The following is a 72,089-nucleotide window of genomic DNA, read 5'->3' as shown; positions in this document are numbered from 1 at the left end:
TTTCCATACAGAAATAGAGGTTTTGTTCAAAACGATCTCGGACGTTTTGAAGTATTTCAGGTGTAATCTTCCGACATTCATCAATAATTCGGTAACGTAAACAATTTAAAAACTCTGGCTGAGTTTTATAAATCTTACTCTTTAAGTCACGTCATAGAAAAAATCTAACGGACTTAAATCTGGTAATCTTGCGGGCCATCCCACTAGTCCCCTTCGGCCAATCCATCTACCAGGAAAAGCTTCATTTAAGTACGAACATTCATTAAGACGAACAACAAAAGAATAGTGAGGAGGTGCTCCATCTTGTTAAAGTGTCAACTCATTCTCATTGTAACGGTCATTATGTTCAATAATTTGTGTCAATGTGAGTTCGATAGTATCTTCTAACAATTGCAAGTACATCTCTCCTGTTAGATTTCCTGATAGAAAAAAAGGGCCAACGACACAATCGCCATAAATTCCAGCCCAGACGTTTATTTTCTGCAGATGTTAAGTGTGAATTTCACGAAATAAATGTGGGTTTTCATCAGATCAATACCGAGAGTTATGACGATTAACAGTACCGTTCAAAAAAAATGAACACTCATCTGAGAAGTAAATGTTGAATAAGAAATTCGGGTTATTTATTATCAATTCACTAATTATTTGGCAAAATTCTAAATGCCTATCAGAGTCATCTTCACTTAATTCTTGAGCAAGATGAATTTTATACAGGTGAAATTTATAGGCTTTCAAAATTCTTCGAATGCTCGTATGGGAGATGCCAGAAACTGCTTGTAATTGGCTGGTATTTAACGTAGGGTCAATATTAACTTGGCCCAAAACAGCAACTTCCATTGCTTCGTTTCCCACTATTTTATTTGCAGCGACTCATTTCTGATTTGTTACCGATCCTGTTTCCTTAAATTTGGCTACTAGTTCAATCACGAACTTCCGGTTAACATGCTCACCTCAATGTAGGTCATTAAATAACTGCATCGTAATATTAGTGCACCTACCGTTTTCATAATAAAGTTCAATTGTCGATACTCGTTCTCCAGTTGAATAAATCATTTTGAACAAAAAAAAAATTACTTTTAAGTCGAAATAGTCAAAGACATAATTGTATGAAGTACTAAATGCAAATAAATTGAAGATAAATAATTCATTATATCCACTTTCAAAGGGAGGTAAAACATCATTTCGTTTATTTTTGTTAGAATTATGGAATTCCATAGCAGAAATAACTACTAAAATTTCACTGATAAAATTGTAAACAATGCACTTATAAATGATAATGATTTTAAGACTTTAACTTGTAAAATTAATCTTTCTTTAAAATATATCAAAGTAGATTGTAGATGCATTTTATTAAGTAATAAAAATTAAACATTAAATGTTTCTTTGCATCAAGTTGGTTCAAGAGTGATTTGAAAAAACACATAAAACTCTTTTTACATAAAATTCGTACCAGCTATAAAAATGACAGAAGCGTTACATTTGTTTATTGATCCATTTCTTATTAACGTGATTTCTCGAAAACTACTGCATCAAATTCAAAAAACTTCATAGGTTTGAAAAGAGAATTCCATGATCTTTAAAATGAGGCATCACTTGACCCCTAAGATTTAAGATTTAAGGGTTGTACCTTCCCCCGCCAAGGGGTTGAAAGTGGCAAGGTTGCCAATGGGCGCAAAAGATTTCTTCCTCGAAATGAAAATCGACGGGTCTCAGCGATATTTTTTTTTGAGTGGTAAATATGAGAAATTGGCCTTGTTTTGTTTTCGTTGGCCCATCCTGTATACATAGAACATGACAAATGAACACACCCGTCGGGCGAAAGGGAATCCGGTTCCTATTCCGGAACCTGGCAGCGGAACCGTCAAAAAGTAGGGCCCTCACAAGAGAGTTCATCGAGATAACCCAAAAGAACCCGGAGACGCTGCCAGGAGATCCGGGAAGAGTTTTCTTTTCTGCATGAGCGTTCGGGTTCCATAGAATCCTGTAGCAGGGAGATATAGTTTGCAACGCGAAGAGCGCCGCAGTTGCTGCGGTGTCCGCATCTCCCCCTCGGACTTTGAAAATCCGGGAGAGGGCCACGTGGAGGCGTCGCGCCAGTTCGTACCCATATTCACAGTAGGTCTCCAAGGTGAAGAGGTTCTAGTCGATAAAATAATGTAGGAAGGGAAGTCGGCAAATTGGATCTGTAACTTTGGGATAAGGATTGGCTCTGAGGATTGGAGCGTATCGGGCTTGAGGAGAAAGCGGGTCCTGATTGACGAGCTGGGCCTGGGCGAGGTGAAAGCTCTCGGGCCGAATCCGAGCTCCGTCCCGTGCCTTGGCCTTCCTCGCAACCGCCTTGCTGCAAGTCCCGCGTGGGGTTTCACGGCCCTACCGGTGTCCTTTTTGGCCGCTATTTAACGGTCAGCTCAAAACTGGCACGGATCGGGGGAATCCGACTGCCTAATTAAAACAAAGCATTGCGATGGTCTTAACGTGATATTGACGTAATGTGATTTCTGCCCAGTAAACTGAATGTGAAAGTGAAGAAATTCAGTCAAGCGCGGGTAAACGGCGGGAGTAACTATGACTCTTAACTCTCTCGCAGATGCGCGCAATGGCTAATAGCACTGATAAACCAAAGGATAGCAACGAATTGACTGAGGCCTCAGCAGTTCATGAAACAGCGCACTCAGGTCAAAGAGGTGGCTACAAACCATGCGGAGGATGTGGTCGTGGATGCAGTCGTAATGATGAGGATAGAGGACGTGGAACTAACCCGCCGCGCGTAACAACAGCCCGGAGCAACGATCCTATGTATCATGACGTAGATCTTAAAGGGTTTTACTCCATGCGGCGAGACCATGTGGATAAGGTTTTTGCCCCATCGTTTAAAGGATTCATCCCTCCATGTAAAGACGTTTTTAATCAGCTTAGCGCAGCCAATAAAATGGTTTCCAAGTAAATGACGGAATCAATGTTTATATGGTATTTTTGTTAGCCCTTGTATGTAAGACTGATGAGCATTCGAGCCTATACAAACGATTCAAACATGAACGAACGTGACATGATCGACATATTTAAATCACAGAGCAATGAGTAGTCAGTACCTGCACCGATTGATAGTTATTTAAGAAGTGTAGGTGATTTTAGAGATGGATCCAACGCTCTTTATCACGTAAAGTTTCCGATATGGCCGAATCACGAAGGCCATTTTTATCAGATTTCAGCTGAGAACCATTTTAGATATGAGACGTTTGCAGCACCAAGAATAGTGTTGAGACGCGTGATTGGGGATTATCTCTACACGCTTAACCCCGGACGTGACAGGATCTGGTGACTACTAGGTTTAACGCCAGTTGAAGAAGACGCAGGACATCCAACAGCAAATTTATTTGGTTGGTACCTCTCACAAGCGATAAACAGCGAGCAACGCAGTCTCATTGAGCAAGCAGGACTGCTGGGAGAATACTGGAGGATACTGGTTAGAAGCTGGAGGTACTGTTTCTGCAAGAGTTTGATGAATAAGATATCATCAATAGTTCGGGAATCAACCATAAGTATGAAGATGGGTGCGGAGTTACATGATTCGAGAAAGGGATCATTAGGCCAATAGATTTTCCAGGCCCGAGACACACTCAAGAACGAGTAATTTTCATGTTTAGCTTATTATGTAGCCGGTGTCTCATTCAACTCCGGAACGTTCGCAATAGACGGACGTATTGACCGTATGTTTATGGGGCAGGAGTAACTATGATTCTCTTAAAAGGGAGTCATGGACATGCCTAGTGCTTTACTACCAAATGGTTCCCGCTGGTAACGTGCTAATCACTCAGCACAGCTAATTTTGCACAGGCTTCCACGCCTCTGGTGTTGCCACCCCCTTCAATCTATTGAGTTGGCCCAACCTCAAAAAGATTGCCTCGGATGAAACCAGGGGGGTTCACTGGCTTCTTCTACCCAACTCCAAACCTCTGCTGCACCCAATCCCGACCCGCAGCTTTCCTTTAGGTGCCGATTTTGCGGGAGGACCTTCTCGTCGAACATCGGGCTGGGAGTTCACACTAGAGCTGTCCACCCTAACGAGGACGATGCCACTCGTGTGCGAGAGGATATTCGGGGGAGATGGACGAGTGAAGAGTCTAGATTACTTACTCGCAAGGAGGCCCAAATTACCATCGAGGGTCCTCCTCGCTTCATGAACATGGAGCTGATCAACTACTTCCTGGGGAGATCCACAGATGCCATCAAAGGACAAAGTCGGCGGCCCGAACATAAGTTTTTTTTTTGAAAAAGCTATTAGGTTTTCGACCCCTCTTGTAAGGAACTTTTTTGTTCAAAATGATGTTCTTAATCACTGGTTAAATTTACGAAAGTTATTTCACTAATACCAGGTATATCAAAATAAACATGAAAATAATATAATTGAATACAGGGACAGACAAAATCGAATCAAAGGAAAATCCGAATCGATATTCTATTATAATAAATTTATGGGTGAAGTTGATCATCAAGATCAACTCGCAGCGTATTATTCATGCGAAGGGAAAACACTCGGATGGTACCGTGGGTATTAAAATTTTTTTTATCAAGAAGGCCATGGAATTATTTGACAGCGAATCCATGTGTCTTCGATACGTCCTGCGTAATCTCGAACATATGTGACCCAACCTAACCTCATTTAAAACCACTCTGTTTACTTCTATTATTAGTTGATTTTTATTAAAAATAGTCTTCTCTAAGACTTCACGGACTTGTGGATTGGTTAGTTAAAGTTTTCTGAGTGCAAGAAATGCTGTTTACACTCGAACAAATAGCCTTTATGGTTGAGTCTTATTTTCGGAACGGCGTGTTCATAAACAAAGAATGGATCTACAAAATTTAACCTTGTCTCCAAGAGTTTCGTAAAAAATGTCCCCAGATTGCAGCTGGAATTGGAATTTTGTAGCAAATTGTGAAATTGGCAGTGTTCAAAGAAAATCAGGAAGTGGTGGACCAATTAAATGAACCCCAGAATTTGTTGAAAATGTGAGGCAAATAGTGGTTGACAATCCCAGCACATATTTAAGAAGATTTTCTGAACAATTAGATGTATCGCAGAGCACTTGTCGTTTAATTGTTAAAAAAAAATCTGGGATTGTATCTATACAAGGTGAAAGTGTTTCAGGAACTGCAGCCCCCAGATTATGAAAATAAATTGAGATATTGTAATTGGTTTAACCCTAGAACGACAACGTACGTAAAATTTACCTGTGATATTATATACAACCATGATTATTTCGTTAATGTTTATATTTACGATCCAGGTTCCCGGCAGTGCTATCTTCACTCCTTTAGTGTTTAGGGAGTTCTTAAAAAAAGTGCGCATAAATCAATGTTAGTCTATGGTAGCAGCAAATTTAAAGGTCTACACGTATATTTTACGTATAGTTGGTATTAATGTTAAAGTGTGTACGTAGTTTTTACATATATACACTATGTAAGATCTGCTAGTTAGATCGTTTCTACTCTCTTGTGCGTAGTGTAAATAAGAGATATGTCAATGTTAATTGTAAGTTAAAAACGATGGTACGAAGAAAGGCTAGACCCGTATGATATGCCCATGGGTACTGCAATCTGGTAAGCGGTATTTCTGGTAACCGTTGAATTTTCGCGGGCTTTAGGTTTAGATAAGAGTGGTGTTGAGTTAGCAAAAAATCTAGCTGCTCTCTTTCGGGACTAAGAAAAATATTTATGCAAATGTACCGGTGCCGAAAAAGAGCAAGCAGATACGCTTTGATGTAACGACGCCAATTACCGTCTAATCAGGGTACGATACTGCGGGGATTCCCCGGCCCGAATTAGTATTTAAGACCTCTCGAAGTCAGAAAATTTCTCTTTACTTTCCTGGTTCACCCTGCCTGTATTAAAACTCAGATAGTAATATCGTGAGTGTCTTTTCTTTTGATCAACCCAAAAAACCATAGATGAACAGAAAAAAACTCTTCATAACATTGGCGGCCATAGAAATAGCACACTTCAAAAATTTATTTATTTCTATCAAACTGTAAACAAACTCTTGGAATAAAGGTTTACCGAAAATGTACCAGTCAACAACAATAAAAAATACATCGCCAAAAAATAGGTATTATTGTTTATTGACTTCTTAAACCTACTTTACCATTTGACCGAAGAGCACATAAATAGCACACGATATACATTTATTGTTTAAACTTATTTTTTTGGCGTTCATTTATTTTCTCAGATAGGAAATTAATTAGTAAGTAGCTCTATTTGCTATTTAAAGCATTTAAATTGATTGTTTTTAAGTGGGTAGAAAAAAGCACTGCAGTGCCGAGAAGCGTGCATTAATAATTGAATTGAAAAATTATGGAAAGAGCATAACTGAAATTAGTAAAAGTTTAAAGTGTTCAAGGAAGCTCATCTACAATGCGATAAAACTACATATGCAGACAGGCAGTACATCAAATAAAATTAGAGCAGCCCGAAAGGGAAAAACTACTGAGAAGATGAATAAAATTATCCAACGTTTAAGCAAGCTTAATCCTTTTTGGAGCGCGAAACAAATTAGGTAGGAAATTGTAAGAAATTACGATATAAATGTGTCAATAAGAACCATAAGACGCCGATTAAATGAAGCGAACCTTCGGGGATGTATTGCCAGAAAAAAACCGCTTGTATCTAAACGAAATCTTAAAAAGCGACTACTTTTCGCTAAAGAACATATAGCAAAAAGTCTAAATTTTTGGAAAAACGTGTTGTGGAGTGACGAATCTAAGTTTAACCGATTCGGAAGTGATTGTAAATCTTACGTTCGTCGTCCTCCAAATACTATGATAGTTTTCATCCTCAATACACAGTCAAAATTGTAAAGCACGGAGGGGGTTCAATCATGATTTGGGGTGCAATGTCCTGGCGAGGAGTGGGTCCTATTTACAGGATATAAGGTAATATGGACTAATTTGTATATAGGAACATACTTGGAAATGTAATGGAACCTTATGCGGATGAGTTTCTACCGGTTTCATACAGATTTATGCATGACAACGACCCAAAACACACTTCACGGCTTGTGAAATCGTGGTTCCAGGAACATGCAGTGGATGTTTTGGATTGGCCACCTCAAAGCCCGGACTTGAACCCCATTGAGAACTTATGGAAACATATAAAAACAGATCTCAAGGGGAAAAATCCATCTAATCTTAATGAATTGTGGGAAAACATCCGAAATTCCTGGTACGCTATTCCGAATAACATTTGCCAAAAATTAGTGGAATCTGTACCATCTAGACTTAAAGCTGTCATTCAAAATAAGGGGTTTCCTACGAAATATTAGTTTTTAAAGTTAATTTTTAGTTTTTTTTTCACAATTTTTCAAAGTGTGCTATTTAAATGCCTCTAAATGTTAGAAAAGATTTTGTTTTTCCTAATTTTTATTCATTTTTTCTGAATTTTTTTTTCTTTTATAACTTCTGTATCTTTCATAGAAATATAAGCCATATTGCATTTTATTTTATTTATTTGCCATTAACTTATTTTAAGTTTTCTATGAAGTGTGCTATTTCTATGACCGCCACTGTATGTAATTGGCAAAAAGTGAGTAATTTTTTTAGATTTGTCTTTATTGTTTTATCTACATGTACTGTATTTTCAGTATAAAATGAGTAGAAAAAACGATATGAGCTCAAAGAGACAACTGAGTGATACGGAGTTAGAAGATATTATTGCAGCGGGCGATTTTAGTGGCATAAGCGACATAGATGACAATGATCCAAAAGAAACAGATGCTGGTTATGATAGCAACGATAGTATTGTCGATAAAAATTATCACTCAGACCAAATTGATGAGGAAATATACAGGGTGTCCGGCAAGTCGATACAATAATTTTAGGAGGTGATAGATTACGTGATTCTGAATCGATTTAACCAAACATACCTATATACCAAGTGTTACAGTTTTCCTGATAATTCAGTTTTTAATATGTTTTAATTTAACCGTGCTCTTTCACAATTGTTGGAGGGTAGAAGAACACCAAGCCTTTTAAACACAAAAATGCACTAAACATTTTTATTGCCTATAGATGATTGTTTAAAATATTTAAAGGGTAAAATCTAAAATGGCTTTGTTACCTACTTAGAACTACATAAACATGATCTTCCGAGCTTGTAATAAAGCGAAGAGTCAAATTCAAACATGGATTTAATTTAAACGCTTAAGTGTAGGTTTATTCAAATTTCTTAAAAACTTCCTTAGGCAATAGTCTTTCAGTCATGCTGAAAAGATTCTTAAGAAACATTTTAAAAATTAGAGAAATTAACTTTTTATGTACCCGAGCAGCGCATTCACCAAAACGTTATCTACTAAAAATGATATTAAAAATGAAGATATTTGCTAAAAACGCAAATCTTTAGAAAATACATGACTTATTAAAATACCAGAGGATTCAAAAACTAAATATTTATTTTAATTATTTTAAAAACTAATTTAAAACTACAATGTAAAAAAAAAATAATTATGAGTATCAACTTTACAATTATGAACTTAATAAGAAAGCTGATCATAAAGAATAGTATAATTAATTATCTTTCGTTTTCAAAATGTGACCCTCTATTTCTTATACACTTGCGTGCTCGTGTTCGCATTTGAGTTGTAGTATTCAGGTAAAACAATTGTTTTTAGTTGCCATTGTCACTACAAGTGTAGATCAACTGTCAAACCTCATCTTAATCTTAGCCAGAGTACTGTTATTAGATGTTTATTTAAAACCTTTAAGAATGTCATCATTTTCAAATGCGGAATATGCTGATATTCTATTTATGTATGGAAGAGCTGATGGAAATGCTGCCGCTGCTAGAAGGTTCTACCAAGAGAGATTTCCTGAAAGATGGCTTCCTAACATTCGAGTTTTTATCAACACATATCGTCGAATAAGTGAATATGGGAGTGTCAATCGTCAGGAACCCGGGGCGCGAGATGAACACCACAGGCATCTCCCTGAAATTGACGAACAGATATTGGATGTATTGGCAGAGGATCCTACACTTAGTATAAGGCAATTAGCCCGTCAGTTTAATCTATCTAAATCGAAAGTTTGGTCAGTATTAAAAAGTGAAAATAAATATCCATATCATTACATACCCGTACAAGGTTCTAAACCTTCCTCTAAGGAAGGTGATCCTGTGTGACGAATGAACTTTTGTCAATTTATCCTAAATGCTGACATTGAAGAAAGACATTTTTTGAAAAGCATCTTATGGACAGATGAGTCTAAATTTTCCCGCGAAGGCATAACCAATTTCCATAACCTCCATTATTGGAGTAACATTGGAGAAAATCCTCATTTAAAAAAAGAGACAAGCTTTCAAAGAAAATTTAGCGTCAATGTTTGGGCAGCTGTTATAAGTAGCATTTTAATTGGACCGTATTACTTACCAGATAATTTAAACGGAGATAATTATCTGCATTTCCTACGGAGAACTCTTCCCAACGTTTTAGACGAGATTCTGTTAAACGTTAGAAATAATATTGTTTTCCAAAATGATGGCTGCCCAGCACATTATCGAGTTGCTGTAAGGGAATTTCTAAATGAGGAATTTCCCAACCGTTGGATTGGAAGGAATGGACCTGCGAGGTCCCCCGACTTGACACCGCTTGACTTTCACGTATGGGGACGAGCAAAAGAATTGGTCTATGCGGTACCAATTTTTACTCGGGAACAATTAGTGGAAAGAATCGACGCAGCATTTATACAAATGAAGCAAAATATTTCATTACGAGTTACTACAACTCAAATGCGAACACGAGCACGCAAGTGTATAAGAAATAGAGGGTCACATTTTGAAAACGAAAGATAATTAATTATACTATTCTCTATGATCAGCTTTCTTATTAAGTTCATAATTGTAAAGTTGATACTCATAATTATTTCTTTTTTACATTGTAGTTTTAAATTAGTTTTTAAAATAATTAAAATAAATATTTAGTTTTTGAATCCTCTGGTATTTTAATAAGTCATGTATTTTCTAAAGATTTGCGTTTTTAGCAAATATCTTCATTTTTAATATCATTTTTAGTAGATAACGTTTTGGTGAATGCGCTGCTCGGGTACATAAAAAGTTAATTTCCCTCATTTTTAAAATGTTTCTTAAGAATCTTTTCAGCATGACTGAAAGACAATTGCCTAAGGAAGTTTTTAAGAAATTTGAATAAACCTACACCTAAGCGTTTAAATTAAATCCATGTTTGAATTTGACTCTTCGCTTTATTACAAGCTCAGAAGATCATGTTTATGTAGTTCTAAGTAGGTAACAAAGCCATTTTAGATTTTACCCTTTAAATAATTTAAACAATTATCAATAGGCAATAAAAAAGTTTAGTACATTTTTGTGATTAAAAGGCTTGGTGTTCTTCTACCCTCCAACAATTGTGAAAGAGCACGGTTAAATTAAAAAATATTATAAACTGAATTATCAGGAAAACTGTAACACTTGGTATATAGGTATGTTTGGTTAAATCGATTCAGAATCACGTAATCTATCACCCCCTAAAATTATTGTATCGACTTGCCGGACACCCTGTATAATGAGCAGCTAGGAAATATGTGGAACATGCAAAAAAGGAAATAAAACATTTCTTCCAAAGAAATCACTTGCAAGAAAGTAAAAATATCTAAAGACGCAAACCCATCTACATCACAAGTAGTTTACTCAGGGGACATAGGAAAGATACATTCAAATGAGAAGTCCCATCAAGAACATCTTGATAAATTTTTGTTTGGTAAAGATAGTTATATATGGTTTACTAATTCGCCCATACCCGAAAGGGGCAAAACACTAGCAAGGAATGTAATTTATATTAGACTAGGTCCAGTTGGCTCAGTCAAGAACTGTTCTGAACCACTAGATACATTCTCTTTATTACTTGACGATGACGTTCTGGCTGAGATACTAATTCATACAAATGAGAAAATATTCGTCTTGCAAAAAAATATAAAACACAAAATGCTTCTTCTGCAACTTCAATGTGCGAACTGAAGGCTTTACTTGGACTTTTAATTCTATCTGCCTCCTTAAAGGACAATCATCTGTCAGTTGAACTTTTATCCAATGTACTCAGGATCCAAATATCGTGATACTATGAGCAAAACAAGGTTTCCCTTTTTACTAAATGCTCTAAGATTTTATGATAAATCGACAAGAACAGAAAAGAGAGAAGAATCCAGGTTTGCACCTATATCAGGTATATGGGATAAGTTCATAAAAAATTGCTCAGCCAAATATAAACCGAGTGCATATTTGTGTATTGATGAGCAGCTGGTTGGTTTTCGTGGGCGATATCCATTCAGAATATACATGCCCAGTAAGCCGAATAAATACGGCATAAAAATAGTCATGCTCTGTGATGTTGCAACTAAATATGTTTTGAATGCGTGCCCATACCTTGGAAAGTCTACTAACACCAATGGAGCTCCTTTGGCTAATTATTTTGTGGAGTTGCTAACTAAATCTGTGTGGGAAACTAATCGCAACATCACGATGGACAATTGGTTCACTAACATTCCTATGACTAATAGATTGCTTGAAGCGCCTTTCAAATTGACAGTCGTTGGGACGCTCAAAAAAAAAACCTCAATATAATATATTCCATTCCAAATATAATATTCAAATACCTTCAAAATTACTCGATATAAAATCTAGGCCGTGTGGAACATCAATGGCTGTTTTCACTGAAAATTCAACCCTGGTCTCCTACAAACCGAAAGAAAATAAAAACGTCTTACTGCTATCCTCTATGCATACTTCAAATGCTCTAAATCCCGAAACATCCAAACCAGAAATAATACATGTCTACAATTCATCAAAGGGAACAGTTGATAGTTTTGATTAGATGGCTCAGAATATGTGTTGCAACAGGAAGAACAGACATTGGCCTCTTTGCTTCTTTTACAATATACTGAATATTGCTGTGATCAATTACTACGTTATCTACAATCACAACTTGGAATCTGTTGGATAAAAACCAGAATCGAGATTCAAATACATGCCGAAACATCAAGAGCAATTAACACGGCCTTGGCAGGAAAGCCGGTGCACTATTCCTACCTTGCCAAGAAAATTAAAAGAATCTATTTCAAGTGTAATGGTTGTAAATTTTTCGAGACCTACCAAGACAGAACAAAAGGGGAAACGTTCATATTGCAGCATCTGTCCATCAAGTAAAAAATGAATGACGACAACGTATTGTCGAGTATGTCCACGACCACTTTGCGGAGAACACCAGATAAAAATATGCTTTAAATGCATCGAATCTGTCAAAAAGTACTATATGATATTCTTGTTTTATGCAGTTTTATGCTGCAATATTTCACTTTTTATACCTTTTTGATCATTTTTTTATACAATTAACATGCATAAATAATTTTTTTTTGGTAAAGGTTTTCTAGTTTTATTAGTAACTACTTATTTATTTCATAAAATAAAACACCTAAGTCACTCGTTCCTTCTTAAACGTAAAAGTTATGGTTGGCTTTAATGTAATATTTTGGAACGTTGGCAATCTAGGGTTAATCAAGCAATGCACGACGACCTTCTAGATTTAATAGTGTTTACTGATGAGACAAGCTTTCATTTGTCAGGTTATGTGAATTCACAAAATTTGAGAATGTGGAGTGCAGAAAATCCCCATGTATTTACAGAAAGACCATTACATCTCCAAAAAATTGAAATACGGGGTGCTATCTCACGAAAACGATTAATAGGACCTATTTTTTTCGATGACACCATCACAGCTGACCGATATCAGAATATTTTGAGGGAATTCATTAAACGACTTAACTTTGACGAACTGCGGTACGAATACTTTCAACAGGAGGGAGTAACAGCTCATACAGCTAGGACAACTTTCAATTATTTTAGGGAATACTACGATGATAGAGTAATAAGTTCACAGACGGACTGCATCTGTCCACCACAATTTCCGGATTTAATCGCACTTCACTATTTCTTGTTCCCGATATTAAAAAATACGATTTTTAAAAGTCCAATACGCACAATTCAGCACCTTATGAACAGAATTCGACAAGTATGTGGAAGTGTTTCTTCACAGACTCTCATTAAAGTATTTGATAAAATGAAGCATAGAGTTAATTTTTGTTTGGAAAATAATAGACAATATTTTGAGCATTTGTTGTAAATCGTGTAATTAAATAAATATAAATTTTGTGTTTTATTATTATACAGGGTAGTCCACTTTTTTGTAGCAGGACTCTAACAATCAATAGAAAAACTTATTTTAAGAAGAAAATTTCATATTAACATAGACCCATAAACGCTTCGTTTTGAAGATACTGAACGTTGAAAACTTAAAAAAAAAATTAAATTATTCTTTATAATACTCCAATCTTTGGAGATATTTAAACCAAATTTGGTGTACAGCATCACATTGTATGCTGCCATATTCTGTAATAATATCACAGTCCATGAGAAACCAGTGCCGGAGTTGTGGGGTTTAACTACCATAAAATTCAATAAATTACTAATACGCTCCTGCATAAATCCAATTTCAATTTTCTTCCTAAATTAGTAATTCATTCTCTACAAAAAATGTCAAGAAACATTTTTTCGTACCCGGCTCAGTTGTGTAACAAATTTGTATTTTTTCTTAAATAGAACATAATTTTAATTAAAGACATTGCTCAAATAATGGGTTGTAATTTTTTTTGGAAAAATTCAAGTTTTTCATTCAAATAAATTAGCTAGGCTGCGGGAATGTGGAAGCCAAGTGACAGGCCATCTTCATCCAATCTATCTGGAAAATTATGGTCTAACCAATTCTTTACATTTCTATGAAACTGAATAAGATGTAATAAATAAGTAAGGTGCCATGGAAAATAAAAAATCAACTTGGCAGCTATCATAATTTACACGAAGTGGTTCAGTGGTGCACAATTTTCTTTAATTAAAAGTAAAATAATGCCTTTTCAATTTTCAAATCAGGAACAAGTCGATATCCATTTCTGCTATGGAGTTACAAATGGGAACTACGCGGAAGCAGCAAAGGAGTACAAAAGAAGATTTCCTCACAGGCGCCATCCGCATCCCTCAGTGTTTGTAAACATTCACCGACAATTTACAGCTCACGGATTGAAAATTAAACACGACAAACGACAAAAGAGAAATAATATCCCGCAAGAAAGTAGCGACAACGAGATTATTCGTGAATTTGATAGAGATCCAAGAACAAGTAGCCGAAAAGTATTCGTCTCCTTTGGTGTTGCTAGATCTAGAATTCTTAGGGTTTTGAAAAAGAATCACAGGCGTGCTTACCACTTGCAGGTATACGTGAAGGAGATGAAGAACAAAGGTTAGTTTTTTACCGACGGGTTCTTAACTCCATTGAACAGAATGGGAATTTGTTAAATAAAATATTGTGGACTGACGAATCGTGCTTTACTTGTCGATGTGTCGTAAATGTTCATAATCAGCATGTGTGGGCATATGAAAACCCACATGCAGTTCGACCAAGAAATTTTCAGGTAGAATTTAGTGTAAATGTCTGAGTTGGAGTTTACGCCAATCAAGTGTTTGGCCCATATTTCCTGCCACAACGCGTAAATGGGGAAAATTTTTTGTAGTTCTTAAATGCAGAAATGCATAATATGTTGGAGAAAGTTCCGCTGAATTTGAGATTAATGGGTTAGTTCCAACTTGATGGTAGCCCAGCTCATTTTCATAGAAATGTAAGGAATTGGTTGGATCATAACTTTCGAGGAAGATGGATTGGACGAAATGGACCTGTCACTTGGCCTCCACTTTCCCCAACCTAACCCCGTTGGACTTTTTTGTTTGGGGATTTTTAAAAGAAAAAGTGTATGCAACTCCTGTAGAAACAAGAGAAGAACTTATTGACCGCATTAGAAATGCGTGTATTGAATTGGGAAGCCATAATTTAATTAGTGTTCTCCGATCCATTAGACGTCGGTGTGAATTATGTGTGCAACAAAATGGTTCATATTTTGAACATCTACTTAAAATTAAGTGAATTAATTAACCGATTATTTAAGCAATGTCTTTAATTAAAATTGTGTTCTATTTAATAAAAAATACAAATTTATTATGCAACTGAGCCAGATACGAAAAAATGTCAAGAGACATTTTTTGTAGAGAATGAATTACTCATTTAAGAAAAGAATTGAAATTTGATTTTAGACAGGAGTGTATTAGTAATTTATTGAATTTTTAGGTAGTAAAACCCCACAACTCCGGCACTGGTTGCTCGTAGGCCGTGTTATCATTACAGAATATGGCAGTATACAATATGATGCTGTACAGGGTGATCCAAACTTGGCGCCCTGGACCTATTATAGTAAAACGGAAGCCGAAATCAAAAATCTAAATAAGGATTCTTAAATAAGATCCCTTAAGGTTTATTTTTAGTTGAAAACTAGATTTTTCCAAATGTGGGAAAATGGCGTCTGTGACGTCATCAGCAATTTTTTTTCAGAAACATACTTTTTTCTATATCAAGAGACTTTATATTATTCTAAACAATTTTTGTAGGAACAATTTTTTTGTACCACTTTCTGTTTCAATTCTACAGTGTACCATTTTATAGTTAATTTGTGAGTAAATACAATATATAATATTTTGGTTAATTTAAAAAATTACAGTTTAATCAAAGTAGGTAAATATTAAATTTATCATATAATTTCATTTTAAGTTATTATAAATAAAAGGAAATAGCTAGTAAAATTTCTATTTTAACTGTGATACTTTTTAAGAAGGAACTTAAACAAGACTAACATTAAACAACACATAACAAACACTTTTTATTAAAAGTTCTCTATAATCCCCCCTCCAACTTCTAAGCATTTGTCTAAATTTTTCCTGACCTTCTTCCCTGTGGTTTCTCTCAACATTTCCCTGGATATCTCTCCACATGTTACTGTAATTTTCACTTTTAAATGATTGATATTTCTAGAGGGAGTTTGGTAGACTTTACTTTTTAGTGTTCTCCAAAGGAAAAAATCTAGGGAGGTTAGGTCTGGGGATTTAGAAGGCCATTGTATTGGCCTATTAATTCTTATCCATTTCTCTTCAAACGTGTTATATAAATATTTTTGAACATGCCTTGCCTTGTGCCGGGGAGCCCCTTCATGCTGAAACTAAATATTTCCACGAAGTTGTAGTGAAATATTTTCGACAAGAAGAGGCAACTCTTCTTGTAGAAATTGCAAGTAGGTATCACCATTAATCCATCTTGTCCCAAGCATCGAAAAATTTTAAAAACGAATTTTTTGTTTGTATATATTTATTTTGTTACATTTAAGAATACATTTCATTTGTCAAAAAAACTGAAAAAAAATTATATACAAAAAAAAAATACTGGTGCGTAAATGAACCATTGGGAATATATATGAAATACTGTTTTGGGACACATAAGGATACTACTAATAATTTTAAAGAAAATTTATCCCATAATGTTTCAATCTTACATAAAATAACTAAAATAGAATTATTTTGTACAAAATTTATGTACATAAAACTTTATTTCATATAATTGTAGCATAATATTTCATGGTGCATTAACGCACTACTGGTAACAGACGGTTTCATTTTTGATGATACTGTGCAAAGCATGAAGTATGTAAATGTACATTACACTTATTACAAATATAAATTGTGTGACTATGGCAAATTCTAAATCTCCTTCGTACTTTATTAGTATGGAGAATTATGAAATGACCTTTATTATCGTAACGCAGTTCGTTTATGGGAAGAGCAAGATTTTATTGAATTATTGTTTTATCTGTTTTTAAAAGTCGCAGTGCCACATAAGATTTAAAATCTAACTGAGAAATTTTTCTTTCAGTCACAACATTATAAAGTTTCCATGAGTTGACGACTAAACTATCCAATGTGTTACAAAATAAAGGCCACCATCATTTTTTCCCAAACACTTGGCATCTATAATTAGCAATTCCGTTGTCATGTAAATCTACCCCACCCATATATTTATTGTATTGGGCAATTACATAAGGTTGGGGTATATACAGGGTGGCCCATTGAAAACGAAACAGACGCATTTGCGGGTACTTAGAAATGTATATTTGAAAAATGCTCGGACACGTAAACTTTATATTCGAGGGGGACACATTATAAACGTATACTCGCTCCTTTCACTTCAACACCCTAGCCGGGGTGAGTTAAACCCTTAAAATCTTAAATGGAAAGTATGGTCGAGTAGCACCTTGTTTGAAAGGTCTTTCGATTCTCGTTATAATGATACCCAAATTAACTAACTTTTATTCAGTAGTTTTCGAGAAATTTGGAAAAATGTGATTAAATTGCCAACAAGTGGAATGCTCTGTTAAAATCGTAAATTAGGAAAATAATCAGTAGTGACTATTAATTGTAAACTGACCAGATTAAGTTTAGTTGTACTATTTCACCAATTGTTATTGCTTTCGAATAATAAAAAAAAATCTACTACATCTTATCAGGTAGGTAGAGGAGGCAGAGAAAGTAGAAAAAGGCGAATGGAATTTAAACTTTGAATACATTAAAAAAAAAGAGAGATAAAATATCACCGCAGCTATTGCAGTGAAGTATTCAAATGTTAGATACCGAATAAACTTCAGCATCGAGTTTAAGTGAATTAAATTTGAAAATAGGAAAAATTTTACAATGGTATATTCTGTAGAGGAAAGAGTGGAAATAATTTCTCTTTATTTCTATAGAAACTTTTGATTCAGATTCATATGCTGAAATATAGGATCCGCGGTCTTTTTTACCAAATCATTTAGAATTCTTAATTGGACACTTATTTGTTTTATTTTCTCGGATAGTACCGGTAGCGAAATAACCATTATTTTTTAAATGTACTAGGAGTTTGAATGATGAAAAAAATTATCAAAAAATATTTGGTGATTCACTGGCTTATCTACAACAGAAAGTAAACTCATGACAACATCACCGCCAAGTCCATGACTAGAATGAGTTTGATTTTGAGCACCATTATATGGAAGTGAATAAAATAGGTACCCATCAGATGAACAAAGTCACCAAAGTTTGAATCCAAAACGAACTGGCTTACCTTTTATAAACATTTTACAGGTATGACGTCCAAAGTAAGGTACCATTTGTTCATCTATGGATAAGTTATGTGAAAATATTCCAAACTGTATATTTTTTTAGTTTATTGCATTAAAAAAGGGTCTAACTTTGGCAAATTTATCATTTTTATCCAACAGATTATTGTTCGATAAATGCAAGTTCTGCTTTATGAATTGAAATCTATTGCGGCTTATACATTTTTTTATAAGATTTATTCCTTTGTTTTCATCAGTAAACCAATAATGTTGAATATGTGGTAATGAATGATAACCAGAAAAAGCAAAATTCCTATAAAATTTAAAAATTCGTTTTTTGATAATAAGAATTCATGGCGGTTGTTGTCTTGAGCATATTTTACTGAAAAATTTAAAACCAAGTCAATCACTTCGTCATCAAAAAACATAAAAAATATTTCAAGGGGAGTTTTCCCCGAGAGCCTATTTTTTAGTTTCTCGCGTGATTAAAATTCATCGGATATAGGTGCGTGAGTATATTCAATCTGACCTTTCTTCCATTTGACTGTAGAAGCAAGCCTTTCATTTGCCGAAAGCAAACGTCTCCTTTTGGCCTCCAAAGTTTCATCATCTGATGAATCCCATTGAGCTTCATTGATCAACAAAATACAGGACTGATTCGTACACGACTGATTTGTATATTCCGGTAGATGCAATTCGAAAGTTCCAACTATATCAGTTGGTTCCTCAAACTCTTGTAGATTACTTTCATCGTTTATATCTTCTTCATCAGTCAAAGTATCCATGTCGGGTGGAAAATAAACAGCGTCAATATGTTCTGGAAATATATCTTTTCTTACTTTTAGCTTAAATTCGCAAAAAACTGAATATTACTATATTGCATCTAATATATACATATAAAAATATGTAAATACAAGTAATACTTACGATTTTCATCGTTATTCTGCAAATCCGTCACGATCTCCTCCAAGGCCGCTTCTAATTCTTTTTGAGTAAAATACTTCGAAAACGACATATAGATTTTTCTGATTGTAATTAAATATCAAATGAACTGTACAAGATGAACGAACTACTGCTTATACGGCGCTGAACCGATACAAAAAAATACTGGATGAACGTATGGTCACTCAACAAAACTACATTGTATAGTTATTGAAATTCTAATAGGCACTTGGGTTATAGAGAGATGTTAGTTTTGTTCGCTTAGAGAGACTCAAAACAACTAATTCCTTTTTTCTTCATCGTGAGATCGTAGCCACAAAAAAGAGTATTGAGTCAATAAAAATCCAAATGATTTTCTCATGAGGAACAGTTTTCAAACCTATAAATTGATTGGAAATTTATACCTATATCATCAGTATCGGTAATTAATTACCTTATTTAGTCTAAGCAATAATTTGGGTAGATTTTGTGAGTAATGACATTATTTAGTCTGAGCAATAAATTGGGCAGATATATGGGTTTATTTATCCTAGAATAGTGTTGGGTATTTTCCCAACACAAGAAACAAATGAATACTAAACAATAAACTAATCGGCGACTATTCACTCTAAATGCACACACTTTTCGAAAATTGCAATAACTTGATTTTATTTCTTAGATAAAACCATTGGTGCGTTTAGGCACCGGTATTATTTACACAAAATAAGTGATAATTTACATGACAATTCAAATGCACTTTTTCTACTATGTAATCTACATATCGTAGACTTATCAAAAATGATGATACTTTGCAAAAATAAATTACCTTACTATATTTGAATCACTTCAACATTTAACACAAAATTATGCAGCGCTTTCCATGACTCTAAGATGTCATATTTTTTTGTTTTAAAACAAAAATCAACAGTATGTACGATACTAAATTCTATAATACTAATAGTAATAAAATTTCTAAATAGATATGAAAAAATATACAGGGTGGGCCACGAGTAACGCCTCGGAATCTCATGACAAAGCCAAGAGATTTTTCAACTGTTTCTTTTTTGAGATGTATACAGACTAACTAGAGCTACATTTTAAAATTATTTTCAAAGTATACAGAGTGTCCCAAACACATGTAATTGATCAAAGTTGCATTTTTTTAAATGGGATCCCCTGTATATTATATAATTTTTGAACTCAACCATTAAAATAAAATTAAGTTGTATTAAGGTTTATGGTATCTAACTCTAGCAGTTTTTGAAATAATTCAGTTTTTGTCAAGATGCAAGATAATTTTCAACACCCAATCTCTCATCCCATATTTAAGTTTTTAAAACAAAATTTTAATAGGAAGCCGTCAAGGGACCAAATTTTATACTGTAAGTTTCAAAAAGTCGGCGAATTGTACAGGGTGTTCTAAAAATAGCGCCAAATTCGTTCAACTTTTAACTGTTAATAACTTCTTTAATTTAAATTGGACACCCGGTATGTTGTGTTACTGTTAGATGCCAAATTTACTTATCTATCGAATATCACTAGGCTCCCTATACCTAGCTCTACTTATTTTCGCAAAAAACATACATTTTTATAAAAATATCTAAATCCCCAATTTTAACATTATGCCACATGAAATTGCCAAGATATTCATGGAAACCAAGTATTTGACATTGACTCCTGTCAGCATTCCTGCCAGTTCTTATCCTGAATTTATTAGCCATGAAGGAATTTAGTTTTTCTGAATTTGCTGATATTCATTTAACTTATGGATTAACAGAAGGGAACGCTGCTTAAGCAGTTCGTCTTTATGCGGAGCGTTTTCCAAATTGAAGACTTCCACATTGGCGAACTGGTAATCTTGTAATAAATATTATTATTCAGTAATTTTTTATGTATTGTTGGCTTAAAATCATTGCAAGCAAAACGTGGTGGAATAGGTCGTCCAATGTCTGTAAGAACTGTTGAAGTTGAAGAGCGTGTTTTGCAGTTAATAGAAGAAGATCAACATAAAAGTGTGCGAAAAGTATCTACGGCGTCCGGCATCACCAAATCGACAGTACACAGGATTTTCCGGAAACAATTGCTTTATCCTTATCACATACAAAAAGTCCACGCCATGTTTGCAGCTGATTATCCACCACGCCTAGAATTTGCAAAATTCTTTTTAGAAAAACAGAAACGTAATCCCAACTTTCTAAGTCGAGTGCTTTTTATAGACGAGGCAGGGTTTACAAGAGACGCAATAATTAATTCTCACAATTTACACATTTAGAGTGATAAAAACCCACATGCAACTGTTCAAACTAAACATCAACAAAAGTTTATTAACAATGTCTGAATGGGTATAATTGGAATTTATTTGATAGGGCCTTACATAATCGACGGCAATTTAAATGAACAGAAATATCTAGATTTTCTACAAGAACAGCTTAACCCATTATTAAAAGAAGTTCCTTTGGATGTTCGAAATAACATGTGGCTCATGCATGACGCTGCACCGCCACATTTTAGTAGAGATGTAAGGAATTATTTTAACAATACGTATCGTGATAAGTGGTTAGGTCAAGGTGTTCCCTGGTCAGTTAGATCGCCCGATTTAACTCCCATAGATTTTTATCTATGGGGCCATCTTAAAGCCTTAGTTTATAATATCCCAGTAAATTCTAAGAAAGAGTTATTAACTAGAATTATAATTTATTCTGAGATCATTAAAAACGATCATGAAATGTTGTTCCGTGTGCAGCAAAGATGTTTGTTCAACTTTATGAAATGCGTTGAATTTGAAGGTGCCCATATTAAGAATAAATAAAAAATAAAGTAAAATAAGTTTATTTATTTTATTGTTTCCGAAACATCCTGTGTGCTATCGATTTGGTGATGATAGTTGTTTTAACAAATTTGGATAATTTGCATACATTATCAGTTTTGAATGCGTTTTTATCGGAAACGGTTGCTTCTAGCAAGATTGATGTAGTATATCTTTTTTAAGCAAAAAAGATGGGAAAAAAGATTTTTCAAGTCAAAATTGACATACACCGTGGCACAAAAAAATTTTGGCGGTTCAAAAATATCCTATTGACCGCTGTTGGCGCCCTCTAAAAGATGCAACTAAGTCGTCTACAAATTTGAATTTCTCATCATAAAAAACACCCAAATATAAAATTTCGTAAAATTAGCTCCAAAAAGTCAAAAGATATTAAAAAAAAATTAAATTTATTTTTTCAAATTTAACACCTTGTAGCTCTGCTATTATTCACTTTTGTACTAAAGTAAGTTTAGTTAAATCGACTTATTTTGACCTCCACTATATGCACTCTCATTTTCGGCACGACCTTCTGGGACACCCTGTATACAGGGTGGTCCATTTTTTCGTAGTAGAACTTTAACAATCAATAGAAAAACTTATTTTACCAAGAAAATTTAATATCAATATAGACCCATAAACACTTCGTTTTAAAGATACTGGGCGTTGAAAATTAAAAAAAAAATAAATTATTTTTTATAATACTCCAAGCTTTGGATATATTTAAATCAAATTTGGAGTACAGTATCACATTGTATGCTGTACAAGCAACCAGTGCCGCAGTTGTGCGGTTTTACTACCATAAAGTTCAATAAATTGTCTTCTGTCTAAAATCAAATTTCAATTTTTTTCCTAAATGAGTAATCTATTTTCTACAAAAAATTTCTCTTGATATTTTTTCGTATCTAGCTTAGTTGCGTAACAAATTTGTATTTTTTATTAAATAGAACATAATTTTAATTAAAAACATTGCTCAAATAACCGGTTAACCCATATGATCCCATTATACTCATTTGAGTACCTTAAATCTGTCAATACGACACATGATGGTTCTGCAGATGTTTGGTCAATTCCCTGTTTGTTTTGATGGAAAACGCGTTCAAGTGGTGATATTTCTAAAGTTGTTACGGCGGTTTGATAATAACTGGAAAATTGTATTTGTAATCATACATATATTGAAAGGTATGTATTTAAACAAATTACGACTAATTATGAATGCTGCTTACATTTATTTAAACGTACGGTTCGCGATAGATTTGCTGTACTCATATAAGTACATTGGGCACTTCTGTAGGTGAAAATATAAAGTGTATTATCTTGTTACAGTTTCTAACAGAGATGGATCCTAACAATATTTTACCGTTTAAAACTGTAAATTCGGACTCTTTTAATGGTAAACGCTATAACAGATGGGAAAATGCTCTTGATTATGTAGCAACTACAAGCCATCAAAACGTAGATATTGTTCTTCTTCCGCCCAATGTTGACACGCAAACTGATGAAGAAGATATTAATGAAGATGTATGTAATTTGGCACATTGTCCAGCTGATATACCTGGAGAAGTTGAAGTACACTGTGACAATCCTAGTGACAGTGATGATGACAATATTCCACTGTCGAAATTTGTGACCAAAGGTAACGAGTGGAATTCAAATCCTCCAAAAAAGAGAAAAACAAATAGTGAGGCTGCACCCGTATGGACTAAAGAAATACAAGATCTACAAATGGAAAAAAGTCACGGATATCTTGAACGTTTACACCACTTGAAAGAATGTTTGCTTGAAGAATCTCCAGTACAGATATTTGAAAGACTTTTTGATACGGAAATTCTTAAACATATAGCAGAACAATCAAAGTTATATGCAACTCAAAAAAATAACCATACATTTTCCATCAGTGAAGATGAATTGAGAATTTTCATTGATATCTTAATATTTAGTGGTTACCATCGACTGCCAAGGGAACGTATGTACTGGAGCTTAGATGAAGATTTATGTATGTCAAGCGTATCTAAGGCCATGTCGAGAAATCGTTATTACAATATAAAAAAATTTATTCATTTTGCAGATAACTTAAATCTGAACAAAAATGATAGAATGTTTAAAATAAGACCCCTGTTGACTATGCTAAACAAAAATTTCCAACAATTCGGCATTTTTCATTCACATCTTTCTATCGATGAAGCAATGGTGAAGTACTTCAGACATCATTCCTCGAAGCAATTTATTAGAGGGAAGCCATTAAGATTTGCCTACAAAGAGTGGATGGTTTGTAGTTCTACAGGATACTGCTACAGTTTTGACGTTTATTGCGGTGCTAAACCTTCCAACACCTCAGGTCAAGTTCAGAATAAAAAGACAGAGCTACTTCTTGGATCTAGAGTTGTGTTACAGCAACTAGAAGCCGTTGAACAGACCACGTAGTGTTTTTTGATCATTATTTTACGAGACACAGCTTATTGAAAATGCTACGAGAAAAATGCTTTAAAGCAACAGGAACTATTAGGGAAAATAGAACAAAGAACTGCTCTTTGCCGTTTAAAAATGCAATGAACAAAAAGGAGTGAGGATATTTTCAGTACGTTTTTGATGAAACCAATAATTTATTGTTCGTCAAATGAAAAGATAACAGTATTGTAACCATGGCAACCAATTACGACGGGATCAAACCATTGTCAAAAGTCAAGCGTTGGTCTGCGGTAAAAAAAGAAAAGATCGATGTATCGCAACCCCAGCTGTTTTCAAAGTATAATGCTTCTATGGGAGGTGTCGATTTATTAGATGAAGCAGTGAATAATTACAGAATCACTATCCAGGTTTAAAAATGGTGGTGGCCTATTTTTACCCATATGGTGAATACAGCACTTGTAAATACATGGAGAATTCATACTTTGAACATAGAAAAAAGAGTTGATCTGTTAGATGTTATTCGGAGCATTGCAAGACACTATCTTAGGTGCAATACTAAATCAACTTATTCAAAAGCAAAACCATCTACGTCTGTTGCCAGAAGTATTAGAGATCATGAAGGTGGTCAATTTCCGGGAAAATTAGAAAAACAATTACACTGTGCTCAATGTCATCTAAGATCTCGGTAGAAATGTATAAAATGTAATGTAACATTATGTATTGAAAAAAATTGTTTTATCCTGTTCCACAGTAGCTAACGTACGTTCACATTCATATTTTGTTCTTTAAAATACCTAAAATGAAGCTCAGTTGTTATTCATAAGCTAGTGAGACGATAATAAATGTTTATTTTTACTTCAAAACAACATTATTTCGATTACCCATTTCAAGTAAGTAGATACTACATACAGATGCGAGCAAAAAAATAGCGTCACTTATTTTTCGTTCATTTGTTTAATAATTAGGAAAAACCCAAGTAAGGTTAGGAAGTTTTGACGTTTGAATTAGCTCCAGGTAGGTTTCTAAGTATATCCATAGAAGTTTTCATCCCTATAAAAGCTATGAGTAATTTATGAATTAAATATTTCGGTTGAACTGTTCTTTTTGCTGTAAAACACTCTTGAAGTTTGTAAAGTGAATTTTGTCGAAATTTTTTTAATTTTCTTCACATTTTTTTGGTAAGTACTCTACTATTCTTTGAACTAATATTCGGTACTTAATAGTGTAATTTTCTTAGTATCTATTACAAAAAATGGGTCGTGGCAAGCATTGTACGCCTTCATAAAGACAGTTAATTCGAAAGTTGAAAAACGAAGGATATTCGTTAAGAGCAATTTCCAAAAATTATTGGATGTTCTTTAAAAATGGTTCAAAATGCAATGAAGGACCTTCCGGAACAAGAAAATAGAGGAAGGCCGAGGAAAACCACCCCAAACGCAGATCGAATCATAATTAGAACATCGAAGCGGAATCCATTTATGAGTGCTCAAGGGATTCTTACAGAAATTAATTTGAATGTGAGCGTGTGGACAGTTCGTAAAAGGTTACGCGAACAAAATTTAGTTGCTAGAAGCCCGCGTCAAGTGCCCTTGTTAAAAAAAAATCATTTAAAAAACAGGATAAAATTTGCTCGAAATCACCTAAAATGGACTGGGAAAGATCAGAAAAAATGGCGCAACATACTGTGGAGCGATGAAAGTAAAATTATGCTTTATTCTTCAGACCATTCTGGACTAGTTAGGAGACCCCCAGGTACTGCCTACGACCTTAAGTACACGAAAAAGACAATTAAGCATGGAGGTGGAAACATTAAGATCTGGGGATGTTTTTCGTGGAATGGTGTTGGCCCCCTTGTGAAAATCGATGGGATTTTAACAAAAGAGTTATATTTGGGAATTATGGTGGACTACATGCTTCCGTAAGCTGAGGACAATATGCCTATTCGATGGGTTTATCAACAAGACAACGACCCTAAGCATACAGCGAAGATTGTCAAAAACTGGGTCACCGAAAGTTCCATCAATGTTATAAGTTGGCCCGCACAATCCCCAAATCTGAATCCAATCGAAAACCTTTGGCAATACCTTAAACAGCAGGTTAAGGCCCGAAAACCGACAAATTTAAAAGATTTTGGGCCATCACTCAAGAAGAATTGTATCGGATTCCTGTAGAGTACTGTCAACGACTGATCGCCTCAATGCCTAATCGTTGTCAAGCAGTTTTAAATGCAAAAGGGCATACAATCAAATATTGAATGTACATTTTTATAAATACATTAAAAAAAGTAGAATTATTTGTTGTAAATTTAATTATTTAAAGTATGAAGTAGAGACCCTTAATTTTCAAATAAAGCAGTTTTTGTGTTTTCTTCTAACTTTCCTTAATATTTTCTTTAATATATGATAGACCGACGTCAAATTACTTGTAGATAGTTCTTAAAAGTGTTCAGAGAACGTGTTGTATTTATAATTTCAATAATCTCAACTGGAAGAAAAATATTCTACTTGAAGCTGCAAGCGCATAGGTGACGCTACTTTTTTGCTCGCATCTGTATATACCCAGTGTACCTATATGAGTACACTTACATATTTTCTTTAACTCTTTAAAAAATATTAAAATATTTTTTTATCTATAAGTACTGAGCATTCTTTGCATTATAAATACTAATTAAATGACAATTACCTAAAAAAAAATGTTGGGCACAAATGGGTTAATTAATTCACTTAATTTAAAGTAGGTGTTCAAAATATTAACCATTTTGTTGCACACATAACTCTCACCGACGTCTAATGGATCGGAGAACACTAATTAAATTATGGCTTCTCAATTAAGTACACGCATTTCTAATGCGGCTAATAAGTTCTTCTCTAGTTTCTACAGGATTTACATACACTTGTTCTTTTAAAAATCCCCAAACAAAAAAGGATAGGTCGAAGAAACGTGGAGGCCAAGCGACAGGCCCCCTTCATCCAATTCATCTTCCCGGAAAGTTATGGTCCAACTAATTCCTTACATTTCTATGAAAATGAGCTGGCCCACCATCAAATTGGAACTAACCCATTAATCTCAAATTCAGCGGAATTTCCTTCAACATATTATATCAAATGTCCGTATCGTACAATTGTACACGACCGACACATAGATGGCCGATGGTAATATTTGATCAACTTTTGAATGCGGCAGGCATAAATTCCTTCATTATAAATGTAACAATAAAAGCAATATTCGACGTCGATTTTTTTTACAAATGCTAGGTCAAGAACTCCTACAAGACCATCTTCAAAGACGAGCACGCATTATGCAACTTCCGCGTGCGGTACGTCTCCGTCTTCATGAAATAACTGGACAAAAAATTGCAAATGAATCAGAACTAGAATCGGGACCATCTCATGGAAGGTGCTATCAATGTGATTCTAAAAAAAGTCGAAAATCCAGATTTATATGTGAAGGATGTAAAAGATTTGTATGTTTAGAACATCTAAAAGGAATGTGTTCAGACTGCATTTCTACTTAAGATGAAACGATTAAATTCAGTTTGTGGTGAACCAAATCTAATTAAGAGTGTGAAAAACAAGTGATTTAGTTTGTTATAAAGAGTTATGTTTAGTTTATTTTTTGGATTTTATAATAAAAAAACTACTTTTTGTTATATTAATAAATAATTTGTTTTGAAAAATAAGTACTTTCATTTTCGCTGTTATACACTCACTTTCACATGAAATGCACCACCCAGTAGTAATAATAATTAAGTCTTGTAATTTTGGCAAAATAATGCTTCATAATAGTATCAAATGATCAGACTTTCAGTAAAAAAGAAAGAATGCTAGTGGTTTTTTTGTCATCGACCTATTAGATTTTTTATTCAATTGTAAATAAATAAAATAATATTTACATCGAAATATCAGTTTATTTTGTTGTTGAACTGTGAACAAGACATCTCAAAATGCCCCCAGTGAGACAGCGTCAAAATTTTTCCCACGTTTCGGATTTTGATAGAGGGCGAATTATCGGCATGAAGGAGGGTGGACTTTCTTTTCGTGAGATTGCCCGAAGAATGAATCGGAACCACACCACGATTGCGAGAATATGGTCTTCGTGGTCTGAAGAAAGAGCTCAGCGACATCGTCCAGCTGAACGTCCTTCCCATAGCAGCAACGCACGTGAAGATCGACTCCTTAGACCGATGGCCATTGGTGATCGATTTCAAACAACAATGTCTGTTGCAGTAGGTTGGATGGGAGGTCTAAATCGTCGGGTGTCGATGGCAACAGTTTACAGAATAATTTCGTCTTTTGGCCTGCATTCATACCGCCCAAATCTACGACTGCCACTAACCGCCCATCACTAAGCTTCAAAATTGGCCTGGTGTCAAGAACGAATTGATTGGAATCATGAGTGGAACAATATCATCTTCAGTGACGAGTCGCGATTTTGTTTATGGATCAATGATGGTCGTAGAAGAGTAAGACGATACCGAGGTGAAAGAAGAAATTTGCAATTTTCTGAAAGGCGCCTCACAGCTTTAACACCTAGTGTATGGTCTGGGGTGCGATATGTGTTGGCCGAAGATCTTCTCTTGTGTTCGTTCCAGGCACCCTAAACGCACGTCGCTACATTGACAATGTTCTGAGGCCAGTATTAGTACCTTTCATGAAAACTTTACCAAATGGCATTTTCCAACAGGATAATGCAAGACCACATAGTGCGAACATTACTCGACGATACCTGGAAGAAGCACAATTGGAAGTACTGCCTTGGCCTGCACGGTCACCGGACCTATCGCCCATCGAACATCTTTGGGATATGATGAGTCGCCGTCTTCGAAATTTACCGAGGCCTCCAAACAATGTGGATGACCTACGACATCATCTTGAGGTAGCATGGAATGAAATACCCCAGGAAGATATTGATCATTTGTTGCAAAGCATACCGCGAAGAGTACGTGCGTGCATTGCCGTACGAGGCGATGTCACTCATTATTAATTTTTTCATTATCAAATGTTGTATCTTTTAACTGAAAGTCTGATCATTTGATACTCTATTATGAAGCATTATTTTGCCAAAATTACAAGACTAAATTATTATTATTATTGGGTGGTGCATTTCATGTGAAAGTGAGTGTAGTTTGAAGTTTAAATTTGTTAAAATATTATATTTTTATTAATAAGCTTGATACACGTAATTTTTACGTAGCGTTACTATTAACTGACAATTAAATGACGATAGTGTTCTAGGATTAAGGATACTTTTGTTTCACCCCAAATAAAAGAAACAAGCTTACATGTGTAAGCAATTTTGGCATCATAAATTGATACTTAACTATTATCATATAGTGATCCTGTCTTTTGCAAAGGCAATGTGTTTAACGTCAAAAACAATATCCTCCTTTGGCTCTTAAATTAAGTTTTTTTAGCCGTCCACTTTTCTTTGTTTCTTCAAGAATTCTTTTCTGCTGATATTTTTTAGTAATGGCCCAAACAGCTTTACATTTCACATTTAAATTTTTTGCAATATCAATTTGCCGCTGACCAATTTTAAACCAATCAATAATTTTTGTTTTCAAGCCAAAAGAAATTTGTTTACCACGCGGCATTATTCCAAATAATTTAAAAATATTTCAAACTATAAATCGAATGCAAAACACATCAATATTTAAACTAAACTGATGCAAAATATTTCTTAGAGGATGTTGTCTATATATTTTTGTCTCAAAAAAATATATATTTTTGTATTTGCCATCTTGCTTATTTTTAATATCAGGTACAAATTTCATATATCTTTCTTCATTGGTATTTACAACTTTTAGAATGTAAATAAATGAATTGATATTTTACTAAAATATTTTAGGCGCAAATATTTGTTTGTCTATATACTTTTGTCCATTACTGTAAATTATAACGATTATAAACGTTATGCTTGTTAAGCATATTTTTCAATATACAGGGTGTTAGTGAAATAACTTTCGTAAATTTAACCAGTGATCAAGAACATCATTTTCAACAAAAAAGTTCCTTACAACAGGGATCGAAAACTTAATAGTTTTTTCAAAAAAAAATGTCAACGTTGGTAACAGAAAAGTTATGATAAGGTTTAAAATTTGAATAAAATGTACTTGTTAAGGACTTTAGGTTATTCATGTTAAGGACTGCAGGTTATTGTTTCTTGGCGTAGTTTGCTTAGTTAATTTGGTTTGTACTTTCATCCCTTAAGTTACGCCCATGGGCATCGATACGTATTTGAAGGATTCCATCTGGGCGCCAGACCATCGTACCCATCAGGCCATATCGAAGGGCTCTTTATGGCTGGGAAATACGCTACTAGTCAAAGGAAGCTTTCTAAATTGGACCTTTGCCGCGATCCGCAATTCGGCGGATCGCAATACTTCAATGAAAGCGACTTGTATAGGTATTTGCCAGATGGCGGCGATTTTATGACCTTAGGGGCGACCATTGCCCGTAAGGGCTTCTGGTGTTAGTGCGCCCCTGGTTGGAGTTCCTCGGGTTTAGTACTTAAGGGATGATCGCAGTAATTTTGCTCTCTTTGACCAGTGCCCGCTCTAGACATGTGATCGTAAACGTAACTCGTAATCTTCCCAACTAAGCAAACTCCCACTTCATACTTAGACCAATACTTTACCATTATTTATATAAGTGAAATTTAATACAGTCCACTTTCGTAAACCAAATTGTTGTTTTCGTGGTTTTCGTTTATCGAAGGAACCTCAACAGTACTTGGCATGTTGGTTGTTTAATATGTAACAAAAAAACTTACAATTATTCAACAATAACATTGCTAAAAGCAATTGAAAACTTAATTAATAACTTAAGCGGTAAAAAAAAACGTAAGCGGCAACGCCGTACTGAACGTGACCGAAGAAGAAAAGTATGTTTTTGTTATGGTTGTTTTTTATGGCCCTTATGAGGGTCGATCACCCCTCATTGCGGATTTGCGGATGAAGTGATAAGGCATTGGAATGCGCAGTAAACACATTGACTTAGTACCTCAATAGTACATGAGTTATGTAACCATCTGCGTTATGGTCATGTATACTTTATCCCATTTTATGTGACATATGATCCTGGGCAAAGACGCTTGGCACCAAAGACGTGTGGAGGTCCATTAAGGACCATCGAAAAGGGACAAGGCAAAAACCACCCTTAATTTTCAAATTACAGTAAACACTCGATACTGTGAACATCGGATAACGTAAACCTCCGGATAACGTGAATCTTCTTTCTATCACATTAACCACCGTATAACGTGAACAAATGATTTCCGTTACCGGGGGAACTATTTCTGGGGATTCCCTGGCAGTCGTGCTCAATACGGGGTTGCCCGACTCCGGGTCGTGCCTGGTATTTCCCCAATTTTACTTTGTTGTTTCATTTTTTGCATTGCAACATTTGCCTGTTGCTTTTGGACGGTTGTCGAAGGGTTTAGTAAATACGTGTTGTTATATGTAATGTCGCTGAAAAAACCAAAGTGTTTAACTCTCCATGAAAAATCTCTTGTAATTCAGGAGCTAAGTAAAGGTGCAAGTGTTTCAAATTTATCCAGAAAATACAATATAGCTAAATCTACGATTTGCAAAATAAAGCAAAGAAAAGAAACTATTTTAAGAGTAATAACAGATACATATGTTGGATCAAGTAAAAGAAAAACATTTAAAGGGTCTGGATTACCACAAATGGAAAAACAGCTATACAAATGGTTTCTAAATCAACGAAATAAAAATTTTGTTGTAAGCGGAGAAATGATAAAGCAAAAAGCCAAATCCATACTTTCTGAAATAAAGGAAACTGATAAGGAATTTACGGCTAGTGAGGGATGGCTACAGAGGTTTAAAAAAAGATTTGGAATTCGGTTTTTAAAAATTTCCGGGGAAAAACTTTCTTCCCAACCGGAACTTATTGACCCTTTCAAAAAGCAGTTAAAAAATAAAATGCAGAAATTTGGAATTACATTAGAACAACTTTATAATGCTGACGAAACGGGCTTATACTGGAAACTTCTACCGGACAAAACATTGAAAGACTAAAAAACAACGAATAACAACAGTTTGCACAAATGCTACTGGAAGACATAAAGTAAAACCATTAGTTATCGGCAAGACTGCCAATTTAAGGTCATTTAAAAACTTTATTTGCCCTCTTGATTATGAACACTCCAAGACAGCGTGGATGACTGCTGTGTGTGGATTTTAAAAAAATGGTTCCATCATTCCTTTGTACCTCAGGTAAATTTTGTTGTGTATTTTTCTTGAAATCGTAGCATAAATTTACGTATTCCTTTACAAGTTACATGTCTTTTGTCAAATAAAGGGCTCCCGATAAAAGCCTTACTTCTGCTAGATAACGCGCCATCTAATTCAAACGAAGAAGAATTAAAGAGCGAAGATGGACACATAGTAACAATGTTTCTTCCACCTAACGTTACGCCGCTTATCCAACCTATGGATCAAAATGTTATCAGGCTTACAAAATTATATTACAGGAATAGCCTTCTTGCCGATGTTATAGCAAGTAATTCAAACATAACTGATACATTGAAAAACTTGACTATTAAGGAAGCTGTTGTCAACTTAACGGCTGCATGGAATCGACTCGATTCGCAAATTATTGCAAAATGTTGGAGAAATATTTTAGAGAACACTGAAATGTCCGAGGATGACGATGATGAATTACCTCTTTCTGTTTTAAAACGTCGATGGGACGATAATAAGGCAGGCTTAATCTCCAAATCCTGTGATCTTCTAAGTACACTAGCACCACAAGTAAGGGATTTATCTTTACAATTTAAATCTGTTATTACATATGTAATTTATGTATATTTGTAGGCCACATTCAAGGAAACTGATATGTTGGAATGGAATGATGCTGACAAAGAATGTGCAAACGACCAAGAAGAATGTGAAGTTCATGTAGTCGAGAATTTTCAAGAAATGTCAAGTAAAGTGTCACTGGACAGCGCTATAACTGCATTAAATACTGCAATCCAGTGGGCAGAATATAGTGGTGTGGACTTCACAGACCTCATAGTTTTAAAAAGACTAAGAGAAACAGCCCTTGTGCAAAAAATTACAAATCCTAAGAAGCAAACTAAAATTTCAGACTTGTTTGTCACCCAATAATCTGTTTTCCACTCTATTTAGATTAACCCCCGATTACATAAATAAATAGCTAACGTGAACGTGCGTTGTTTTATTTTGTTCACGGTATCGAATGTCTACTGTATTGTCATGGATTGTATGTCCTTCCATACTTTTAATATTTTAGTAAAATTTCGGTCTCGCTGAATGCATCTTCTGTCGGTACACGCAACAGATTATCCGCCAAGTTAATTTGGACGAGTTTTAAGTGATTTTATTCCGAGTTATTAACAGTACCTACGTGATAATGTATTGTGTACGAGAGTATCATGACATGCTTTTGATTTATGGAGAGGCGTTACAAAATTCTGAAGAAGCTAGGCGTACATACGGTAATCGTTATCCAGAAAGAAAATTTCTAACTCGACAAACATTTGTGCAAGTTTCCCAAAGACTTCTGGCAGCGTTATTCCTACGTATAAAGGATGAGGTCGACAACCAGAAGTTGGTTCTAAAACCGAAGAACAAATTATAAACTTTGTGGAAGAGGATTCAATAAGGAGTGCCCGGAGTATTGCTCGCTATGTAAGTGTTTCTAATTGGACTGTTCATAGAACGCTAAAGGAGCAATTGCTCTATCCATTCCACGTACAGAGAGTTCAAGGACTTTTACCCACTGATTTTGCATCGAGGTAACAATTTTGTGAATGGTTCATCGAACAAAGAAATCCAAATTTCTTGTCTACCATTTTATCAACGGACGAAGCTTCTTTCACAAGGAATGGAATTTGGAATTTTCTCAATTGTCATAACAGGGCAGATGAAAATCTTCACACCATTTCTCCAAAAAAATTCCAACATGAATTTTCAATAAATTTGTAGGCTGGAATAGTGGGAAATCAGCTTATTTGTTTAACCTTCAAGGTTAAATGGACCTCTCTATTTAGAATTTTTAATAAATGATTTACCAAATTTGTTAGAAAATGTACCTTTTCAATTGCATACCATGATGTGGTATTTGCATGATGGAGCTCCTGCACACACAAACCGTCTAGTTGTGGAACACTTACATAATAAGTTTGGAAACAAATGGATAGGAAGAAATGGCCCTAATCATTGGTCTACCAGATTTCCGGATCTTAATCCTTTAGATTTTTTCTGTTGGGGTTTCTTGAAAAATTTGGTCTACGCCGTTTAAATAAGGGACGAAAATCAGTTACGACAACGTATTTTTGCTGCCACCGATCATATTAGGAATACGTCAGGAATTTTTCATCGCGTACGGGAAAATTGGTTAAACCGCTGTCGTGCATGTATGGACTCAAATGTTGGACATTTCGAACATTTAATGTAGTAAAAACTGTTACATACTAACAACCATGCTAAAACTCCCCTGTCGTAACCTAGCACTCTTCCACAGTGTTCAGGAGTATTCGAGCGCCTTAGTTCTCGACGCCTGGACCTTACATATAAATGCATACGGGTTCGGAAAGCAAATCATTAGAGTATGCAGTAATCATCTAGCCATTACATATACTGTAAATAGTCCTTGTATAATATAATTGTATTTGAGTGGTCTTTATTATTTCGTTATTTCCCACGGACATAACAAAAACAATTATAAATTTGTATTTTGATTGAGATGTTAGTGGTGTAAAATGTGTAACGTAATATATTTTGCCAATTAGAGATGACAATAAAGATTTAAAGATAAGTAACTTTTCAAAATAATAAAATAAGAATCAAATAATTTTTAAATTTCATAAATTTAGTGTATTTTGTTAATTATGTACTGTAAAGCCTACCAGACCCCAAAAAAAACTATGTATATACGAATGTGAAAAGTAACGTTGCATTTTCATATACCTTCCTAAAAATAAAACTTCAACTCTAATAAAAAGGTAAAGAAATAGATTTTCCTACTCAAAAGTGACATACAGCGTGGCACAAAAAGTTGCAGCTGTGTTTAAAGGTGTCCTAATGGTCGCTGGTGGCGCTCTCTAAAAGATACAACCAAACCGTTCATAAATTTGAATTTTTTGTTTTAAAAAACCCCCGGATACAAAATTTCCTAAAATTAGCTTGATGTAATCGAAAGTTATTAAAAAAATGTGATTTATTTTTTCAAATTTAACACCTTATACATTTTTTAGTATAACATAAATGTTTGCAAATTGCATTATTTTTATACCATGCTCTGCGTCCCATTAACAAAGGATCCCCCTGTAGGCTATATAATTATCCAGCAATTGGTTTACCGTAAAATCTGTGCTCAATGAGTACTGCGCAAACTAACAGAGGAACACAAGCGGCGTCGTCTTGAATAATGTCAGCAACGTTACCATGATGAAGGAATGATGTCCTTTTCAATATTGTCACTCTAAACGAAACTTGGGTACATCATTACAACCCCGAAGAAAAGAGGCAAAGTTTGAAATATAGATATTATACCTCGCCAAGAGCCAAAAAATTCAAAACCCAAGCATTGGCGAAAAAACGTTTTATGACGGTGTTTTGAGATGCCAAGCACATTTACGTGACTGAATATCTCAAATATGGGCAAACTGTCAATTCTGAACAACATATTGAAATATTAAGACACGTTAGAAGGTGAGTGTGTTCTGTCCAAAACACCATAATGTCCATAAACCTGCAATATGACAATGCACGACCTCACACATCTCATGCCACTGGGAAGGCTCTTGACAAACTGAAGTATAAGCCTATTCCACATCCACTATATTCTTCGGATTTGGCGCCGTGTGATTTCCACTTCTTTCCCCATCTAAAGAGGTATCTCTAGGGTAACCATTACACCGCCGACAATGAGGTGAAAGAAGTTATGGCCACTTGTTACGCGTTGGGAAAAATGTATAAGTATAAATAGAGATTATATTGAAAGATAAATATTGCATTTTGTAGCTGAAGAATTGTGCTTTTACCAATTTTGTATTTTATTCTAATATTTCGTTTCAATTCCATGCTACACGCCTGTGTGCAAAATTTATCACCCGACTCTAATACTTTCAAAAACCAATTACTGAAGTAAGAATTAAAAATCCGAGTCATTTATCAATACACTTAATGCTCGAAATATGAGTGAAGATCATTTTATTTAGTTTTCTTTAGCTATAGACTTTTCGCTAACTTTAAGTTTAAGATATTTCTTCGTCCACTCCTAATGTCAATTTCCGCAAAGCTACTCAGTTCACCTCGCACTCCATTGACACTTGTAGAATGATACCAACACCAATCTCCGTTCCCTATAACTCATGATTATTTATAATTTTTTAACCTTGGAATCGAGTACATTTGAGTTAGTATGTAGTGGAATAACTAGACATATTCATCATCTTTTCGGCACTTGCTAATTTACATCTCCAGGACTCTTAAAAATAGGATATTAGTCAATAAAACAACCAGCAAATAGTGCTTCTTTATTCGTAATTTATCAATGTAAAACAAGTATATAATTGATTCTATTGAGTATTGCAACTTTCAATCCTGGAGAAATTTATCGTGTCCTCCATATCAACCAATATGTTGGCTAAATACTTTTCATTCGTGAGTGAAAAAATGGCTCATCTCTGTAAACATAAAAGTAACATTAAATCTCGTTTATACTTAAACTGAAATGTTCATAGGAACTCATACTTGTTAAAGTTTCATTACAAAAATAAAGGGACAAACACACATGTGTTTTGTTTTTTGCTTACAACTTTAATTTCACTAAAACTTTTAGCCTATGTTGCAACTTTATAATCTATGTCATAAAACTTTACAATTTATCGGCAAAATTTGCAAGGTGAAGATATTCCTAAAATAAAATATTCTTTTAGTCACAAACTTTTTTGTTATAAGTGCACCTTAACTGATCGTGTCAAAAAGACTTTCTTCAATTTAGAAACTTTCTTGAAACTTAAATATTTTCAATATCGTTCATGTTGTATTTATGGAACTAACATAAAAATCACGACATGTTTATTTAAATTCGCCGCTATTAAAAAAATCTTGCAAGGAAAAATCTAAGAAAATTGAGGTTATGATGTTTACCACAATATGCAGTGACCAATATTAAATTAAATTACATTTGCCAAACATAATAATGAAAAAAGTTCACATAAACATAGATCCACAAACGCTTCGTTTGCGAGACGTAAAGTATGAAACTTAAATTTTTTGTTTTCATATTTCCTTTATAGCATGGCGTTATTTAGCTTAAATTTGAAATATAGCTATATTATTTGGATCTACATCGTTAGATAATGTGTCAACTGATGGCGAGGATCCACTAAGTTATATTTTTTCCAAGAGTCATGCCTTCTCATCCGCCCAAACTTTGTAATGCAGCATCATAGAAACCACACTACTTATATCATAATTTATTATGCAGGGTGATTCATTGGAAACAGATCATGGCGAAATCCGAGATACCAAAATATGACGATTGAACTAAAATACCTTATACCAATATTGCGTGTTTCATAATTACACGGTATTAAAGGTCGAAATTTTATTTTAAAAATCCTTAATAACTTTTTGTGTTTTCATGGTATCAATATCAAAATTGGTACATAGGATGTAACATTTAACTTGAGACATCACAATATCTCGAATAATAAGCTCTCTACGAAAAAATATTTATTATGAAAATTATTCCACGGGGAAAATGTTATGACTTGCGACGTATTATTATAGCATGGATTATAGTTATGTTATTTATTTAAATGTCCAGAGTAAGTTTAAGAAACTTATGTTACGCCCATGGACGACCCCAGCCATTGGGTAATACTGTTGGAATTCCCAGCGCTTAACACCCATCTTCGGCTGAGGGGAGTTAGTTTATGATTGGGATTTCCAGCATTGTTCTTTGTCGGACTTAAATTTCGAATCTAAATTGAAAGTACTGCCAAGCGAATACAATGGCTGGGCTCCAATAAAGCTCAGCGACCATACTCTAAGTGCTATGCTTTAACGCGACAAGGTAGCCTAGAAGCTGCAAATAGGGTCTTATCGGGGGTACGTCTATAGGTGTTACACCTCCATATCACGACTTAAGGAGGGTACGAAACGGACTCGCTCTCTTTTTTCGCAACTTCATCATGGACTCGTGTGCACTAGATTCTTCTCGCTCGTATCACGCTATTCTCAAGTCAACATTTTTTTAAATAACGAATTTCTCTCAAAAACTTAACGAAACCACTTATGCGTACAAGTAGCGTGATACTCATTTGACTTAATATTACGTATTTCTCGATATTGTCTATAGTCTAAGTTGTTAATGTTACCAATAAACCTTTGTTAAGTTAAGAAGGTTTGGTTTCTCTTATTTACGCGAAAAACAGTGTCCCTGAGACTACAATCTCAGGGTGGTCCTTCATAAACTATCAATCCAGTCCACGATTTTCGTAGTTCACGGTTAACTCCGAAAAAAGGTGAAGTCACCCAATCACGTTCACGCGCAAAATATTTGGACCCTACATTTTGGTCCTTCGAGTCGGATTTGACTGAATTGGAAGTGCCTACGAAATATAGTTCATGTGGAACAAGAAAGTGCAGCAGAAGCCAAGAAAAGTAACCGGTGAGTCAGTTTCTTTTATCAAGATTTTCCTCTAGAGTTTACCCAGTCTCGTAATAATCCTGTCTATCATCCGCTACTTTAGAATATCATTTGTAGTATGAGGTTGACGCCATTATTGTCTCGATTTTGTCATATCTAAAGAAGGTGAAATAGGTGAAACTTCAGGTTGATAATGCTGTATAGCATAACTCGTATCTAATTGAATTTCAAATCGATTTATTGATCTAATCCCAGTTATTAATATTAGGTAAAAATGTCTCTCAGAGAAAGAAAAAGAAAAACGTTACAAAATTCCGAAAAAGAGATTCATATAACGGATATTCCCGCTGAAAACTGTGAATTTCGTGAACTCCTGCATAAACGTGAAGTCTTGATAGGAAACTTATCTTATTTTGAACGATATATTCTGGAAAACAAAAATACTAAAGAGGTATTCCAGTTAAAAGTCCGTCTCGAAAGTATGGAGGAAGACTTTAGCCAATTCAGAATGGATCAAGAACGTTTGGAATTTTTAAATGCGAATAAAAAGGAAAATCGGTATAAAGCCCAGTCGGCCTATTATAGTTTGATCGCAGAAGCACAACAATTAATAGACACTATAAAAAAGAATCATGATAGTAAGAATCCTCATCTAGGACAATCAAGACCGTTGAAAAAACTAGGGAAATTACCAGATCTAGGTTTGCCTTCATTCTTTGGTAATTATGAGACGTGGTTCAGCTTCAAAAGTATTTTTGAGTCGTTAGTACATGATAGAACCGATTTAAGCGAGACAGAAAAACTGCTATACTTGAAGTTATGTTGTAAGGGCGATGCATTGAAAGTAATAGACTCGTTTGAAATAACGCCCGGAAATTATACAGTTGCTTTAAATCTATTAAAAAAACGTTATGAGAATAAAAAAGCAGTCGTAAATTATCACGTGAGAAACATTCTGTTTAATTTGCCAAGCGCGATTCAAGACTCAGCGACAAATGTAAGGAAATTTATAAACACGGTTCAACAACATAAAGCTGCGTTGATAAAGCTAAAATTGCCCGTAGATAAGTGGAATGCATTATTTAACCCAATAATCTTAAGCAAGCTGGACGAACGTAATAATCATGATTGGGAGCGGAAACAGTGCCACACTGAGTCACCCACGGTTAATTAATTACTCGATTTTTTAACCGATAAATGCTTCGCATTGGAATCTTCCCGCGGTTTCTCGAGACCTCATCCTCATAGACCCGATAAAGACAGGAACGAGAACAGAGGTCAGGAAAGAGGAAATGGATCGGCTTCGTCTAAGAATTATTCGTATTCTTCAACGCAAAGGGTTGGCAGAAAATGTCATATCTGCAGTGAAAACTATCTTGTTTATCAATGTCCTCGTTTTACTCAACTGTCGGTGTCTGAGAAGTACAACGAAATTCGGAAGCATAAATTGTGTAGCAGTTGTCTACGAGTAGGGCATCTAAATCAGGAGTGCAAGCCAGCGGGTGTAAAAAATGCTCTAAAAAGCACAATACAGCGCTTCATTACGAAAAACGTCAAGTAGGTGAATGCGTTCAAAACTTAAAAACCGACGGCAACAGTGCACCTCCCCTGGCCGTAGACAAACAAAAAATGAATAAGGGGAAGTACTCGGAATCCGAACAATCTACAAGGTTACCAAACAATCAGGGCCAGAATGACGCACGCCGTAAGGTTGATTGCTCATTAACCTTAACATCAGCCAGCCTAGAGAGAGATCAAGTATTGTTGTCAACCGCCAACATCTTAATCGCCGATGAAAAAGGAGAATGGCAGAGGTGCAACGCCTTACTTGATTCGGGAAGTCAATCAAATTTAATGAGCGAAAGGCTTTGTAGAAAGTTAAATTTAAGTTTCAAAAGAATCAATATATCCCTATACGGCATCAGTCAGTTCGTCACGAAAATTAATAGACAAACCCAAGCTAAGATAAATTCTAGATTCAATAGTTTTGAGGCCAATCTGACATTTTTGGTTTTGCCAACGCTTACCGAAAATCTACCCCTATTTAAGTTCTCTAGAGCAGCGCTTAAGATCCCAAGCCAGATCAATTTAGCAGACAAACATTTCAATGAGCCAAAGAACATCAATATTCTGTTAGGGGTAAATATATTTTATGATCTGTTGGGCTAAGGCAAAATAAAATTAGGGGATAAGTTACCAGTGCTTCAGAAACCATCTTTAGGCTGGGTGATATCAGGAAACTTAGCAGGGTTTGGATCGCGGAATCAGAAAACAGTTTGTAACCTATCGATGAACATACAGTAGCGGACAAAAGTGGAGCAACAAACATATTTTTGAAAATGTTCATGGTTTGCTACGACTTATTCATAAATTAGTAATATCAAAATTATGTTAGGATACCTAGAAATAACGCTGCAGAAAATTATAAGTTTATTCCCGAATTCAAGGTATTTAACAACAAAAACGAATAAATGTGGCGGACAAAAGTAAAGCAACAATATATAAAAATTCTTTCTGACGTCTTTTTTTCTCAAACACATTTGAGTTATTGTGTTTAGTATTATTGGTGAAAACTAGCAAATATGCCTCATGGTAAATCTCTCTCAGTACAATTGAAACAATTAATTATTTCGAAGTTTGAATCTAGACTGTCCCAAAGTGATATTGCTAGAGAATTAAATCTTAATCGCTCTATAATCTGTAGAGTATTGCGTGCCTACAAGATTCGCAAAAGTGTAGTGAGTCCTCCAAAAACAGGTCGTCCTCGAAAGACAACAAGAGTTCAAGACAAAAAAATTGTGAACATTTCAAAAGGGGATCCATATAAAACAGCAGTTGATATTGCATAGGAATGTAGTGACTTTGGTGTTTCTGTAAGATTGATTCGAAGACGTTTACAAGAAAAAAGTTTGAATGCCCGCAGACCCGCTAGAAAACCCTTCATTTCTAAGAAGAACAGGATGGCCCGGCTCCATTTTGCAAATGACCATCTTAACTGGAGTTTCGAAAAATGGAAAACTGTGCTATTCTCCGACGAGAGTAAATTTAATTTGTATTCCTCGGATGGAATTCGATATGTCAGGCGTCCTCCAAATGAAAGGTACAAGCCAAAGTACACTAAAGGCACAATTAAATTTGGTGGGGGTAACGTATTAGTGTGGGAATCATTTTCCGGGTTTGGAATGGGACCATTGATAAAAATAGAGGGCATTATGGACCGGTTTAAATATCTGGAGATATTAATGGATCATATGCTTCCGTTTGCAGAGGAAAACTTGTCATTATCATGGATTTTTCAACATGACAATGACCCGAAGCATACTGCGAAAATAATAAAAAAATATTTGGAAGAGCGACGGGTAAATGTAATGCAGTGGCCTGCCCAAAGTCCCGACCTTAATCCAATAGAAAACTTATGGGAGATAGTAGACCGTAAAATAAGGACAGAGAATCCACAAAAATTTAGAAACTCCGCAGAATTATTCACCGCCATTTCAACTGCATGGAATTCCATTTCAGAAGAAACCATAAATAAATTATTAAAGTCTATGAGGAATAGATGCATTGAAGTTATTAAAAACAATGGCAATGCTACTAAGTATTAGTTAAAATTTTCATAATCATTCAAAATTTCATATGTTGCTCTACTTTTGTCCGCCACATTTATTCGTTTTTGTTGTTAAATACCTTGAATTCAGGAATAAACTTATAATTTTCTGCAGCGTTATTTCTAGATATCCTAACATAATTTTGATATTACTAATTTATGAATAAGTCGTAGCAAACCTTGAATATTTTCAAAAATATGTTTGTTGCTCCACTTTTGTCCGCTACTGTATCTAACAAAATGTTAAATGATTCGTTAACCAAATTTTGGTCCGTTGAAGAATTTGAGCATTCCAAGTTCCTGTTTCAAGATGAATCCTATTGCGAAGAGTACTTTACTCAAACCACGACCCGGGATAAGGATAATAGTTTCATAGTAAAGTACCCCTTTAAAATTGATAAAAACTTGAAGAATCGAAACCGATAGCGCTGAGTCGATTAAAATATCTAGAGAAAAAATTAGGAAAAGATGAGGAGTTTAAGAAGCAGTATGTGGACTTCATGAACGAATATAAAACCTTAGGGCATATGACGCGTCAAAGGCTAATTGAAAATGACGACTCTATGCCAAACAGCAGCTATTTTCTACCTCACAGGGCAGTAGTAAAGGACTCGATTACCACAAAATGTCGCGTCGTGTTTGATGCAAGTTGCAAAACTAATTCAGGCGTGTCGCTGAACGATACCTTGATGGTAGCTCCGGTAGTCCAAGACGAATTATATGCAATTCTGCTACGGCTACGGCTCCGAAAGATAGTGCCGAGCGCAGATATCAAGATGTATAGATACATAAAGATTCAGGACAGCGAGCAAGACTATCAAAAAATACTGTGGCGAGCAAATTCTAAGGACCCGGTTAGCGTTTACCGGCTGAACATGGTGACGTATGGTACGTCAAGTGCACCCTTTCAAGCCACTCGCTGTCTAGTGGAATTGGCGATGCAAAATGAGAATACATACCCTTGGACATCGGAAATAATGAAACATTCCTTTTATATGGATGATTTACTAGTTAGTTTGAAATCGGAAGAGGAGGCCTTGAACGTCTGCAAAGAATTAAACAAAATAATGGAACAAGCGAACTTTAAATTAAGAAAATGGGCATCTAATAGTGGAACAGTATTAAGGAACATTTTAGAGTCCAACAATAACCCTGACAGTTTCATGCTCCCGCATAACAAGCAATTGAAAACGTTGGGAATTTCTTGGAACCCCGAACTAGACACTTTGAAGTATGCAGTCAATGTTATGTTCGACTCAACACACGCAAGAAAGAGGACGATTCTGGCGACAATTTTTCAGATATTCGACTCTCTAGGATTGATTGGCCCAGCATTGATTAAAGTTAAACTAATAATTCAGGAATTATGGAGATTGCAACTCGATTGGGACCAAGAGGTTCCTCATGACCTCGTTGGGAGGAATTCGTGGCACAATTAACCTACCTGAATGAATGCAAAGTAGTCAGACACGTGATCTTAGGCAATGCTATTCGTGGTGCAGTATATGGACTCAGTGACAGCTCGGAAAAGGCTTACGGGGCCTGTATCTATGTAGGATCAGTAGATGCCCTAGAAATATCCCTAAACCAAAGGAATTGATGACCAAGGAATGTTGAATGTACTTTTAGACTCTATAAAAGTAGTTGTAGCCATGGAACATTAACACTAAGTGCGTATCAAAGCCTTTAATCGTAACTGCTGTTCGTCTTAATTGTTCATCTTTAATTTTAAGTTAAGCCGTTACTAATAAAGTTTTTTTTTAAAGTGATTCTCATTGAACCCTCACTTAATTCCCTCGGCAATCACGGAGTTCAGCTTTTAACTGCAAAATCAAGAGTGGCTCCTGTTAAGAAGCTAACGTTACCTCGGCTTGAACTATTAGCGGCTCATTGATTGGCCAAATTAATGCATGCGATGATGGAAACATTGGATATACCGATCTCGCACGTAAAATATTTCACGGATTCAAGCATTGTTCTCGCATGGATAAAAATTGAGCCGTCTAACCTAAAAACATTTGTTGCTAATCGGGTGACAAAGATAACTGAATTATCAAGAGAAGAGGATTGAGCCCATGTACCTAGCAAGGACAATCCGGCAGATGTAATCTTAAGAGGACTAAATCCAAGGGAGCTGCTGCTACAATGCAACCTCTGGTTTCACGGTCCTAATTTCCTGCGCGAAATCGAAGCAGAGGTGAAGGTGGAATCGAATAGCGAAATCCTGTTGAACCAGTTACGTGAACTAAAAGTTACCCTCTCTGTGGAAAACACATGCATAACCCATGTTAGCATTGATAGACCCAATTTTGATATCTTTAATAGATTCTCCAATCTATTCAAACTTCGTCGCGTGATGGGATACATTTGCAGATTCAAAGAGCAAATTTTAAAGCGTACAAGAAACGGAAACACCATTTTAAAGTTGAAGAGCTAAACGAAGCTCAGATCATATTAGTGAAATTGGCGCAATACGAAACGTTTCACAAAGAAATTGATGAACTTAGCAAGAACAACAGACTTGCTAGCGACAATCGGATCTTAAATTTAAACCCGTTCCTAGATTCCGCAGGAGTACTTAGAGTCGGCGGACGACTAACGAATTCGGACTTTAGTTATGAACAACGACATCCCATTATACTGGCGTATAAACATAGATTTACCGATTTAGTGATAATGGATGGGCATATGAAGCATCTCCACGCGGAAATTCAAAACCTACTTTCGATAATTCGCTTACAATTTTGGATTGTAAACGGAAAAAATTAGATCAAGCGCAACCTCAGTAGGTGCTTGCGCTGTTTTAAGGCTAAACCAAAACCGCTAAAATTTCTGATGGTTTCTCTCCCAGCCGCAAGGGTAAAATCTTCGCGCCCCTTTTCGAATTGCGGAGTCGACTACACAGGACCCGTATTGGTCAAGGAAGGCACGTTACGTAAATATAAACGAGTCAAGACGTACATCTGCATCTTTGTATGCTTTGCTACCTGCGTTGTACACATAGAGTTTGTTAAGGACCTCTCTACCACTAGCTTTCTGAACGCTTTAGATCGGTTTTGCTCAAGACGAGGGAAATCCACGGATATTCACTCGGATAACGGCTCCAATTTCGTAGGTGCAAATAATCATTTCCTCAAGCTTCCTACTTTAATCAACAATCAATCTCATATCATTGCCGTCACTTCACATTTAGCTAATGATCGGATTAAGTGGCATTTTCTTCCAGTGCGTAGCGCCCATATGGGAGGACTATGGGAGGCTGCGGTTAAGTCAACTAAATTTCACCTTTGTCGGATTCTTGGCGAATCTTGTCTAGCATATGAAGAAATGCACACCTTGTTGACAAAAATCGAGGCTTGTTTGAATTCACAACCTTTAATGCCAATGTGTAACGACGCGAATGACTATTTACCCTTGACCCCAGCTCATTTCCTAATTAGCGATTCGCTAGTAAATCTGCTCCAGCCCGAAGTTAAAGACGTCACTATATCACAGCTATCCCGCTACGAACGGTTACTGCAATTGCAGCAGCAATTTTGGAACCGCTGGAGCCGAGACTATTTGACCAATCTTCAAACTAGAAGTAAGTGAAGGAAGCCGGAAGACAAGTCCATAGCCATTGGATCATTGGTTCTGCTAGCTGAGGACAACCTGCCCCGCCTGCGATGCTAATAGGGTAACAAAAACGATTTTTATTTTTTTTTACGCCAACTGTTAATTATATGAAAAAATGATAACAAGAAAAAAGTTTTTAAATTATGTGTAGTATTAAAAAAAAGTTTTATCGAAATCGGCTATTGCAGAAAAAAGTTCTGAAAAAATAAAATTAGGAGTTGCTGATTCCAGCCTTCCAGAAACGTGAATCATAGAACAAACACTACTAAAAATACAGTTCAACTAGCTGATAATGTGTACCAAAATTGAAATTTCTAAGTGTTACTATTTTTAAGAAAAAAGAGAAAAATGATTATTTTTCACTATTTTGAAATTCGAATATCTCGACAGGAAGGACCCAAATTGAAAAATTTCATACGAAGGCCCCCCTCTAAAATGGCTGGTAGAATATCCTGTTAAAAGATTTGACAATCATTCCGGAACACCCTGTATCATGAGATACCTAATGGAACTTACAAGATGCACCGGCGCCAGATAGACGCGTCAGTATTATTTTTCAGACGTAATCCAGAGACACTTTATGGAAGTTTCTCGATGTATTGTCGTACCTAGAACGAATAATGTATTTTTCTAAGCTAAGCATTTATTTTATATAAAGTAGGTAATTACGTGAAAGGATTATTATTATTATTCTGGTTGTTAGTATAGAGGGTCATTAAGAAGTTTTTGTAATAAATTTGGTCTGGGAAAGTTTGTGTTTTTTTAAAAAGGCTCTATCGCAATATCAAGATATAATTCATAGTAATATACGGTTCATGCATGATGGTGCTCCTCCACATTTCAGTATTGAAGTACGAAGATATTTAGGTAATGTTTTTCCGAACCGATGGATAGGTCGTGGAGCTTGGTGGTCTCGTTCTCCAGATCTAAATCCTTTCGACTTTTACTTGTGGAGACATTTAAAAAGTTTAGTATATGCCACTCCAGTAGAGAACAGAGAAGAATTATTAGAAAGAATACGTTTTCATTGTCATCAAATTAGAAATAACGTCCAGGTATTGTGGAGAATGCAACAGTTTTCCATACGTTGAGCTCAAGAATGAGTGAGAGTTAATGGCACTCATACTGAATCATTATGAATATTCAAATTTGTTACTCAATTTTTTTGTAATTTTGTTTGTAAAATTTGACTTTTGTAAAATACATATTTTTACAAAATGCTGTTTTTCAGGAAAACGGTTCAGTTTACGTGCATCAACTAAGAGTACCTTTTTTTTAAATACGCCAGAAATCTAATAAACCACATTACGGTTAAAAAAACCCAAGATCTTAAAAGTTTAGGGGTAAAGAAATTGAGGTTAACCTCCACCCCTCTGAACATGTAGAAAGAAATGTTAGATCTTATCTTATTAACCTTGGTATGATACTCAAGTGACCCAAAATTCATTAAACTTCATCAATTGGAAGAAAAGTTATTTAGAACATACCAGTTTTGCCACCAAATTTTGAAAGGCTGTGTTTCCATAGGGGTAAGTTTTTTAAAATCAACGTATAAGCGTAAGTACAATGTTTTCACGAGTACTTTTCATATCCGAGATATTGCCCACATTTTTGGAAACACTCTGTATATTTTTTCGTCAAATGATGACCAGTTTAATTGCCTATAATGTTGCTATATATCTCCCTATATCAAAAAGCAATAGTTTACTGTAAAAATCACTTTTTATTAAGAATCTTTGAATATTCGTTATTATTGCAATCAGTAAGCCTTGAAACAGCAGCTGTACGTTAGATGTAGTAAAAGACAAAACACAAAACAAAAAGTTTCTAACTAACATTAAATTACTACTTATTACTTATCATTATTGTTTTTCCCGTATGGTTGTAAACGAGATGATATTAATTGTTCAATTAATTCACAATGTTTGTTAACACTATTTATTAATTAATAACAATAAATCTAAAATACGATATGTTCGAATAACTATAATGTAATGTATCTAGAGCATTAGTGAGTGTAAATTAAGGTGTTGTGAGTGACCGATCGCGATATGTACCGTCCGAATGTTCGTGGAGAAGAGCCGAGACTTGTCTCATCTTTTTTAAACCTGTCGATGAGAAGTTCGGAAGGGAGGTTTATTGGACTCGACATTGGAAATTTCGGTTGTAAATCAAATAAGGCGAACATCTTGTAATTAGACGCACATCTGTCCTCAGTCCATCTTCGCAACAATCGCGTGAATAAGACAACAATAGGTGCTTTCAAAAACTGTATGACGGCATGAAACTGGACGTGCTATTCATGGTCTTGAACATTCTACGATATCGTGGGAATCTCAATCGCTATCAATAAAACCTTGCCGAAACAGAGCTCACTGGATCGTAAACTAATTTAAAGCATATAACAGTTATTTTAAACTCATCAGCTAAGTAGTTAACAATTGTAAAATGTATTCAACGTAAGAAAAATTAGATCTTTACAATTGTTACATAAAATGCAATAAAAGTATTGCTCTTGTGTTACGCATGTATCAGCAAAAGTTTCTCAATAGAAGAATTCCGGCTAAATCAATATTCGTTAAAATTACACTAAGTTTATGCGAATATGGAGTCTTGGGACGTTCTTAACGAACTAAATCGAGGAATATTTTACCCGAAGAGGTTCAAGAAACGATTGTCTTATACTTCGAAGAGTCTCCAGAAAATTCTTTATGAGATTGTAGTAGATACATGCAAGTATCTAAATCGACAATACACAACTTCATGCGGCTTAACAAATATAAGCCGTTCAAATTTGCAAAAGTACAATATCTTCACCCAAACGACAATAATAGACGTTTAGAATTTTGTCAAGATATAATGGACCGTCAATTCGTAGGCAATATTTTTAATAGAATTTGTTGGACACATGAAGCAATATTTACCATATATGAAGTGTTTAATCTAAAAAACATCCATTTTTAGTCTCAAACAAGTCTGAGCCAAGTTATTCAAAAACCAAGGAAGGCGTAGTGTTCATGTTTAGAGTGGAATTTTCAGGCATCATATTTTAGGGCCTATATTTATTAACAATAATTTAAATGGTTTAGCATATTTAAAATTATGGAGAAACGAAATTAAGTCATTATTGAATGTCTTGGGTACAAGAAATAATTTACCAAATGGACGGGGCACCATGTCACAATATTCGTGAAGTTAAAACATTTCTGACCAACAACTTTAGGGAATGGATAGATCCCAATGGGAATATTCAGTGGTCACCACGAAGCCCTGATCTAACCCCGTTGGATTATTTTCTTTGGGGAACATTGAAAGATAAAATTTATAAAAAAATAACTAATCATATTGAAGAGCTTAAACGAGAAATTATAGTAGAAATTAATGCTTTAAATCAATCCAATGCAGTATCAAATGCAGTCAACAAACTCCAAGTTATACTTACAACCTGCATTGCTAAAAACGGTGGGCATGCGGCTCAATTATTGTAGACCATTTTGTGTTATTATAGTTATTTGTTGTACAAAGTTTTCTATTGATTCAATTTATGTGAGCTGTAATTTAATGTTAGTTAAAAACCTTTTGTTTTTTGCTACATCTGACTTTTAGCCGCTATTTCAGGGCTTACTTGATTGCAATAATAACGAATACCTAAAAATTCTTAATAAAAAGTGATTTTTACAGTAAACTATTGCTTTTTGATATAGGGAGATATACATATAGCAAAGTTATAGGCAATTAAGTTGGTCATCATTTGACGAAGAAATATATAGGGGATTCTCTTTGAAATAAGCAAGTTATTGACATTTAAAATAATGTAATTTTGGAGGCATATTTCCAGGGTTGTTAAAGGCTTTTTCTCAAATAAAAATAAGTCAAAACATAGTTTATTAAGTAGTAATGTAGCTCTTGTAGTCTCAGAAGACGGATTCAGAAATTCACAACGGTTAGGACACAGCATCTATTTCCGTATGACCTAGCAAATGTTAAAATTTTCGAATTTTCCGAAATAACTGGGAAATGATAAATTTTAAATATAAGATACTTTACATAAATTGGCCTTAAAATTTCATGAGAAATCCGAAAATATACAAAAAAATAGGGAATTTCATTTAAAATAATAAAGATGATGTTTATGCCACAAAAATGATACTCCCTGTATATGTCAAATTATTATACAGGGTAATTTAAATTCGCTGCTCACCATTGGGATCTCGAAAATCATAAAAGATACGAGGTCACTTAAATTGAGGCAAAGTTGTGCATTTTATAGCTTTGTTAAATGACGTTTTACAATTTTGAAAATTCCGATTACTTCCGAAGATAAACGAAAAAAACCGAAAAGTCCGCAAATAGCTTTTTTTTAAGTTATTTGAAGAGATTTTTAAAAATGAATTTCACTTCCTCATGTGCACTTTTGCTTCTTTATAAGATGGCGTCATTAGATTTTAAATACAACATTTCGGAATTTAGGAACAATCATCAACTTCGTTTTTTTAAATACAGACCTGAATTTTTTATTGCATTTTTAGAAAGCCCTTCATTTTCTGAAATAATTGATGTATCACACTTGCAGTAAAAAAATATAATAGTATAAAATACATGTATAATACATGAATTAATGAAACACTACTAACACCTAAGGGCTACCATGGTAACAATAAACAAACTCTCCATAAGACACTAGTTTTGAGATGTCAAATCTATTGAAGAGGTTTATAACAATTATAAAACTATTAATAGTGTACTAAATTAAAAAATATAAATCATAGATTACAGTAACGAAGAATATCGTGACATGTTGCGGCTTTATTTTATTCACCATTATTATAACTAGTCCCCATAATCAAACACACATGTGCCCTTTATTGTTTAGCCTTGTACTAAATTAGAATAAATCACTTATCGTAAAAGATAGAGAATCTGTTTATTATCTTGGTTGGAACATAAAATGCAGAAAACGATTCACCTATCGGTCTGTTATAATATAAGTGTGAAGAGAATGATTGAGGGTTGTGAGCGTGGGAAGAAGGTAGAATGGTATGTGTTAATTCTTTTAAAAGATAAACAGATGCACTCGGGGGTGACCCTGATGCATCTTTGGTATGGTGGATCATTCGATTCCCGAAAAGGAGAGAATAAAGTTGTTTGAGAACACGTGCGGACATTTTTATTAAAATAAAACCCACCCTCTTAACACCATAGAAATTCTATGCATGCTAGTCAAGCATATCTTCAACAGTATCCAAAAAGACGGTAGCCGCATTATTTATATTTCTGCCGGTTGAAACGAAATTTGGTAGATAACGGTTCATTTAAAAAGTCACGAAAGAAATATGGAGACAGGACTAACGAAGATGATACCAATAGAGTATTAGAAGAGGTTTAATTAAATATATTAAGTTTTTTTTTAAACACAAGTCTTATGCATTATTTAAACACATTTTCAGGTTATTGCACGCCCCAATACATCCTCTCATTGAATAACGTTTCAGCTAAATTTAGCCTAGACAAAAGTTTGGAAAATATTTTTAAAAAAACACTATAAGCCTTACAAAATTCATATATCTCAGAACCTACTGCCTGGGGATTTTGAAAGACGTCTAGCTTGGTGCAACTGGCTAGCACAACAAATTCGTATAAGAGACGATTTTCTCAATGCAATAATATGGACAGACGAATGTAAATTCACTAATTGTGGATTATTCAATCGGAATAATGAGCGTATTTGGGCCATAGAGAATCCGCATCAGAACAGGCAAATCGAAAACCAAGTGCGTTTTAGTTTAAATGTGTGGGCCAGCATGTTAAACGGCAAAGTATTAGGCCCAGTTATTTACAAAAATAATTTAAACGAGGTGTCTTATTTAAATATCATAGAAAATTATTTGTCAAATTACTTAGAGAATTTACCAGTCAGGCAACTTTGCTCTTTATGGTTTCAACAAGATGGAGCATCTCCTCATAATCTAAGAGAAGTTAGACACTTTTTGGACAGAGAATTTCCTAGAGAGTGGATTAGAAACCGAGGACCAGTTGAATGGACTGCAAGGTCTCCGAAGCTTTCGTCCCTCGACTTCTACTTATGGGGAACTCTAAAAAATAAAATATATGCTAAACCTGTAGTAAATCTAGAAAGATTACCAGAGAGCATTGTTAACGCTTTTGCGACGTTAAGACTTCGTGATAACAGCCGTGTTATTGCTAATGTTCAGCGACGCATTAATTTGTACATTGAGCAACAAGGATGTATTTTCAAATATTTATTATAAATTATTTATTGTTTTACTGGTGTTCTGAAAATTGACGATTTTCTTTATTGTTACCATGATAGCCCTTAGGTGTTAGTAGTGTTTCATTAATTCATGTATTATACATGTATTTTATACTATTATATTTTCTTACTGCAAGTGTGATACATCAATTATTTCAGAAAATGAAGGGCTTTCTAAAAATGCAATAAAAAATTCAGGTCTGTATTTAAAAAAACGAAGTTGATGATTGTTCCTAAATTCCGAAACGTTGTATTTAAAATCTAATGACGCCATCTTATAAAGAAGCAAAAGTGAACATAAGGAAGTGAAATTCATTTTTAAAAATCTCTTAAAATAATTTTTAAAAAAACTATTTGTGGACTTTTCGGTTTTTTTCGGTTATCTTCGGAAGTAATCGGAATTTTCCAAATTGTAAAACGTCATTTAACAAAGCTCGAAAATGCACAACTTTGCCTCAATTTAAGTGACCTCGTATCTTTTATGGGTTTCGAGTAGCGAATTTGAATTACCCTGTATAATAAAAGAGTTTTAGAAACCATTGAACTTTTGTAGGAAACTTTTTGACGTAACTTGTATATGTTTCGAGATAAGGGAATAGAACATCTTATTTGGGACACCCTATAGACCCCCAATACCAGTACCGAACCTCCTCCCTGTTTAATCGTGGGACAAAAATTGTTGTTATTTAGTTCAGTATTTGCTATTCTCCAGACCATTTGCCTGCCATTCGAAACAAAAATGTTAAATTTAGATTCATCGCAAACAATAACATCATTCTAGAAGGCCTCATCCTTAGAAGTGTGTTCAGTGACAAATTCAAATCGAAATGTTTTATTTGTCTTGCTTAGCTAAGGCTTTTTCCTGACTACACGACCGCAGAAACCAAGATCACGAATATATTTTCGAATGGTCCCCGTTGACACTTTCTTTCCATGAAATTTTTCCATTTCCATTTGCAATTTAGAGGTACTCATTTTTGAATTCTATCTTATTTTTCGCATAATAAATCGGTAAACTTGTTCGTTGTGAATTCGTGGACGGCCTAATTACTTCAATAGCATAATTCTATCTTCATTTTTATACTTCGATATTATGTCTCCTACCGAGCTTTTACTTATATTACCATAGCACCTATTTTTCGGTATGAATAACCTTTTTCATAATTGAAAACCACTAGCTGTCTAATTTCGAAATTAATGTTCTAATTGCGATATGACCCATTTTTCAGATGATAAAAAATTACAATTTGATAACATAGTATATCGATGTGTATGAAAATGATTCATGACATAAAAGTGAGTTGCGAAATAGTAAAAAAACTGTTGTCTTGCAAGCAGCTAAACAGCACCCAAATATTTGTATGAGATTAAAAATATGCAAAAATTTTGCAATTCCATAATTTTCTTTCGATTTCGATGGTTTTATTTGAAAATTAAGGTCATTTTATGATAGAAAAAATATCTTACAAATTCGTTATTGAATATTTTTTGTTTAATTCTTTTAAATTGTTAAATCAAAGTCCTTCGTACGATTTCGTTGTAAGTGTTTTAACAGAAAACAAGTTTATGGGATCAAAGCTTTATTGCGACTAACTAAAAAACAAAAGTGTTGAGTTAAAAGAAATATAGGCAGAGTATCAATTATCATACTGCTGTCCCAGCAATCATATAAGGCTGCCGCCAAACTTGCAGTTCGTAAAGAAAATATGATTACGGGTGGAACCTTATCGGTCGGCATCGGCACAAATTTCAAATATATTACTGATTATAATCCTAATATAAATATCCATTTAAAATGGTAACTATACTGCGTGACAAAGAAAGGTAAACATCCATTAAAGATAATTTTATTTTGATATTTTTTTTTGTACGTGTTCAGTACCACATACTTATTCAATTATTACATTTTCAGCAAGATCAGAGGAAGAACTTCATTTTTTCTTTCAATAGTGTGTTGAGCATCCACGGTTCCTTATACACTCATTGATACGCCTGGGCTCGGATCTAATAAGATTGTCAATGTCTTCTTGAGGTATCTCATTCCAGGCAATCTGAACTTCATGAGTAAGGGCTGCTAAAGTCTATGGAGGGTGCTGTAAATTCAACAGTCTGCGGCCAATCATGTCCCAGACATGTTCAATAGGAGACAGATCCGGCGATCGAGGTGGCCAAGGTAAACGGTTGATTTGATGTTGATCCATGAACGTTATTGTTTGCCTAGCAACATGAGGTCTAGCATTGTCTTGCTGGAAAATAGCGTTCGGGATAGTTCGAAAATATGGAATCACATATGGCTCCAACACTTCTTGGATATAGCGTTGGACAGTCATGTTGCCTCTAATGAAAACTAGGGGTGACCTGCTACCATATGCGATAGCACCCCATACCATAACGCCTACAGTACGGTGGACATGACACTCTCTGTCAAATTGTGGATCTCGCCTTTCACCCCGTCGCCTTCTCACCCTTGCCCGACCGTCGTTCATCTCCAGACAGAAGCGGGATTCATCACTAAAGATCACCTGAGTCCATTCTTGGTCCCACTGAATCCTCTCTCTACAACATTGTAAGCGGTTAGATCGATGTTCGCGAGTGAGAGGCAGCACCCAATGCGGACGATAGGACAAAAGGCCAAAACTTCGTATTCGGCGATATACTGTACGCATACCAACCCTATTCCCATGTTCTTCAAACCACTGATTTGCAATAGCTCGACTGCTGCTAAATCGGTCTCTAAGAGCCAAAAGTCGCAATCGACGATCTTCGCGCTCTGTGGTTCCTCTGAGTCGCCCAGTGCCTCTGGCTCTGTGCCCACGGCCTTCCTGAGTCCACGCCTGGTAACACCGCACTATGGTTCCTAAGGATCCGTTAGTACTTCTAGACACTTCTCTGACCGACAGACCTGCTTCGCGCAACCCAACAATCCGCCCCCTCTCAAAGTCACTAAGCTGACGGATCTGTTCAATTCTACGCACTCTAGGCATAATGAGTAAAAATTATGACCGATTGCAACACACTTCACAAAAGTTGCGATGCAAATGTGAACAAAAATGTTTAAACAAAATTTTATTTTTTTAAGGAACGACCCATGGAAACTAAAAAAGAAATTAACAGATAAACTTGAAATTTTAATCATTTCTTTCTTTTTTTAAGATAAGTCAACATGCAAAAAATTATCAAAATAAAATGGTTTTTAATGGGTGTTTACCTTTCTTTGCCACGTAGTATATAATTAATTAGATTTGCTGTCCGAATATTTTTGTCATCCACTGTATATTAAGACTCATTTTTACATATTCCCTAAAATTATTTTTTTTAATTGAAACAAAAGGTCTGCTGCTAGCCGATTCTTTAAAATTAGTCAGAACGTTAAGAATTCGCTAAGAAATGTTAAGAAAAAATACCAGTAGTCACCAGAAACGATTTTATGCTAAAATTTAATGCTGTTTCGCAACGAAATCCTGCTTTCCATTTCATTTCAAAAATCAAGCATTAAATGACGAAACAGCTGATTAAGACTTAAACCTAGAAATTAAAAAAAATCTTGTTTCTGGAGTAAATATAAATATTGTTCAATCACTTCCTGTGATGTGGAACGGTCATTTTCAGCATACAATTTTAAGTGACAAACGCCATCAATTTATTGTGGAAAACTTGGAAAAAACGTTAGTAGTTTATTGTAATTTAAACTATAATAACGATAATGAGAATACTGTATAATTTCAAAAAGCACAATAAAATATTTATATTTTTTTATAAATTAGTATTTCTTTTGTTTTAGTGTAATTTGTAAAAATCAGCTGTAGATGTATGTATTTTAATGGGCATATTTTTACATACGAAGGCCGTTTGATAAGTCAGTGATTTTTTAAATTTCTCGCGTATTAACTTTAAATACAACACTACTCTCGTCAACTGTCATCTGTTAATAGACTACTGTCAAATTTTGAGCAAGCTACATCATTTAATTTGTATTTAACAGCTATTGAAAGCAGACGGTCTCGTGAATATCGACGAAAATGGAAAAAGTAAATTTAATATGCTGACTAAGCATTATTTTTTTCGTAATAAAACCATCACCAAAACCAAGGAAAGGCTTAATAAATATTATGGACACTCGAACAACGAAACTTAGTGGTTTACCGAGATTTATTGTGGTCATATCAGCACAAGTGACGCAGAACGTTCAGGTCGTCCAAAAGAGGTTATCACGCCAGAAATTGTCTATAAAATCCATGGAACGATATTGGACGATCAGAGAATGAAAGTGCATAAGGTGGCTGAGGCTGTAGGTGTCTCAACTGAGTGGGTACATCACATTTTACATGAATATTTGAATATGAAAAAGCTATCCGTGCGATGGGTGCCGCGATTGCTTACACTTGACTATAAGTGCCTTCGTGTGATCATTTCAAAAGAGTATTTAGCGATGTTCAGCCGCAATTCGGACGAGTTTTTGCGCCGTTTCGTAACCGTCGGCGAAACGTGGATCCATTACAACACATCAGGGACCAAGTAACTATAGAAACAGTAGGTTTCTCCAGGTGAACATGCACCAAAGAAGACCTAGATCGATCTATCGACCTACAAGGTGATGGCCACAATTTTTTGGGATGCACGCGGTCTCGTTCACATCGATTACCTTGAAAAGGGTAAAACGATCACTGGTAAATATTATTTCGAGCTTTCGGACAAATTCGATATTGATTTGAAGTAAAAACGACCGCATTTGGCGAAAAAAAAATTGCTGTTTCATCAAAACAATGCACGGGTGCACAAGTGTCTAGTCGTCATGGCAAAACTCCATAAATTAAGCTACGAACCGCTACCCCATCCAGCTCTCCGGATTTAGCCCCTTGCGACTATTTCCTGTTTCCAAACCTGAAGAAATGGCTAGGCGGTAAGAGATTTGAGTCGAATGAAATGGTCATCACTGAAACAAATACCTATTTTGAGGACCTTGATAAAAAAAATTGGAAAAGCACTGGACTGAATGTATCAAACTAAAAGAAAACTATGTTGAAAAATAAAACGTTTTTTTGCCCGAAAAAAATATCTTTCATTCAAAAAATCACTGACTCATCAAACTGCTCTCATATTTTTGAATGATTTATTTGAATATATTGTATTAATTTTTTTTATATCATTAATTTTAATATGTTCATCTTAATTAAATACAAGTTTTCTGAAACGTCTAGAAACGAAGTATCAGTTGGATACTAAGCGAAATACAAATTTACATAAAAATCCGCAGTGTAATTATTTGTATTGTCAACTAACAGCATCTAAAAGGTATCTAATAAAATTTGTTCTCAAGTAGGCTGTGGAAATAATTTCGATTGTAACCGCATGTTGTAACTAATAATACGCGAAAAAGTAAACAATGAAACACTAAAATTTCTAGGTTAAATCCAACAATCGGCGAATTAACTACGACTTTCGTGCATTAGCAATTTTTAGTCCATAACCTACTTGGGACTAAATTTTATTAAACACTCTTTATTTTTATCTATTCCATAAATTTCTTTTTACTTCACAAAAACAAACTTTTATCAAAATTGATACAAAGATTTTTAAATAATGAATAAAAAATCAATTTTTTAATAAAACTTTGATATCCTGCATCTCGAAAATGATGCAAGTTAAGACACATATTTATATGAACATTTTTTAATAAAATATGGCAAGTAACAAGGACAAAGAATCGCCTCTTAAAATTAACGTCATCACTTATGTTACACTCTATATACCTCCTGGGCATCGTGAATATTTGAAAACACTGCCACGTGAAGAGCATAAATAATTAGTAATACCAATATCTTGTACTAAGTTTAACATTACAGTGCAACTTCATTAATCCGAACTAATTAAAACCGGAGTAATTCGTATTATCGAAAAATTCGAACGATTAAAAAGTAAATTTATATCATTATTTACTGCTTTATTATTTTTTTATTTGCTTTTTAACCCTTTACTGCATGAATTTGTATTTCTCTTAAAAAAATATTCGAAGTAAAAAAGTGAGATCAGATTGGTGAAAAAATACATATTTAAAAAATGTTATTCAAATATTATATATTTGTTTTAATAAAAAACTAGTATGTATCATATATGGGACAGTATTCGATATACAACAGTAATAAAGCGTTACTCTGTATGAAAACAATTTCTTTCTTTATTTAAACAGAGTGACACCTGGCACTTTGTACAATATATGATTGAGATTTGCAATCTGAAAATTTGCAATTATTTTTCTGATTTTCTTTCTATTCCGGTAAATTATCTAGACCATCCTTCCTTACTTCGATTTGAGGAACCTCAGCAACTGCTCCACGTTTCTTTTTTTGTGCATATGCCCGTCCAAGGGATGCATTTCATTGTACTCATCTTTTTGGTCCAAATTTTTGAAATTACACAATGCATCAGCTATAGCTTTTTGAAATCTACAAGTAGCTTATATGTATCATCTTGCCTCCTAAATAATAGTCAGCTATTTACACACCACATGTCCAACATGTGAAAAAATATCCGAAGATACCACTTCTTGGGTCTTATTTTGATACGATAGAATCCAAGCATAAAATCTAATAAATCAACGCCTCTGATATATTTGTTACATTTTAGTACATTTTGTGGACATCATATCATTTTATAACATTTATAGCTTCTAAAAAATCTTCGCTTTTCTCCAGTTGGTCAGGAACCTATGTATGTGGATAAAGTTGAAACAACTTTGTTGTCATACCAAGAAACAAGGCTTATTTTAACGCCATCTTTGATAGCAATTTTCTCTTCTATGGCTCCCCTTCCCCTTTTCTTAAAATCTGTCTCTGTTGTCATTTTGCAATCTGGTACACGATTCAAGCACACAGTACCAAAAGGTAAGATGCCGTTTTTGGTTAAATAAATAATCAATAGTATACTAGCGAACCAATTATCAAAGAAAATTTTATGGCTGACATGTTTTGGTACAACTTGAGCAAGTTTCACCACAAAATTACTACTAGTTCCTAAATTGGGAGCGTCTTCAGGAATGGTTTTACTTTGAGCACCAGCAAAAATGTAAAAATTGTAACTAAAGCCAAATATTCCACACGAACATTTTATAACGCCATTTATGAGGTTTTTTTGCATTATATTGTTTGATTGTTGATCTGAATTTGTGTGGGGATGATTTGTTCATCTCTTGCAATATTCTCTTCGATTGGAATCAAACCTAGTTTGTCTCGTACACTATTCAGCAGCAGGCGAATTTTGAATAATTTATCATGCCCGTCTTGTCCTCATGATGTAAAATTTTCGTTATTGCTGAAATAAATAAAATGTTTTATTTCTTCCCATTTGTTACACGCTATTATTAAAGAAACGGTAGGATGGCCAAGATGTGCTGACCAGTAATGTCGGACTTGAGGTAAATGGATAATCAACATGTACAAATGCCAATAAATTGCTCAATTTCATTTTCTGAAATGTTTACTGGGCGTTCGATTTGCTTCTGGGCGCAATATAAATTTGGGTGGTTATTTCTGATATTTCAGTCGTAAAAAGAAACTTGACAATCTCGCATGGAGTTTGATAAATCAGCAACTTCGCGTGGCATATTTGGTTGGCCCAAAAAATTAATTTCCTTCGGGTCTTTTATCATATATTCATTTCTCCAGGCACCTGAATTTAGTCTCTCTGCAAGATTCCTAAGAAGAATATCATCATCAGATTCTATATCTATTTCCAGTGTAATTTCCTCCTTTTGAAAACGAAAATTTTGAGGTTCGTCTTCGTCGCTTTTTTGTGCCAAAATTGGATATGGAACATTGGATTCATCTTCAGACAGCTCAAAATCATCACTCTCATTGTCACTAAGTATGTGTTAAATTAATTTGTTAGTACCATAAAAGGTTTGTGGATCTAAAATATACAGGGTGTTAGTGAAATAGCTTTCGTAAATTTAACCAGTGTTTAAGAACATCATTTTGCACAAAAAATTCCTTACAAGAGGAGTCGTAAGTACAACCATTTCTCCGGAAAATCAAAAAAACATTTTGTGAGAATTGGTAACGTCGCCTCGTATTTATTTCATTTCCATACCTACCTAAGTAGCCGTATGAAGTGGGTTTGCTTTTTACGTTTTTTTTGGGTCTGGTAGATTTCACAGTACATAATTAACAAAATGTACTAAATTCATAGAATTTAAAAATTATAAGATTCTTATTTTATTATTTTGAAAAGCCATTTACCTTGAAATTATTTTTATCATCTTTAATTAGCTTAACATGGCACATTATACATTTTACACCACACACATCACACTCAGAAACACAAATTTATGATTTTTTTACTACATTAAATGTTCTAAATGTTCACCATTTAAGTCCATGCATAGTCTACTTTGGGTACTCCTTGTTGAACTCTTTTGAATAAGGTTTAAAATTTGTTCTTCAGCTTCAGAACTAACTTCTTTCTGTCGACCTCGTGTCCTTGATATGAAAGAATAACGCTCCCTGTATCCAGAAAATTTTGGGAAACTGGCACAAATGTTTGTCGAGCTGGAAGTTTTCTTTTTGGATAACGATTACTTTAAATACGCCTAGTTTCTTCAGAATTTAGTAACGCCTCTCCATAGATCAAAAGAATGTCATGATACTTGCATACAGAATACATTGTCACGTAGGTACTGTTAATAAATCGGAATAAAATCACTTAAAGCACGCCCAAATTAACTTTGCAGATAATCTGTTGCATGTACCGATAGAAAATGCATTCAGCGAGACCGAAATCACACTAAAATATTAAAAGTATGGAAGGACATACAGTCCATGACAAATTTTAAAAATAAGGGTGGTTTTTATCTCGTCTCTTCTCGATGGTCCCTAATGGGTTCCACATGTTCATGGCGCCAAGCGTCTTTGCCCAGGATCATATATACAGTGCGCAACACTTGATTACTCTCACCTATTTATTTGATCTAATTTTCTTCAACAGTCAAATTTTTGTTTGGCAAGCTACATATGTGATTAGATTAAATATTTTAACAATATTTGTTCAACATTCCGTTTAATAGTTTCGAATTCTAAAGTTAGAAGAATTTTCAAAGCAAATGCTATTATTCACACTGCGACACTTGATTACTCTCATTAACTTTTTGAAATCCTAGATGGCTATGTACGCAGAATAAACAAGACCAGATCACTTGACAACAGATTGACAATCGATTGATAACAATTTGCACGTCGTAAATGCTTTTGATATTAGTATGGGACGAGGTAGAACTTTATCTTTGGAAGGACGAGGGAGCATTCAAGCATATCGACAAGAGAATTATTCAAATAGAGAAATTGCAAGAAAAATCAGACGAAGCTCATGGGTACTCAATGCTCATTTAAAATATATCAATAATTATGGCAACAATCGGCGAGGACGCACCTCAACTGCAACAACACCAAGGGAACGTCGTGCGATTCTTCGAATTACGTCAAATTGTTCTTCTACAGCTAGGCAAATTAGGGATCAGAGTGGAACTAATGCGTCCGTGCGAACCATCCAAAGAATAATAAAGAAATGTCCACATTTGAAAAGAAGAAAACTACGCAAGAAACCTTTACTTCTCACGCGTCATCGGCAAGAACGTTTGGAGTTTTCACGCAATCATCGTAGCTGGACAGAGGAATGGAAAAAAGTGGTTTTCAGCGATGAAAAAAAGTTTAACCTGGATGGTCCTAATGGTTTCCAATATTACTTTCATGACATAAAGAAGGAACAAAAAGTTTTGGCACGTCGTCACAGCCGGGCAGGGACAGTAATGATTGGGGCCGCTATTTCAAGTCAAGGGAGAGTTGGTATAGAGTTTCTAGAAGATCGGCAAACTGCTTAAAAAATATTTGGAGTTGCTTCAAAGGCAGGTTCATAACATAAGAGTTTTATTTCCGGATCAAGAATGGATATTTCAACAAGGCAATGCGCCAATTCACACCGTCCAAGTAGTCGAAACGTGGTTGACTACCAATAATATTCTAGTTTTAGAATGGCCTGCTATTTCCCCTGATTTAAGTATTATCGAAAACTTATGGGGTTGGTTGGTCAAACACGTTTATACCGAGGGAAGACAGTTTAACAACAGAGAAGAACTAATGGTTGCCATTACAGCCGCTTGGGAATCAATCCCAATGAACCTAATAGAAAATTTATTCAATTCATTGCCTCATCGAATGTTAGCAGTCATTGAGAAGTAAGGAGGACATACTAAATATTAAGATTAGGAATTAAGTTTAAATGCAAATTTTTGGCTTAGTTCTAAAAGTGAGAGTAATCATGTGTCGCATTATGAATTTAAATTTTTGCTTAAAATATTATCGGACTTATAAAGTTCGAAAGTGTTAAAAGAAATGTTAAACAAATATTGTAAAAACATTTACTTTAATTATATAAGTAGCTTACTAAACAAAAATTTTATCATTAAAGAAAATTAGAGCAAATAAATGGTGAGAGTAATCAAGTGTCGTGCACTGTATGTCACATAAAATGGGATAATGTACAGATGACCATAGCATAACGCAGATGGTTACATAACTCATACACTATTGAGGTACTAAGTCAATCTGTCTACTGTGCATTCCAATGTCTTATCACTTCACCCGCAAAGTGGGCAAGCGACTCTCGTAAGGGCCATAAAAAACAACCCTAACAAAAACAAACTTTTCTTCCTCGATCACGTACAGTGCGGTGTTGCAGCTTCCGTTTTTTTATCGCTTAAGTTATTAATTAAGTTTTCAATTACTTTTAGCAATGTTATTGTTGAATCATTTTTAGTTTTTTTGTTAGATGTCAAACAACCAACATGCCAAGTACATTTTATTCAAGTTTTAAACCTTATCATAGTTTCTCGGTTACCAACTTTGACATTTTTTTAAAAACTATTAAGTTTTCGATCCCTGTTGTCAGGAACTTTTTTGTTTAAAATGATATTCTTAATCACTGATTAAATTTACGAAAGTTATTTCACTAACACCCTGTATAGTACTTATTTTGACGTAGTTCACTATATGGATGGTGTACCACCAAAAATGTAAATGCATAGTGTCCCATATATAACTGAACCTATCTTTTGAGCATGTAGCAGTGAATAAAATAAAAAATAATGTACGAACCTTACCTTTAAACGAAAGCGTAATGAATATACTATAGAAAACTATATTTTTTAAATAATAATATATTTCACTTCGTAAAAATCACTGCTGAAAGTATGTAACTTCGGCGACAGCATAAATCAGACAAGTGCTGACTAGATTGTATCAAAATTATGCGGTGACTCTCCAGAGTTAACGGATATTTGACATGTATGTGTATACGGCTCGGTGCCAGATATGATGTATCATGCAGTTTTAGGTTTCTTCAATTTTCTGACTTAGAAAAATAAAATCTCTGGTATGTAACATACAAGGTGAGCCAATGAAAACTAAACAAAACCGATTTCTCATATGTCTCGTAATTTTTTAAAAATCGATCGGACTCGTCGATTTTGTTTTCAAGGGGAAACCTTTTTGGAGATATTTTCGACTCTCCCATTCCAATCATCTAGCGTGGGTGAGTTTCACCCCTGAAATTTTAAATAATGATTTCAAATTTTAATACTTTATTTTAAAACTAATAAAATTCTCTTTAACACTTTCTAATTTTTCAAATTTAGTTTAATAGTTTCTGAGAAAATGCGGTTTCCAGATGGTAACCAGCCGAAATAAAACAAGTCACATTTTTTTACTGTTATCGCTATTTTCCGATTTTATTGTCCCTTTTTTGTTTTACTTTTTAATAAAAAAATAGTGGTTAAAGATGTGCTTATAAATACCGCATTTTTTTTATTCCCATAAAAACATAATATTATTTGGAGTTTATTTTCTTAGTATCTCGTAGTAGGTACTTTGATTGTGGACGTTATTACAAATTTGAGTGTTGGTACAAAATAGTTTATTCAACTCCGGAAAGAGTATCGATCATTGAACTTTATTATGACAACGGTAGGTGCGTTAATATTACAGTGCAGTTATTTAATAATCTACATCGAGATAAGCATGGTAATCGGAAATACATTATTGAACTAATAGCTAAGTTTAAGGAGAAAGGATCTGTCACAAATCGGGAACGAATAGCTCCGGAGCGAATAGTGGGAAATAAAACAATGGAAGTTGCTGTTTTCGGCCACGTCAATATGGATCCTACGTTAAGTATCAGACAATTACAAATAGTTCCTGACATCTCCCGTACGAGCATCCGAAGAATTTTGAAAACCCATAAATTCCACCCGTATAAAATTCATCTTACTCAGAAATTAAATGATGACTTTGCTAGACGTTCAGAATTTTACGAAACAATTCAAAAGTAAAATATTCAAAAGGGCCTAAGAGTCACGTTACAAATTTTGAGTTAAGCACAAAATGACTTTTTGCACAATATAAATTAAAACGTTTTTATTAACCTTCCGGCGCTCGCGCGCGGACTCTCACTCCGCAAACATATTTTTTCCTCATTAATTCCAGAATCGGCCATGTTATTCTCTGATGCCTCTGAGTATCTATCTGTCTCAACGATATCAGTGAGCAGTGTTGAAGTGGTTGTTGATTGAAAAGCGGGTTTAGGTTATTTTACATAGATGGTGTTTAGTATTTAGTCATAATCCGTTTGTTAAACCACATATAGGCAACTTATCCTTGCGATACGTCCATAGTTCGCACTAGGAAACATATTCGAATGTTTACAATATACTTTGTCGGCATTTGCCGAAATATTCAATATATCACATTAGAATTACAGTATCAACTATAACCTTTTGTCGGCATCGCCGACAAAGAACCAACACCCTTTGAACAAGTACCCGCTTTAGGTGGCGGATCATTTGAATATTGTTAAATATAGTTTAATCAGGGTGCAAGAATTTAAGAGAATGAATGAAGAACAATTTAATTTATATTTAAAATTATTCAATAATTTTACAGTCAAATTCTGAGTCCACGTGAGAGATTTAGTGTTTGCTAATTTTTAAAACAATAGAGGTAAGTATTATCTTTTATTTTTTAATTTTAGTATTGATTGGGTTGTATTTTAATTTATATTTCAAAATTTTATAAATGACGTGCCCCTGGAAAAATTAGCAGGCTCGTTTGCAAGAGCTTATGCTCAAGTGTTTGGAAGAAGATAACTTCATTGGCAAATATGGCATAACACCGTGGGAGAAGCATGTAGCAAACAAAAAATTAAAAACAAGAGCTGAGAACCTGAGTGCTAGGGTGTGCTAGGGTGAATGTGCTAGGGGTAAAAGGAGCTGCAAAAAATTTAAAAACAGAAATAGAATGTTGGAGGTACCTTTTTGAAAATGAGGTTCTAAACATGATTGTACATTATACAAATAAACGCATACAGTCGATAAGAGTAAATTACCACCGAGAAAGGGATGCGAGAAACACTGATGTAATAGAAATTGAAGCATTTTTTGGATTATTATATTTGACTAGGGTTTTGAAATCCAACCGTCTAAATATCGATGAGCTATGGAACAAAAATGGTACAAGGGTGGAACTGTTTATACTGACCATGTCTGAACGTAGATTCCGATTTCTTTTGCAACATTTACGATTCGATGATTTAACAACAAGAGATAAACGGAACGAAACGGACAATCTCGCTGCCATAAGGAACATTTTCGAAAATGTCGTCGGAAATTTTAAAACAGCCTATACGCCATTAGAATTCGTTACCTTAGATGAAAAATTGGAGGCGTTCCGAGGGCGATGTAAGTTCAGGCAATACATCCCTAGTAAACCCAACAAATATGGGATTAAAATATTTGCTATAGTTGACTCTAAGACGTTCTATACTTGTGATATGGAGGTTTATGTAGGCAAGCAGCCTACTGGTCTATTTGAATATAGTAATTCAACAACTGCAGTAGTGCAAAGATTATGTAAATAAATAAAAGGAACTAGCCGTAATGTAACAGTCGATAACTGGCTTACCAATATGGACTTACTGAATTGTCTTTATATCGATTTTAAGTTGACACTATTAGGAACTGTACGCAAAAATAAGAGAGAACTACCTCAAGAGTTTTCCCATCCAGTGGGCCGTCCAATTTTGTCAAGTGTGTTCGGCTTTACGAAAAATTGTACACCCGTATCCTTTATTCCAAAAAAAAAACAAAAACGTTTTGCTTTTATCAAGTATGCATTATGATGATAATATAGATGAGAGATACAGTGCAACCTCCTTAATCCGAACGGCGAAATCATAAGTTACAGTCCGAATGCTACCTCGATAATTCGAACGTTAATCAGAAAAGAGTTGCTGGTTGTCACCGCTTGAATTACGCCACCACCGTTGGTAATGTGGGACTCCCGTCGCTCCATCGGAGTGTCCCTTCGCTTTGTTTTAAGTTAAACCTTTGAATATAAATATCATTGTGTTTAGCGTCCCTTGTGTGTGTGCGGGCAGTAAGAATTCCGGTTTGAGCTTGTTTCCCAGAAAAATGTCAAAAAGAAAACACGTAACACTCGATTAAAAAAAAATTGAAATGTTAAAAGATATAGATGCCGGTGCAAGCTATTTAAGTATTACATGTATATATGGCATCGGAAAAACTACTGTGGCTGATATTAAAAAAAAAAACAAAAACAAAACAAGATCCTGGCATACATCCATGAAAATGATTTTGGACCTTCAAACAGAAAAATTTTTAAGTTTAGTTCAAATCCTAGAGTTGAAAAGGGTTTATTTACGTGGTTTATGCAGGAAAGAACAAAAGGTAAATTCTTATAAATATTCCATATTTTTGATACAGGTTGTAGAAATTCCTTTTATTTTTCTAGGTTCTCCAATTTCTGGAGAAATTCTTCGCGCAAAGCTCAGTTTTCCTATACAGAAATTACACAAAAAGATGATTTTAAGGCAAGTTCTGGTTGGCTTTATAAATTTAAATTTTAGATTTGGTATTCGTCAGTTAAGCATTTGTGGAGAATCACTATTAGCGACTATGACGCTATCGTGCCATTTGTGAAAAAACTTATAAAATTGATAAAGGAAAAAAAATGAGTTCTGCTTTAAATTTATAATGCTGATGAAAGCGGATTTTTTTGGAGGGTTTTACCAAAAAAAAACCTTAGCCCATTTCATAGAAAAATCTGCCCCCGGAAGAAAGTAAACAAAGAACGGATCACTTTTATGCTTTGTTCCAATGCATTTAGATCTCACATTAAAGTTATTGGTTTTAAGTAAGAGTGTGAAACCCGGTGCGTTTAGAAACGTTGAAGTTCCCATTTGTTATAGATGGCAACGGAAAGCTTGGGTAACTAAAGATATTTTTACTGAGTGGTTTCACAATGAGTTTGTACCATCAGTTAGACGTAAAATGAAGACACTCAACCTTAGTCCCAAAGCAATTTTAATTTTGGACAATGCACCTGGGCATTCCACTCAGTAGTCTAGCAACGAGAATTAAATTTTTGCACTTTGTCCTCCTCCAAATTGTGCACCGTTGATACAGTCAATGAACCAACACGTTAAACAAGCAATAAAATTGTTCTATCGCAAAAAGTTGCTGAAAAAAATTGTCGACTCTGATTGTAATATATCAGAATCACTGAAAAGCATAAATCTGAAGGACGTTGTTTTCTCTTTGGATGAAGCATGAAGATATGTGAGTGTTAATTTAATACAAAAATCATGAAGTAAGATATTTCCGCATAAAGCAAATGCTTGTGACAGTGACGAGGAAGATGAAATTCCATTAGCTAGATTAGCTAGACAAATCACGGAGCCCAATTCCACAGAGCTGAATAACGAACTAGAAGAGATTATGGATTCGGGAAGAAAGATTGACCAAAACTTAACTAAAGAAGAGATGAAAGAGTGAGTAGTACACGACAAAGCACCCAGCGATGAATTGATTGAGGCTGATATCATTCAAGAAATAGATGAAGATTCCTATTCTGATAGTGACTCTGACGATGTTTCGGAAATTCCACGTTTAGTGACAAAAACTGATGCAGTGTCAGCTTTTAACACTTGTATTGCTTGGGCAAAACAAAATAATGTTCCTGAACATCGAATGATTTTTCTGCAGGAACTATTGATTCAAGCGCAAGATGTCGCATTTAAAAATAAAAAACAGACGCAAATAACACATTTTTTTACCAGCACGTCAATAAAAAATAACTCTTAATTACTTTTCGTTGATATTCATTTAGACATGTCAGTACGTAAATACATACAATACATATTTGATAACTTTTAAATTTTTAAGAAAATGATTTTGAGTTGTATGTGTCATACAGCCTTGGCCAAAAGTATTTGCCACTTATGTTAAAACTCAATAATTTTAAATTATTTTATATTCGAGATGAAAGAAAAATACCAGTTAATCAAAATAGGAATATCTATTAAAATAAAACATTAAACATTAATATTTAGTAGAAAAACCTTTAACTTTAATAATAGCGGCGATTCTTTTGGGTAAATTTGACACTAAACATCGGCATTTTTGTGGAGTAATATTGTGCCACTCTTGAATCAAAATATTTTTTAGTAATTCCTTTGATGTAATCGAGTTCTCTAATTTTGCGCTTCAGTATCGCCCAAAGATGTTCAATGGGATTGAGGTCCGGTGACTGAGGAGGCCAATTTATGACCTCAATCCCATTATCCGAGAACCACTTCATTGTCGTTCACAATTTTTGACATGGCGCGTTGTCTTGCCGAAAACGAACGTCATCCATGTTGGTATCACCAAACATTTTATTGAAAGACGATTCTAGTGCCGTTTCCAGTACTTGAATATATTTTTTTGAATCCATTCAGCCCTCACACACAACGATTTCGCCCACCCCGTATGCCGACATACTACCCCATACCATTATACTTCCTCCTCCGTATTTTATGGTTGGTACGATACATTCTGGTTTGTATTCTTCGCCTATTCTGCGTCTAACAAAGGTTGCACCCGCGGTACCAAAAACCTTAAATTATTACAAAAATCATTGAATATTTAAAGGACAACAAATAGAAATTTTACTTGTTCCTCTATTACTATAATGTAATTGAAATAAATTTAGAATTCATAAAATAAATATACCTCGAAGTTACACTCGTCCGATCACACAATATTTGACCAATTCTCTTCAATGAAATTTTTATCTTGAATACACCACTGCAAGCATCTTTTTTTATTATTTTCTGGCAGCCACGGTTTCTTCCTTGCTTTACAACCTTTGAGCCCGGCACATTGAAGCCGTCTCCTGACTGTTCTGGCAGAAATTTTTTTCTCAGTGCCTTCGAATAATTTTACAGCCATCTCATAAGATGTGTCTTTCCGATTTTGTAAAGAAGTACGTGCCAATTACCGATCTTCTCTTGCACTTGTAGTCCGTTTTCTTCCACTTCTTTTTAAATTTTCATGATTTTTTTCAACGTTATAATGTATATCTGACAGTACTATGAGGACACTTGACTATTTTTGCGATTTGTGTTTTATTTTTACCTTCCTCAAAAAGTAATTGAATTTTTCTACGTTGTGCTAAATCTAATTCTCTCGTATTTGGCATTTTTGTCAAAAAAGAAACGTTTTCTTTAGAATAAACGACGATAAGCTAACAATTGTTAATCGATGTGCACACTATGAGTAACCGAGTAAAATGAATACCTATAAGTAAAATTCAAGTTTGTTGCTGTAATCATGTCGCGACTTGTTCTCCCATGTTTATGATGGGATGCTTTATTTACGTTATTCAGGTGATCGCACCGATTAATAATAAAATACAAAATAATTGCTTAAAGTCAAAAAAAATTAAATTTCTACGAATTGAGAGGGGAAGCAAATAATTTTGGCCAAGGTTGTATAATGTATAAACGTAATAGATGTACATACATAAGTGCTAGTGTTAGGATTTATATATATCTTGTTAAGATCAGATTAATACATATCTAGAAAAAATGCATTTTCATTCTGTGTTCGTTAAACCAAACCATTCGATAGTTTGAATCAAGCCTGGCAATGTGGTGTTTGAATTAAAAAGGTTGCACTGTATTTACTATTATTAAGAACAACGGCAAAATAGACTAAAAGTGCAGCATAACTTCGAACTGATCTGCACCTGCCTGTCATTACAAGACGTTTTCAGCAAATTTTAAACGACTCTAAACTTTTTAAATAGAAGAAAATGTTATAGAAACCCGCACTCAAAAAAACCTAAAGAAGCCAGACTTGAATTTGCTCGAAAGTACATGTCTTGAATCCACGATTGGCATAATGTAGTCTTTTCTGACGAGAAAAAAATTAACTTACAAGGGGAGGGATCCAAGTGTACCACTCTCCCGATTTTAATAAAATTTTGCAGAAAAATAGTTCAGACCTATCTAAGAATAGTGATGTATATTTTACATGCCATCTTCAAGGTTTCAGGGATGAAAACTACCCCCAAAATGTCGCTAATTTTTCATTTTTTGGCGATAACTTTTGATCCAATTGAGTTAGAACAACAAAAAAAGCAAAATGTTCCTTTTTCATTTCGCTATTGACTTGCCAAGGTCCGGAAAAATATCACTTTTAGTTTTTTTCGAAAATTTCACTTTTTTTGGCCCCGTTTTCACACGCGTCCAGCTGTCTCGTTCAATTTTTTACCATTTTATAGGAAAAACATTATTTAATAAATATTAAAGAATGGTACGATAAAAAATATATTTTCAGTTGAAAATGAAATTAACATTCTTTCTATAGTTAACAATAACAAGAATTATGCATCAGCGTAGGGCATTTTTCTATACAATATGTCCACAGATAAAAGGCTCAAGAGGATAAATGGACAAAAAATGTTGTTTTTCGACAAAAAGTCATTCTTGATAAAAGTTTCTGCTTCTTGAAAAAATACGATTTATGAAGATAACTTTGAATTTTTTTATACAGGGTGCCCAAAAACTACAAACACATGAAATACTATCAAGAGTAAACTACCTTTATTTCTTATTTTGGAGCAAAATGGTAAATAAAAAACAGATTTCAAATCATACCCAAAGTTTACATACAAAATTTTAACCGAGTATTCCAAGTTTTATTTTTCTTTTAAAATTTAAACAATTTCTAATTTTACCTTTTTCACCTCATTTCACGTATTCACAACAAACATGACAACAAATGTCACAATATTAATTAATAATCTCGTTTTGAAAAATAATTTCGAAATGTTAAATTTTAAGAAAAAAATAATTTTGGTACAGTGTTATGGAACTGGCGATAGCTCTTACAGATATGTACAAGAAAGATTTGTCGAAAAGTTTCCGGGGGTTTCTGTTTCATTACATGGAATTCATCAATTAGTCAAGAGATTCAAGGATACTGGGTCGGTGAATAATTTAAAAAAGAAGAAGACACTTTTTGACGATGATGATGCAGCTACAGTTGTTGTCTTACAGTCCTTTATAAAAAACCCTCTTGTATCGTTACGAAAATGAGTTCAAATTTTGCAGATTGCCCAAAAAAGTCAACTTAAAAAAATTTTAAGAGCAAATAATTTTTTCCCATTCAAACCATATTTCAATCAAGCATTAGAAGATGGAGACCATGCAAAGCGATTAGATGTTTGTTTGTGGGTGGGGGACAAAATTTTAAATGAAAATAACCAGTTTCACAAACTTATTTTATTGTCCAACGAATCAAATTTTTTGACAAATGGTACGGTGGTTTCACAACATGTAAGATATTAGGGCACAGAAAATC

General features: G+C 34.6%; 2 protein-coding genes and 1 pseudogene across 2 annotated transcripts; 2 read left to right on the top strand and 1 right to left on the bottom strand.

The window, feature by feature from the left end:
- Positions 1–18,553: 18,553 nt before the first annotated feature.
- LOC136413757 (uncharacterized) lies at positions 18,554–19,167 on the bottom strand. The gene is made up of 2 exons (XM_066397459.1): positions 18,996–19,167; positions 18,554–18,885 (listed from the first exon to the last, which is right to left on the bottom strand). The coding sequence occupies exons 1-2, from the start codon at positions 19,081–19,083 to the stop codon at positions 18,554–18,556; spliced, it is 420 nt and encodes a 139-aa protein (XP_066253556.1). The 5' UTR covers positions 19,084–19,167.
- A 13,690-nt stretch (positions 19,168–32,857) lies between these two features.
- On the top strand, positions 32,858–62,568 carry LOC136413786 (uncharacterized). The gene is made up of 7 exons (XM_066397491.1): positions 32,858–32,974; positions 33,038–33,149; positions 42,868–43,853; positions 44,782–45,207; positions 45,265–46,039; positions 61,831–62,171; positions 62,239–62,568. Exons 1-7 carry the CDS (start codon positions 32,858–32,860, stop codon positions 62,566–62,568), a joined length of 3,087 nt encoding a protein of 1,028 aa, XP_066253588.1.
- Positions 62,569–65,502: 2,934 nt separating this feature from the next.
- On the top strand, positions 65,503–68,234 carry LOC136413785 (piggyBac transposable element-derived protein 4-like; annotated as a pseudogene).
- Positions 68,235–72,089: the final 3,855 nt, after the last annotated feature.

This window comes from Euwallacea similis, chromosome 15, assembly GCF_039881205.1.
Source record: "Euwallacea similis isolate ESF13 chromosome 15, ESF131.1, whole genome shotgun sequence".
In the NCBI taxonomy this organism is placed as follows: Eukaryota; Metazoa; Arthropoda; class Insecta; order Coleoptera; family Curculionidae; genus Euwallacea; species Euwallacea similis.
The sequence above is the reverse complement of the archived record's forward strand: the minus strand, read 5'-3'. Positions and strand labels throughout refer to the sequence as shown.

Coding starts and splice junctions, on each gene's coding strand:
- LOC136413757 (XM_066397459.1), bottom strand. CDS start 19,083: ATGTCGTTTTCGAAGTATTTTACTCAAAAAGAATTAGAAGCGGCCTTG. Junction 18,886..18,995: donor GCAGAATAACGATGAAAATC/GTAAGTATTACT, acceptor ATATATTTCCAG/AACATATTGACGCTGTTTAT.
- LOC136413786 (XM_066397491.1), top strand. CDS start 32,858: ATGTCCGAGGATGACGATGATGAATTACCTCTTTCTGTTTTAAAACGT. Junction 32,975..33,037: donor TAAGTACACTAGCACCACAA/GTAAGGGATTTA, acceptor GTATATTTGTAG/GCCACATTCAAGGAAACTGA. Junction 46,040..61,830: donor GACCAATCTTCAAACTAGAA/GTAAGTGAAGGA, acceptor GTTCTTCTACAG/CTAGGCAAATTAGGGATCAG.